Here is a 72,089-nt window from a genome sequence, read left to right as displayed (position 1 = left end):
AAGTCCATTTTCGAACTATCCGTATCGTAAGTGTGACAATATAGGCGAAAGCTCTGGAGTGATGATCGAAGTTCCTCTATGGCCGACTCAACAACAATAAATAGACCACATGATACAGACATTTATTGTCGTTGACTCGGCCATAGTGCCGTTTTGATCATCACTCCAGGGGCAGTTTATGTATATAGGCTTTCGTCTGTATTGTCACACGAAACTACCCACCAACAAGGAATGGAAAAGATGCTACTTAATTCAGATTGTGACGGAGTCACAAGAAGGTATCTTTACTCACTGAATGATGAAACGTGGCAAAATATCTTAATTTGTCACTGTTATTCCACCAAATGCTCCTATTGGATTTGGAGGATTTTTCCATTTTATAACGTCCGATCGCTCACGAAATAAAAGCCACAGCGAAAATCCGGTGAAGCTGTGTGCAGATGTGTTGCGCAGTATCTGTAATACTCATGTTCCTCTATTGTGCCAGGTCTCCCTTTTCAGTTCCGAGCGCACAGCGAGCACGTAGAGAAGCATAGACAATACTGTCTCCCACCAAGTGTGAAATACTGTCGAGGGATTTCGCCTGATTCCCCAAAGCTGTCATGCTTTTCCTTCTTCACGACAATCCTCGGCTGTATACTATAGGCGCTAGGAGACGCCTCTGCAGCGTTTTCGATGGGAAGTGTTTGAACACCCGCCGTGCCGCCCGGACTCGGCTCCCTCTTTCTGCTCTTCGTTCACGTGAACTGCGTTTTAGCAGAGACAATGATCCCGCATGTCTGATGACAAGGTGAAAATAATTCGGCAAGCACAGAACTGGGAATGCCTCATACTACAATCTGGCAGGTTTTAATTCGCTGTTTTGCATATAAACCATACGGACTATTGCAAGCTATTCGGGTTGGTGATAAAGGAAAAGGATTGGGTTCAGCAATGCTATGCTAGAGTACATGGAAGAAGATACATTTTAACACGGTTAATTTTCAGTGATGAAGCAATATTTCATGTTAATGGTGAAATAAACGACATAACCTGCGCTTATGAGGACTCCAGAACCCTCATGACGCTACAGAGCATGAACGAGACTGACCTAAAGTGAACGTATTGTGTGCCATTTCTCGTGAGAAAGAGTACGGTCCCTTTTTATTTTGAGAAAATCACAGTGACTGGCATGACCAGTCTTCGAATGCTGCACAGTTGGCTTTTCCCACAAGGATTCTGATGACTTGATTTTCCAAATGAATGGAGCTCCACCACAATTGCACAACAACGTTCGTTGGTTTGTCCATGTCACTCTGCCTCAACGCTTGCTAGGGTGCACAGGGACCCCGAGATCCTGCCCTGCGTTCTTGGTCTCCAAGTTTCCTACATATGACACATGCGATTCTTTTTTGTGGGGCCATGTATTTCTCATCCTCTTAATTCCTTTCAGTTCAATATTCCTCGCTCTCCATTGGGACTGGACATATTCTAGGATAGTTTCCATTGTGTTACGATGTACTTTATATTACATTCTTTGGCTAATAGCCTAATCGCTCTGAACTGTGAGTGCTCGCTATAAGACATTGTGACAGGTTTACCTCACGTCTGCGTCTTATTCTGCAATCGCACTCACAATCCTTGAATTTTAACTACCAATTAAGAGACGAAACATGTGTTAAGAGAAAAAGCCCAGCACCCATACGTTCCAGGGACAGAAGATTAGCAGGTGATTGTAACTCGCTGTCTTTAAGGGAAACAGTGCTACACAATATACTCTTACATTCCAGTCACGAGGCGTTACACCTTTGCTACTACTTGTTCTCAGGTCTGATGTAAAGTTTTCGTCTTGTCACAGTTTCGAGTGGAAATTTAATCTGGAACATTTGGCCAACGCAAAGGTCATCACTACGACTTTTCAGTTACAGAACACATCGATCGTCGTTTGACAGCCAGTGAAGAAGAAAAAGTGGTTGGGTCTGCAGCTCTATCGACTTAACATTTTGTGTTTTTCATTTGACGTAGTGGTCCTGAAATTGCCGCTCAGTATCGTCATGCAACAATGCATAACGATGAATATGTTCGACTTTATGATCGAAGCAGTAATAAAAGTATAAACGTAGCATCGATGCGCAACTAAACTACAACTGATTTCCTCAATATTTCAGAGAGTATACATCGACTGTCTTACGGCCCGTGACGTAGTTATTCGTCAGTAAACTGCTGCTGAAAATTTGCAGTATACAGGATGTTTTAAAAAGTATGATCTGATTTCTTAACTCCAAAATTCAAATGTGTGTGAATTCCTGAGGGACCAAACTTACACACTACTTAAACTAACTTATGCTAAAATAACACACACACCCATGCCCGAGGGAGGACTCGAACCTCCGTCGGGAGGGGCCTCGCAATCCGTGACATGGTGCCTCAATCCCAGCGGCCACTCCACACGGCCTAAACTCCATATTCACTGATAAAAATATACAACGAACATGGGTTGGATTGTAAAATACTTACAAAATCTTAAAGTCCTAGCTATGCTATTACATTTGCTCTATGTGTCTACCAGCAGCTGCAAGAACATCATCCAGATGATATATAAATTCGTCATAAACTTTACAAAATAAATCTGCTTTTACAGAATTTGTGGCGGCTGTTATTCTGAAAAGATGGAGAACTTTGAACAACGGACGCTGCAAACAGTTAGAAAATGCCAGCCAGATTGTATCGTTATGTAGACGATACATTTGCTATATGGACCCAAGGGGAAGAGGAACTGGATGCCTTACTGTTACATCTGAATAGTATTAATCCAAGAATTCAGTTCACTATGGAAAAGAAAATCGATGGTCACCTGAACTCCTTAGATGTGACTGTAATCGAACGAGGGGACGGATCATTGGGTCATAAGGTTTTCAGAAAAAACACACACACTGATCGTTATCTGCAGAAAGATTCTAACCACCACCCAAGACATGAAAGAGTGCTGATTAAAACATTAACAGACAGGGTGCACAAAATATGTGAACCAGCTCACTTAGATGATGAGATTGAACTCCTTAGACATACTTTCAAGAAGAATGGGTATTCCAACAGAGAGAAAGATCGTGCACTACGCCCTAGACTGACAACCAGGACGAGCGAGGATCGACACCAACCCAAGTGGAAAGTGTTCTTACCATTCATCAGTAAGGTCACTGACCGCATTGGAAAAATTTTAAGCAAGTACGATGTAGAAACTGTTTTCAGACCCACCACGAAAATAAAAGAATGTTTAAGATCCGCAAAAGATAAACGATATTCTCTAGCAACACCAGGTGTCTATAAAATTCCGTGAAGTTGTGGAAAGGTCTATTTAGGCGCAACAAAAAAAAAGTGTCAACACCCCTCTGGGTGAACGTGCCACCTCGGACATATTGATAAATCGGCTGTAGCGGACCATGTGTTTCAGGAAGCTGATCATGAAATAAAGTTCAGTGAGACGACCGTCATAGCAAAGACATCGCGCGAGAGGCCATCGAGATTGCCAGACACTGCAATAATTTTAGTAGATAAAATGAAGGCATTAAGTTGGGTAAGATACAGTTGTCAATTGCAGCAACAGCGTGACAATTGATTAATTTCAGTTGAGAAAGTTGGCAGTATTAGAGATCGTAGCACAGCCGACGTCACGTGATTGACAGCGGCGCCCTCTTTATAGCTTATATATACATGGTGTTCACTCGTGGTCTTGTTGCAGTTCGCCCATTGTCCTAGGAGTATGCCTTCCGCAGTCGAAGGCGGAACGTCACGGGAGAGTTTTATGTATGGACCACGGCATCTCAGACCGGAAGTGTTAAGTGATGACAACACCTGCCGTGAAAGTCTTCATTCTATGATCAAAGGAGAAACTGTTGTATTATTTCGCAGACTGGAATTTAAAAGAATTCATACACTCCCTACCCTGGTTCACATATCGACTGAAAGGTAAATTCAGCGATTCATTGTAATTTTGTTTATTTATCTCAGATGCTCTGCTGCTATGAACAAGCCGCCCGGTAATTAAAACATGATCTCTTCATTATTGTACGCGCGAATATTGTAGAAATACTGCACAATACAGCTGCGTATCCACACGCCGGATACCAATTACAAAGGTATTCCTGAAATTAAATTATCCGAAAAAACCTCAAAGAGAAGTTGGTATTCAGAGAATGGCGCAGAAAACATTTTCGTTACTGGAAGGCATTGCTTTGCACGGCTCTGGTATTTTCAACAGGTAATGTACAGTCTCATTGTGAAACGTATGGAGTGCAGTTAGAATTACGAAGATAACGTTTTGCAGTACTCCATATGTACTCTCCGCAAGAAGTGTCAAACAGTATTAATTCAGAGCAGGTGCTTGTTGTTCGTCAGTATGACTAGTTACCGAATAACACAACTGAAACACGACTGTTATTCTAACACCATGTTTTAACAGTACGAACGTCGTCTGCATAAGTAAGACAATAATATAATCAGGTTCTGTGAGCAAACTAAGTCAGCGGACTTTCTTGAATTTTCATTATGAAATTAAAATCTTCTGAGTGGTTAACTTGTTATTTTCCCCATTTTCGTCTTCTATATAACTGTTTTCCACTACTGTATTGGGATCTTCTTCAACAGTTTTCAGGGGCCCTCAATTGGACTCACTGTTTAGCCACTTGAAGACACCGGGTCTGCTGAAGAAGATTCGACCACAAGGATCGAAGCGCCGAAATGTGGGAGAAGTAATAGAGGAAAAATATGCATGCAATTGAAAAGAGACTGTCCTATTTGCCATGTCGATTTTCAAAAAAATTGCCATAATTGCGAATTGAATAAATGTACTGAACCTCTGTGGTACATACATAATTATATTCTTTGTAAGTCTGTTTGTTGGTCGAGAAGGTTACTTCTTTTGAAGAGAGTAGCAGACAGCGAGTGTTAGTCAGTCTGGCAATGTACTTTGTTTGAAAAGGTGGAACCTGATCTATCATGTGGTAGAAGCAACATCAGTTGCGTAGCTATTTTAATAATATGTTTATGATCCGGATCAGACTACATTAGTGGGAGAATGATAGAACCAACTATTAAGGTAATTCCGTTTTGATATATATTTTTAACTGCATAGTTCCTCATTATTAGAGCATTGTGAATGGTTAAGTTTTGCTGTAGAAATCTTATAATGCAACATATGGTTTTGTCTTACAGTTGCAACAAGTATCAAGGAAAGTAACTGTATACAGGAAAATTATTAACAAATATTTTTCCTAATTTGTCTAGGTGTGAGAAATTTACGAAAAGGTGTATTGTGGTCATGGCTGAATGAAGCATTGTTTGACCTCGAATCTTTTTCTCATTTATCAGTCGTTAAAATCAGTTTCCTATTTTCATTTACTTTCACGACTGTGTTTGTGTACTCGCATTGCACGTCATGAATTGGTTACTGAGAAGGATTTTTCTGAAAATTGGTAAAATACCATCTCGCACTGCGCATCCCAAGTATGGCAAATTACATATGATTTTGGACAGTCATATCAATAATCCTAATAGTGAAAGGTTGCAGAACAGCCGAGCATTCCATGGGCAGAGGTATACCAACAAATATAATTACCGTTAGCGCTCATGTCCATTGTAATGTACACTGATGATCAGAGTGTATTTTTGAAAATAATACGAGCAAGTATCCAAAAAGTAACTGATGATGGTCGAAGTAGAGAGGATATAAAATGTAGACTGGCAATGGCAAGGAAAGCGTTTCTGAAAAAGAGAAATTTGTTAACATCAAGTATAGATTTAAGTGTCTGGGAAGTCGTTTCTGAAAGTATTTGTATGGAGTGTAACCATGTATGGAAGTGAAACATGAACAATAATTAGTTTCGACCAGAAGAGAATAGAAGCTTTCCAAATGTGGTGCTACAGAAGAATACTGAAGATTAGATGGGTAGATCACATAACTAATGAGGAGAAATTGAATAGAAGTGGGGAGAAGAGGATTTTGTGGCACAACCTGACTAGAAGAAGGGACCGGTTGGTAGGACATGTTCTGAGGCATCAAGGGATCACAAATTTAGCATTGGAGGGCAGCGTGAAGGGTAGAAATCGTAGAGGGAGACCAAGAGATGAATACACTAAGCAGGTTCAGAAGGATGTAGGTTGCAGTGAGTACTGGGAGATGAAGAAACTTGCACAGGATAGAGTAGCATGGAGAACTGTATCAAACCAGTCTCAGGACTGAAAAAAACAACAACAACAAAACATCCAAAAGACGAATTATTTCTTTTTAAAGTTAGGTATTTCGAAGCTGTTTACAAAACAACCTTACACCCTTTCGAAACACCCTCCATTGAAACTAATACATTTGTCCCATCAGTGCTTCCACTGTTGCAAACATTTTTTTGAAGTGAGCTTTAGAAATGACTTACAGCTCCTTCCTCTCTTATTGTTGACTCTTCGTGTTGTCAAATCAGTGTCTTTTCATGCCCGTTTACAAGCGTGGCAACAGAAGAAAGTTGCACGAAGCCATGGCCGGGGGGAGAGACGCGTGAGTCAGCAGAACCGTGCTATTTTCGGCTAAAAACTGTCTAACTGAGACGGTTGCGTATATAGGTGCATTGTCGTGGTGAATGAACCAGTTTTCTGTCTGCCATATAAATCGGTCTCTTTTTTTGACAAACATTGTTGTACAATCTTCTTAAAACATCCAAATACAAGTTTGAGTGATGGTCGGGCCTTGGGATACAAACTCTGAATGAACTACACCCTTGGCATCAAAAACACAAATCAGCATTGTTCTGATGTTTTATTTGACATCACAAGAATTTTTTTCGGAATGGCTGATACTAAGGTCTTCCATAGGCTTGACTGTTGCTTTGTTTCTGGGTCGTTACCATATTACCACGACTCAACATCAGTAATGACCTTAGATAGGAAATATGGATCCCTTGAAACTGTTTTAAAGCATGACATGTTTCAACTCGGCATCCTATTGTCTGTTAGCCAGACCCTCGACGCTCGCGTAACAGCAGTTACACGAGGGTCGAGGGTCGACGGAACTCATCCAGCAGTGTCCATCCACCGCTCTGGAGTCTGAAGATGACTCTTTCATGGAGACGAAACCGGTCACCCACTCCAATAAATGAAAATATTTTAGCAAGATTGCGATCAAGACTGTTTTAAATTTTAATTTTAACTGCTTTGTAGATCGCTGACTATGTTTTCTAAGATATTATATCTTTTATTGGGGCGCGCTAGCTGTTCCATTAATTGTTCTTTTTGTGTCTCTTGGCGCCCAGGTTTTCACATGCACGTGTCATGTCGAAATTTTACGTAAAAGAAAGCAGGATACCAATTCAAATGTGCTTACAGTGATTCATTTAAGGAACTCATTCCTTCATCATATTACAGATATCCAGTGTTTATTTAAATTTATTTAATTTTTCGAGCGTAATAAAAAGTTTTGACCTAGTCGTTTGATGGCTAAAACGATCGTATTCCCTTCATGCACTGTCGTTCGACAACTTCTTAAATTTCGCAAAAAACCTTTTTCCATACAACATGAAGTATGATTATATCTAACTTATCATGACACTGCATGAGAATTTTAATAACGTATGTACTCAAATGTTAGTAAAAAATGCCGAGAGCCAACATTGCACAATGGCCTGACTCCAATCAGATATCGCGATAGGAACGTGTTTAGAAAATCAGTTTCAAAGTGACTTCTAAATGTTTCATTTAATTTTCAGGTGTCCTGCGCTTTTGAAGTGTGCCATCTTGATGCAACGACTCAAACATATTTATAACTTCATGTACGTTTTGATATTGTTTACAGTCGTATTATTCAGAGATCAAAACTACAGTCCTATAAATTATTGACGTGAAGGGGCACTCCAACAGGAGACCTTCCTTACAGTACATGAGTGAAATTTCACCTATATATTTGTAATATATGTGCGCAGGAACTTAAAATGCCAGTAGGACAAGAAAACGAAGTGATTGATGTTAAAGATAATGTCAGTAAACAGTAAAAATTCTGAAGAAAAATTCATATTATAAAAAAATTTCTTGAACAGAAAATTATCTCGTTATAGAAGAGTTAAATGAAACATCGTTTGGCCTCATATCGTTAAGTGATGCAAAGCCTTAAGTCATTACAATAGATGGCTGACAAACCATATTAATTTGTTCTGGTCTACTGTTTGAATAATATAAATGTATTAGTTGTGTGATACTTAAAAATCGTGTACACAGAATGAGGAGTTGTCGCTACGTTGTTTTATAATGTCGACTGCTTCACTTCGCAAATTTACTTCTTGAATTACTATTGCTAGGCACGTCTATGTTGCATCGGTATGAGCAAAGTGAAAAATTTTTTACATTACTATTCAACTACTGTCCATGGCGCGGTAAAGTTTGGAAGCCTTGTAAAAATGAATCTTGTATGTAGGTGACAATGAGATGAAATCCTATGTTGACAGCAGAAATACAGCTATTCTGACAATTCTGAACATAGGTACCATCTCAATAGCAAATGAGATAGCTGGACAATCACAGACTAAGGAATGTGTTCTGGAAACGAGTGAAATAACTGACTCGTTTTCAGAAATGTATCGAACAATTGTAGCTATGGTAAATGAATGACCAAAAATTATCTACATAAATGAATAAAAGCGATAATGAATTAGCTGCATGAATGGTGGCACATGACAAAGAATTTGCTACTCGAATGAGCAATAGTCTTGCGAGCATTTAAACTGAAATTTCGGGACTGAAAGAAGCGGATGAAGATATACTCGAAGATATTACAAAATCGTTGACTGATGCACGATCTCTTCAGATGGCACAGTATAATAGAAGATATAGTTCAACAATTACAATAAATAATAGACACTATGGCGCTTTGACAAGTAACAGTGCTACAAAGCGCTTTGACACTCAAGGAAAGAGATTTTCTGAAGATCTTACGAAATAAGCGAATGAAGGGGAATCCTAAATTAACGAAAACTTAGGCAAAGAATTGTAAGACGCATTATAACGAGTTAGCACTAAAGGGTCATTGGAGCAAGGCAATACCAGTGAAGAAGTTAGCAATGATTTGAGTAAAAAAAGGTGTTTTTTTACGAAGGACATCCTCCCGTGACTAGAAGACATAGATGATCAGATAAATGATTTATGCAGGTCCTTGTCCACCTTTAAAAGAAAGGATCGTGGCGCACAGCCCTTGTTTACTCAACCAGGGGGAATGCATACCACCACAGGTCAAAACAATAGAGCGTACTGAGACAACACAGATCAGTTTAGCACAGTAATTCATAACTCAGATTGTAAAGTGGAGTCAGTATCTAGTCTATCAACACTCTTGGAGGAACCCTGTAATGTGTCAAACAAATAACACACCTAACACTGAGTTCCTGAAACAGTTCAGGTTAATTCGGTATGTCACATAACATAAATACATGGAACTGAACGAATTTAGTTAATGTGCAGATATTTCTTGAATATAAAGCACTAACACTCACACTAGTAATTGTGCACAAGTAATTTCCTTGACCCGAGGTATGAGATGCAGTTCTTAGAGAAAGGAGAATTTTAAAACAGCATGCCATATCACATGGCTAAAAAACTCTCACCACAGGGTACCTAGTTGACACAATGACAAGCCGGCAAAAGCTGCCCCTCGTCCCTGCTTTTAACGAAGATCCCTCGGAAAGTCTTTCTACAGGAACATGGCGGGAGATCCTTGATAAAATATCTAGAGAAACTCAACTCAAAACATTGGTGACTCATTGAAGCAACCTGCGGTAAAACTCGATTGAAAGAAAAAGCTGTTTATCTCAGTATTATGCAGCAGAATTTAGACTCTGCCCAACAAAAGAAACGATGCCTGTGATAGGTTACAAAAGCTCTGGTGGGTGGAGTTATAACAAATACGAACGCCTTGACTGGCGAGAAAGAGAAAGCGTGCCACCAGCTTTAATACAGGCAAATTGCAGACAGAGTAATTGGCTCTTCTCTTGCAGAAAATCGTCGAGAATTTGAGAAAGGCGACTATCGGCGCACTACACGATTGCGGGAGTCATTATGTGAACACTTGTTCACAGGTTCATCTTAAGTGATAAGAAGTTAAACTGCAAAGTCTCCTAGTCCAGAGAATCGAACTGAGCACTGTAAGTTACTGCTTGCAAGCGATTTGTGGGCAATGACGTACATGCTATTCAAGCCAATTAATTTAGCTAGGGAATAACTAGGGGTTTTGGCTTCACAGAAGACGTAGGCAATGTATCCAACTGGTTTTTGACATTCAACAGAGATTTAGAATAGATTCTCAAGTTCACAGCAGGTGATGACAGCCGCCACTGCCACCGCCAACGCAAGGTAAACAAACTTGCGCTTGCACCACACAAGTTGGTGATATTCAATTGACACTCAGAACTGCGGTCGTCTCCGTCTCTCCTACTTCTCTTGTACATTCAGCAATGATCTGCAGTTAAACATATTCATGTTTGTCAGCCCTAATTGAAGCAGAAACGCGAGATGTCCGATCTAGCGAAAAGGACTGATCAGCCACTGTAGAGCAATTGCACTTCTTTTTTGCTCTTTACCGACCTCTATTCTATTTTGGGTACTTTTAATGTACATTTTAACGCAATTGATATCTCTGGCTCCAATTGCATTTAATTTGTTTGTATTTTTAATTGACCACTAGACGTGGAATTTCGCTTCACAGTTGAGAAAACCCAGTATCGATATTTTACCATCATATAAGTAAATTTGTCCCCCCCCCCCCCCCCCCATGAACCATGGACCTTGCCGTTGGTGGGGATGCTTGCGTGCCTCAGCGATACAGATAGCCGAGCCGCAGGTGCAACCACAACGGAGGGGTATCTGTTGAGAGGCCAGACAAACGTGTGGTTCTTGAAGAGGGGCAGCAGCCTTTTCGGTAGTTGCAGGGGCAACAGTCTGGATGATTGACTGATCTGGCCTTGTAACACTAACCAAAACGGCCTCGCTGTGCTGGTACTGCGAACGGTTGAAAGCAAGGGGAAACTACGGCTGTAATTTTTCCCGAGGCCATGCAGCTTTACAGTATGGTTAAATGATGAGGGTGTCCTCTTGGATAAAATATTCCGGAGGTAAAATAGTCCCCCATTCATCACCGGGAGGGCACTACTCAGGAGGACGTCGTTATCAGGAGAAAGAAAACTGGCGTTCTGCGGATCGGAGGGTGGAATGTCAGATCCCTTCATCGGGCAGGTAGGTTAGAAAATTTAAAAAGGGAGATTGATGAGTTAAAGTTAGGTATAGTGGGAATTAGTGACGTTCGGTGGCAGGAGGAACAAGACCTTTGGTCAGGTGAATACTGGGTTATAAATACAAAATCATATAAGGATCATGCAGGAGTAGGTTTAATAATCAATAAAAAAATGGGAGTGCGGGTAAGCTACTACAAACAGCATAGTGAACGCATCATTGTGGCCAAAAGAGACACGAAGCCCACGCCTAGAACAGTAGTGCAAGTTTATATGCCAACTAGCTCTGCAAATGATGAAGAAATTGAAGAAATGTATGATAAAATAAAAGAAATTATTCAGATAGTGAAGGGAGACGAAAATTTAATAGTCATGGGTGACTGGAATTCGATAGTAGGAAAAGGGAGAGAAGGAAACGTAGAAGGTGAATATGGGTTGGGGGGAAGAAATGAAAGGGAATGCCGCCTGGTAGAATTTTGCACAGAGCACAACTTAATCACAGCTAACACTTGGTTCAAGAATCGTAAAAGAAGGTTGTATACATGGAAGACCTCTGGAGATACTAAAACGTATCAGATAGATTATATAATGATATGACAGAGATTTAGGAACCAGGTTTTAAATTGTAAGACATTTCCAGGGGCAGATGTGGACTCTGACCACAATCTATTGGTTATGAACTGTAGATTAAAACTGAAAAAACTGCAAAATGTGGGAATTTAAGTAGATGGGACCTGGATAAACTGAAAGAACCAGAGGTTGTACAGAGTTTCAAGGAGAGCATAAGAGAACAATTGACAGGAATGGGGGAAACAAATACAATAGAAGAAGAATGGATAGCTTTGAGGGATGAAGTAGTGAAGGCAGCAGAGGATAAAGTAGGTAAAAAGACGAGGGCTGCTAGAAATCCTTGGGTAACAGAAGAAATATTGAACTTAATTGATGAATGGTGAAAATATAAAAATGCAGTAAATGAAGCAGGCAAAAAGTAATACAAACTTCTCAAAAATGAGATCGACAGGAAGTGCAAAATGGCTAAGCCGGGATGGCTAGAGGACAAATGTAAGGATGTAGAGGCTTGTCTCACCAGGGGTAAGATATTTACTGCCTACAGGAAAATTAAATAGACCTTTGGAGAAAGGAGAACCACTTGTATGAATATCAAGAGCTCTGATGGAAACCCAGCTCTAAGCAAACAAGGGAAAGCAGACTGGTGGAAGGAATATATAGAGGGTCTATACAAGGGCGATGTACTTGAGGACAATATTATGGAAATGAAGAGGATGTGGCTGAAGATGAAATGGAAGATAAGATACTGCGTGAAGAGTTTGACAGAGCACTGACAAATCTGAGTCGAAACAAGGCCCCGGGAGTAGACAACAATCTATTAGAACTACTGACAGCCTTGGGAGAGCCAGTCCTGACAAAGCTCTACAATATGGTGAGCAAGATGTATGAGACAGGCGAAATACCCTCAGACTTCAAGAAGAATATAATAATTCCAATCCCAAAGAAAGCAAGTGTTGACAGATGTGAAAATTACCGAATTATCAGTTTAATAAGTCACGGCTGCAAAATACTAACGCGAATTCCTTACAGACGAATGGAAAAATTAATAGAATCCGACCTCGGGGAAGATCAGTTTGGATTCCGTAGAAATATTGGAACACGTGAGGCAATACTGACCTTACGACTTATCTTAGAAGCTAGATTATGGAAGGCAAACCTACGTTTCTAGCATCTGTAGACTTAGAGAAAGCTTTTGACAGTGTTGACTGGAATACTTTCTTTCAAATTCTGAAGGTGGCAGGGATAAAATACAGGGAGCGAAAGGCTATTTACAATTTGTACAGAAAGCAGATGGCAGTTATAAGAGTCGAGGGACACGAAAGGGAAGCAGTGGTTGGGAAGGGAGTGAAATAGGGTTGTAGCCTCTCCCCGATGTTATTCAATCTGAATATTGAAAAAGCAGTGAAGGAAACAAAAGAAAAATTCGGAGTAGGTATTAAAATCCATGGAGAAGAAATAAAAACTATGAGGTTTGCCGATGACATTGTAATTCTGTCAGAGACAGCAAAGGACTTGGAAGATCAGTTGAATGGAATGGATATTGTCTTGAAAGGAGGACATAAGATGAACATCAACAAAAGCAAAACGAGGATAATGGAATGTACTCGAATGAAGTCGGGTGATGCTGAGGGAATTAGATTAGGATATGAGACACTTAAAGTAGTAAAGGAGTTTTGCTATTTGGGGAGCAAAATAACTGATGATGGTCGAAGTCGAGAGGATATAAAATGGCAATGGCGAGGAAAGCGTTTCTGAAGAAGAGAAATTTCGAGATAGATTTAAGTGTCAGGAAGTCGTTTCTGAAAGTATTTGTATGGAGTGTAGCCATGTATGGAAGTGAAACATGGACGATAAATGGTGTGGACAAGAAGAGAATAGAAGCTTTCCAGATGTGGTGCTACAGAAGAATGCTGAAGATTAGTTGGGTAAATCACATAACTAATGAGGAGGTACTGAATAGAATTGGGGAGAAGAGGAGCTTGCGGCACAACTTGACTAGAAGAAGGGATCGGTTGGTAGGACATGTTCTGAGACATCGAGGGATCACCAATTTAGTATTGGAGGGCAGCCTGGAGGGTAAAAATCGTAGAGGGAGACCAAGAGATGATTACACTAAGAAGATTCAGAAGGATGTAGGTGGCGGTAGTTATTGGGAGAGGAAGAAGCTTGCACAGGAGAGAGTAGCATGGAGAGCTGCATCAAACCAGTCTCAGGACTGAAGACCACAACAATAACAAGTAAATTTGTTAACATTGCTATGTCATGAAGTCATGCTTAGAGTAAAAATGAACCTTAATAACGAAAATCTAAGATTTTCATTTGTGCTAACATATAGTTACGCTTGAGCCTGTACACCAATTTCTCTTACTGATAAGGTTTCATTTACAGGGAGTGTAGTGGAAGTGACATTGAGATCATTGTCTGATTACATCACTGTACATACTGCTGCACTCTTCTGAACTCTGCAAGTTTGAGATGGTATCTTCCTGCCTTGTGGGCCGTAGGTTCAACACCAAATTCCTAAAACACTCACAGAGCATCCTTGCGCAACAGTTGTTGGAAGATAGATTAGAACAAGTCTGACAAGTGTTAGGAGGCTTGCAAACGTAGGTAGTTTGCGGTCTTCTACGGCGGCGGTAACGGTGTAAGAAAATCCTCTTGGCCACTTATTCAGTCTAACAGTCAGGGCAGGAATGGTTCAAAAGTGGTTCAAGTGGCTCTGAGCATTATGGGACTTATCTTCTGAGGTCATCAGTGCCCTAGAACTTAGAACTACTAAAACCTAACTAACCTAAGGACATCACACACATCCACACCCGAGGCAGGATTCGAACCTGCGACCGTAGCAGTCGCGTGGTTCCAGGCTGTAGCGCCTAGAACCACTCGACCACTCCGGCCGGCCGCAGGAATGGTCATTACTGCGGTAAGTGGAGCTGCACCCTATGGACCTGTAACTACCCACTGAATAGTCAGAATTTACAGCCCTTGTGACGTGACAATCTGTTCAATCCGGGTTATATCCTGAGGCCAATTTAGTACACAAATCAATGGAACCCCATAATGGAGAACGATGTACACTATGTGATTAATGGTGTCCGGATACACCCAAAGACATGTGTTTTTCATATTAGGCGCATTGTGCTGCCACCAGGTACTCCATATCAGCGACCTCAGTAGTCATTAGACGTCGTGAGAGAGCAGAATGGGGCGCTCTGCGAAACTGACGGACTTCGAACGTGGTCAGGTGATTGGGTGTCACTTGTGTCATAGGTCTGTATGCGAGATTTCCACTCTCCTAAATATCCCTAGGTCCACTGTAGGGCACAAAAGCAAACAGGCCGACCTCATCTGTTGACTGACAGAGACCACCGAGAGTTGAAGTGGGTCGACCTTCACACAGGAATTCAAAACTGAACCAGGAACCACGCAAGTACTATGACAGTTAGGCGGGAAGTGAGGAAACTTGGATTTCATGGTCGAGCACCTGCTCATGAGCCACAAATCACGACCGTAAATGCCAAACGACGCCTCGGTAGGTGTAAGGAGCGTAAATATTGGACGACTGAACAGTGGAGGAACTTGTGTGGAGTGACGAATCACGGTACACAATATAACAATCCGATGGCACGGTGTAGGTATGGCGAATGCCTGGTGAAAGTCATCTGACAACGTTTGTAGTGCCAACAGTAATATTCGGAGGTGGTGGTGTTATGGTGTGGTCGTTTTTCTTCATGGAGACAGCTTGCACTCCTTGTTGTTTTGCGTGACACTAGGACAGCATAGGCCTACACTGATATTTGAAGCGCCTTCTTGCTTCCCAGTGTTGAAGAACAGTTCAGGGATGGCGATTCCATGTCTCAATACGATCGAGCACCTGTTCATAAAGCACAGCCTGAGGCGGATAGGTTACACTACAGTAACACCCCTGTAATAGACTGTCCTACACAGAGTGCTGACATGAGTCCTATAGAGGACCTTTGGGATGTTCTGGGAAGCCGACTTCGTGCCAGGCCTCACTGACCGACATTGATGCCTCTCCTCACTGCAGCACTCCGTGAAGAATGGGCTGCCATTCCCCAAGAAACCTTTCAGCACCTGATTGAACATATGCCTGCAAGAGTTGAAGCTGTCATCATGGCTAAGGGTGGGCCAGCACCATATTGAATTCTAGCATTAACGTTGGAGGGCGCCAAGAAATTGTAAGTCATTTTCAGCCAGGTGTGTGGATACTTTCGATCACACAGTGTATCTGTAAGTGCAAGTAAAACATATCTGGGATAATGAAGTGTAGAGAACCCCAACATGACACAAAATCTACAACATCAAAATATCTGTCTCCTATAATTTTGCTTGTGGTAAACATATATAAAATAAACTTGGAAAGCACACGGGACAAAAAATTGATTATCCCTTGGGATGCGTCATGCTAACAACATGGAAGCGTGTCTGCCATTGAGTGGTGTGGTTATTTATCTATTTTCGTACTAAGTCATCAGTCTTGACTGCTTTTACGTGGCCCTCCGCGACTTAATCTCCTGTGTCAAACTCTTCATCTCAGAAGCACTTGCGACCTACGTCCACAGTTATTTGCTCGATTTGTTTCAGTGTCTTTCTTTCTCTACATTTTTTGCCCTCTACAGCTCCCATTCCCACATGTCTGTGATAGCCTTCCTTGGTTTTTTTTTTTTTTGTTTTGTTTTTGTCTCATCAGTCATCTGACTGGTTTGATGCGACCTGCCACAAATTTCTCTGCATTTTTATCATCACAGAGAAGCAACAGCAACCCACGTCCACAGTTATTGCTTAGAAGTGTTCTCAACTCTATTTTCCTCGGCAGTCCCCTTTAGTAACCCAGTCGTTAATCCCTGAAGTTTTTACACATGTCTTATCAACCTGCCCATTCTTTTTGTCAGTGTTTTCCACATATTCCTTTCCTCTTCGATTCAGTGCAGAACCTCCTCACTTCTCACCTTATCAGTCCACCCGTCTTTCAACATTCGTCTGCTGCAGCACGTCTCGAATGCTTCGATTCTCTTCTATTCTAGTTTTCCCACAACTCACGCTTCAGTACCATACAATGCTGTGCACTAAGGGTAGATTCTCAGAGGTTTATTCCAACAATTAAGATTGGTAGACTTTTCTTGGGCAGAAATGTCCTTTTGGTAATTGATAGTTTGCACTTTTTTTCCTCCTCGAACCCGTCCGTCATTGGTTATTTTGTTGCCTAGACAGCGGAATTCCTTGACTTCATCTACTTCGTGATCCGTAATTCTGATGTTAAGTTTCTAGCTAATCTCATTACTTTTGTCTTTCTTCGGTTTATTCTCAAGCATTATTCTCTACCCATTAGACTCTTCATTCCATATAGCAACTTATGTAATACTTCATCTCTTATCAACCAATCTTATCATTGATATGCTTCCACCCTGAATTGTAATAGCACTCTTGAACCTTTCTATTATTTCTGTCGTTTGCTTCTTTGATTTATAGATTGAACAGTAGGGGCGAAAGATTGGATCACTGGCTTACACATTATTCATTTGATTCTTGGTCTTCCACTCTCATTCTTCCGTCTTGGCTCTTCAAAATTTTGTATGTTACTCTTTTCTTCCTGTAGTTTACCCCTATTTTTCCCGGAATTACAAACGTCCTCCACTATTTGACATCGTCGAATGCTTTTTCCAGGTCGATAAATCATATGCATATCTATTGATTTTTCTCCTGTTTTGCTTCTGTTATCAATCCCAACGTCAGAATTGCGTCTTGATGCCTTTACCTTTCCTAAAACCAAACTGATCATCGTCCAACAAATCTTCAATTTTCATTTCCATTCTTATGTTCGTTATTCTTGTCAGCAACTTGGATGCATGAGCTGTTAAGCTGACTGTGCGATAACTCTGGCTCTTGTCAGCTCTTGCAGTTTTCAGAATTGTGTGGTTGATGTTTTTAAGAAAGTTTCGTTGTATATCGCCAGTCTCATACATTCTACACACGAATGTCAACATTCATTTTGTTCCCACTTTCCCGAATGATTTTAGAAATTCCGGTGGAATGTTATCCATCCATTCTCCCTCATTTGATCTTAAATTCTCCAAAGGTATTTAAAATTCTCGCTCTAATACTGGATGCCCTCCCTCTTCCCTATAGAGTCCTGTTTCTTTTTCTATCATGTCATCAGGCAAGTTCTCCCCGTCATAGTGAGTTTCAGTGTCCTCTTCCAACCTATCCCGTCTCTCCGCTGCATTTAACAGTGGAATTGTTATTACACTCTTAACGTTACCGCCCTTGTTTTAATTTCACTCAAGGTTGCTTTGGCTTTCCTATATGGCGAGTCAGTCGATTCCTTCACATTTCGATTCCTTCACATTTCTCACGCATCTTTTGCTATAGCGTCCCTACAGTTCATTTATTTCATTTCTATGTGACTTATATCTCTGTACTCTTCAGTATCTATGAAAATTTTTGTACTTCCTTCTTTCGTCTATCAGCTGAAGCACTTCTTGTGTTACCCTTGGTTCCTCGCACTTACCTTCCTTGTACCTCTATTATTCATTCCATCTCCTGTTATTTCCATTTTCTGAGATGTCCAGTCCCGTTTAGCTGAACTCCCTATTGAGCTGTTCATTATTACTCTATCTATAATCTCTAAAAACTTCAAGCTTGTCTGTTCAATCTTTGATATTTCCGTATCCAGCTTCTTTGTACACTGTTTATTCTTAAGTATTCTCTTAAACTTCACTCTACTCTTCATGTGTACGTCTGCTTCTGGGTACGCTTCAAAATCCAGTGTCTGATTTCGGAATCTCTGCCTGACTATGATGCAATCTAAATGAAATCATTTCGTATCTCCAGCTCTTTTCCGCGTATACCTCCCTCTCTTGTGATATTTGAACAAAGCATTCGCTAATATTAGCTGAAATTTAATGCAAAACTCAGTTACTCTTTCTCCTCTCGCATTCGTATTACCAAACCTACATTCAGCCGTAACGTACTCCTTCCCTTACAACTGTATTCCAGTAACATATTACCACTAAGTTTTCATCTTCCTTTACGTTCTGATTTACACGTTCAGTATCCTCATATGCTTTCTTTATTTCTTGACCATCTGCTTGCGACATCGGCATGTATACCTGAATTATTGCCGTGGGTTTTGGTTTGCTGTCGATTATGATCAGAAACACCCTGTTCTTGTTCAAAGCAACTTACTCTCTTTCCTACCTTCCTATTCATAACGAATTCGAGCCCCGTTATACCATTTTCTGCTGCTGTTGATACTATCTTATACTCGTCTGACCAGAAATCCTTGCCTTTCTTCCATTTCACTTCACTGACTCCCTTTATAGCTAGACTGAGCTTTTTCATTTGAGATATTCTAGCTCCCACTACCACGTTAGAACTTCTGACATGTCTCGTCCCGACTCGTAGAGCGCTATCCTTTCGTTGGTTAGTCGAACTTCTTCTCAGGGTCACTTCCTCTCAGAGATATGAATGGTGGACTAGACCGAAATCCTTTACCAATGGAGAGATCATCATGACCCTTTTTCAGTTGCAGGTAAACGTTTCCTGTGGATACATATTGCTTGTCTTTAATGCAGTGGTTTCCATTGCCTTCTGCATCCTCATGCCGTTCATCATTGGTTATTCTCCCATGTGTTGTGGCAATTCCCCCCTCTAGGGGTAGAGAGTGCGAATCTCTGTCCGTCTTCCGCCCTATGTGACAAGGCCGAAGGAAGAATGAGGGTAGCAGATAGGAGTCTTCGGTCACCATCGCTGATTACTTTTACTGAGCAATGTGTGTGTGTGTGTGTGTGTGTGTGTGTGTGTGTGTGTGAATACCGAAGGAACCAAACTGCTGAGGTCATCGGTCCCTAGACTTACACACTACTTAAACTAACTTATGCTAAGAACAATACACTCACCCATGCCCGAGGGAGGACTAGAACTTCGGCGGGAGGGGCTGCGCAGTCCGTGACATGACGCCTACTAAGCAGTAGAGGGGTTAGATTCCGGGACCTAATCAAAGACGCTACCTCTTGACAAAAAAATGCGCAAAATGTACAACATATAGCCCCTCATATGACGCAAAAGCAATAATTAGCATAAGAATTGTGTTTTAGGAAAGACGATGCTTATTATAACAAATGCTCAACATACAACAGTATGAGAATTGTGACTCCTCCTTGTTGCAAAACGCTGTTTGTTATTGGTTTACTTATTTATTCCCCAAACTAATTTCAGCGACAAAAACCGCCGTCAGCAGTGGGTTCTTTAGGCCCATGACATGCAGAAGATAGCATAGTTATACAAACCCTGGATGCTTTCATACTACCTCATTTATTGTACGTTATAGCACTATTTTAACAGCTGTTGTCGCTGTTTGCAGCATATTTTCTTTGGGTTTTCTGTTGGCGTTTTCCTCACGGTACATCACGTGATCGGCAACTCTGTGAGCGGCAGTAAACAGGTACTGAAAGGTGAACTTGCGTATGTCAGCGTTATACATTTGGGATTGCGGTAGTGTTGTGGATACACTTTTGGTGTGTACTAGGCTGTTACTTAGCTGTCGTGTACTCACGTTCTTTGGACGGCATTCTGCTAATTTTATGCACAAGAAAGGAAAACCTTCCCACTTTGTTTATGATGCAAAACATTACACCATCTTGCTGTTCCTGTGTGTCAGGAGAAATATACCGCATGTTGCATGAAGGCTATGGAAACAGTAGTGGAAGTTCCGACGACTTGTAACGCCGGAAATGCATATCCTCATATTTACATCTATTGTACTATTATTTTTTTTCCTTGTTTTGTTACCTCAAGATATGACATTTCTGTCTCTTTATATATTGTAATTGTTTTACTGTTTGTATATATATATTTATGCACTCATGTCGATGTATAATTGGTTTGTTTCGTAAATATTATTTGTATTTTTACGCTGGGTCTTGCCTAGGGAGAACTGCTATCGAACGATTACATCGATGGGTCGTGTGAAGAATCAAAGTGTGTAGGATCTTTGGTAGTGTTAACTCTGCCGCGTGGAGCGCGGGCAGAACAGAGAGAGTCTGGCGGGAGTAGCGAGTGGAGCAGGTGTTGTGTGACGCTCCCGCGAGTTGCCGCGCTTTCGGGGTTTGGCAGCATGTAATTGCGCTCGACTCGCGATGATAGTTTCTGACATGGTGTCGCGGACGGGAAGCATTAGCTGGCGCACATCAAGAGCCCGTTTCGCCTGGTGACCGTGTCGAGAAGAAGGCGCGCCAACATCCAGCTTCTGCAACAGCGACGGCCGACAATGAGTGACTGTCGCCACCTCCTCGATCGACGGCTTCAAACCTTCAATCAACCAACAAGGAAGACTAAAAGCACGTAAAGTTTCAGAACTGTATGGCAGACCTCAGCTTTTCAAATTGTTCCATTTGCCTCGCAAAATTACAGCAACTTAGCATGAACCTTTGTTGCTCATTGTCCCAATTTCATTGCCAAGCAGGGTCCCTTCCTTTTCCGAAATGAACCCGAGAGTCGTTGAAATTCAAACGCCAGCATTAAAATAATATAATTAGATTTCACTGCTTTAATTTCAAAGTTCAGTAGCTGGCTACAATATTTGGGTTACACGAGCACAAATTTAGAGTGCGAGTTTTGTTAGCATATTTTAGCTTACCTGTGACTGCAGCTCAGCTTGGTACGTACTAAATTTTACTATTGTTAATAGTTCAGAATCATTTAATTCAAGTTCAAAGTTAAATCTCTTGTTTCTAAATTGCGTAGAGTCAAGTTGCTTTTGAAATGATTGTTGAGGTAGTCCAAGACTAACCGTATTTTACTGGATTTCGATGTGCTTCAGAAAGAAAGCTCACTATTAACTTCAGTCACTAAATTAACTTTCGATTTTCCGGTTTTATTAATTCTTTTGCTAAATTAAGTCAGAGTGTAGCGAAATTTATTACTTCTGACAAACTTTCAGTTTTCACACTACACGTGTCAACCTTCAGTTGCCACGCTTCTAGTGTTAATTATATGTGTAAGAACCTTTCTTTTTCAGTTACTATAGTAATTGTCCTTAGGACTGGCGACCGTGATTTCCCCCAAATCTCAAATATCTAATTACCGCTAGTTAATTGTTAACGTAACGGCCGCGCATTTACTTTCTTTATTTACTTTACCCCTTTTCAAAATTAATTTCCACTAGTTTCATTTGCATTTTTCCTTTCATTAAGATGTAACCCTTTCCTCCCTCTTTACCGATAGATTAACTTCGGTGACGATTGCTTTTCCAAAATTCCCATTAGGTACACGCGGTTTCATTTTTCACTGTCATTAAGCTCGATAAGTGAGGGGGGAGGTTACACGTGGCGACCTGGTGACAGGACAATCTTCGGATTTGAGGTTGTTCTGGACATGAATTTTGTATGTTGCAAATCTCGTAACAAAGTACTGGTTACGTACAGGCCGTTACGTCAGTGAGAATAAGTAGTGGGAGTAATCCTAATTATATTTGAGATTTGGCATTTATATTGAAAAATATTAAAAAGAGTGAAGGCAACAATTGCCAAAATTTGGTAGTCTTGGATACGGAAAAATCGGTCGAACAGTGGGAAACGCGCACCACGGTACCCATTGTTCAGGGGCAGGCGGCTAGCATGAAAGACGCGACCGCCGAAACGCAACAAAGAGCAGAAATGGAATTCCAAACTTTAGAAATTGTTTCGGAATTCGAAGTGAAAATCGAATCTGAATCCCTTGATGAAGAATACGGGGGGACAATTAAAGAGGAAGCCGCTGCGGAAGTAAAACCGGTAGTTTCCGGGAATTTAACTGATTTATTGAATGTTTTGATAAGCGAAATTAAGAGTCAATCGGCCAAGCAAGAAGATCAGGCTGCCAAACAAGAAGCTCAGGCTGCCAAGCAAGAAGCTCAGTCTGAAAAATTTGAACGGATGCTAGACAATCAGAACAAAGCTATTAACGTTGTTATCAACAATGTTGGAGTTGTTAACACAAAAGTTGATAAAATCAAAGAAGATATTGTTGTAATTAATACCGAAATCGGTAATCTTAAACAGGAAATGATAGGCGTTCAGGCGGAAATTGCGAGCATAAATACTCGTTTTGATTCCGAAATTAGCAGAATCGAGAAAAGTGTAGGAGACGCAGTTGCTCCGATCATCGAGAATAAGGTGACGGAACAAATTCAATTAGTGAGAAAAGAGGATCATCAGAAGGTGGAAACTTTAAAGGCTTTAGTATCCGAAGTAGATACCAAAGTGACGAAGCAGGCTAATACCTGCGAAGAGAAAAAGAGGGAAGTGGAAACGCTTGCGACAACCACTTGCCAAGTGATTACGAGGGTGTCGGAATTAGAAAGGAAACTTGACGAAAAACAGACCTATGTGCCAATCTGTGCACATAGTTCGGAGTTGTTGACGAAAGAGGAGCGGTTCGACCCCTTGAAAAAAGGCGGTATACACCCGACGGATTTCATTAAAAATTGTGAAAGAGTTTTACCCAGATCATGGAGTAATGAGAGAAAAATTAATGCGATTATTGATGTGTTGGCTGGTGATGCCAAGCGTTGGGGCTTAAACCTCAACATTACGAACCTGACTTTTGACGAATTTAAAAATTTGTTTCTGGCTGAATACTGGTCAGAGCAAAAACAGCAAAGTGTCTGGCGCGAATTTGTCGTATCGAGGCCTTTCGATACGAATTCGCGCGTTTCGATGAAGGAGTTTTGTGAGGGCTGGATCCGCAAGTTGGAATATTTGCGTGATCGCCGCACGGAATTCGAAATAGTCTGGGAACTCTACAAGAAGCTTCCAGATGATACAAAACGCTACATAGGAAGCAGTTACAAGACAATCAATGATTTCCTAGAAAGAGTTGAGGACGAGGACAATTGGCGCAATAATCGCGACAGTGGTAGAGGCCGTGGTAACAACAACGGGAACCACAACAACGATAACCATGGGAATAATGCATACCGCAATCTTGGCAGCAATAACAATAATGGTTCGGGCCGTAATGACAATCGGTACAATGCAAATAATAACCGGAATGACGGAAACCAGTATCATACTAGCGTGATGCGGGCTGCGCAGAATAGTAATAACGCCAGAGGGTGTGATCAGCCACCTCAGCAGTATCCGGGGAGCGTATCTGCTGGGACGAGACAGGGAAACCATTAGCCGCGCCGGTGAGGGGCCGACCAGGCGTGGAGAAATTTTGGCGGCCCAATAACAGGAGAAAACCCAGGTGTCGTCGTTATGAAAATTCCGTGTGGAATAATCAACGGCGGGAGAGTGTGCCAGTGTTAGGAGAAAGGAGTGCGCCCACAAGCAGTAGATCAACTGTATACACGGCAGTAGAAAATACCTTCACTGTCAGTGAGAACAATTTAAGTAGTGTTCCGGAAATCGACTATAAAGTGGCAGCTGTAATACCCACAGCGGAACTGGAGATTGAGTTTAAGAATGATTCGCAAGTGTTGAAAGAAGATCAGATGTCGGATAAAACGTCCGTCATCGAGCGAGGGGATGCAGAGAGGGATGAGGTCTGGTTAAGGCAGTTCGGTCGCTTATACGACGAACTAAGAGATTATACGGGCCTGTACGGGAGAAGTGTTTATGGGGAGCGCGGGCAGGATTTGCCGCGTCTCGTCCCGCAGGGAGACAGTGATTGTGAAGTGATAGAAAGTTCTGGCCCTAACCGGCAGACTTTACTAGAAATAGTTGATGTTAACGGGGAGCACGAGCAAGATGCGTCGTGTTTCGTCCCGCAGGAGTTGAATGTTGAAGTAGTAACGGAAAGTTCTGGCCCTAACCGGCAGACTTTACCGAAAGTTGTAGTGGTAGAAGTAGCCGACCCATCCGACGCGAACATCCAGTTTAAACATTGCGAGAGTATTAAGGAGAAAGATTACGAAAATTTTAGTGATAGCCGGAAACGATTGGTAGAAAAGCACGTAGATTATAGCGTGTATGAGGTTAGAGCTGACGTTATACGGTCAGACGGTAGCAGTGTGGGTTGCGCAGATCCAGAGGAAGTAATTTCAGATGCTACTGGGCACATTCTTCCAGGTAGATTGGCAGATGAGATCAATCTGACCAAAGAGGAATCAACGAAGGTGACAATTAGTGAAGTGATAGCAAAGCAGCACTCACTAGTTGACGAGTTACAGGAAAAGGTTTCGGTATTGGAGGCGAAGCTACAGACTAAGCCTCAGGACAAACGTGTTGAAATTAAAACTGTATATGAACAGAGGCTGAAAAAGCCGCCAGATAAGCCGAATTTAGGATCAAAGCCGGATGGTTTTTTCTGGAATGACCTGGATATAGACGAGGATTTACTGTGGGAAAATAATGAAACAGTCGAGGACAAGTGTGGACAGATAGTAGTGTCTGTTAATATGCACGACCTACAACTAAACGTGTTGATTGACACCGGTGCAGAATTGAGTGCTGTATCTGGGAAAATATTTGAGTTACTGAAAGAGAGACCTGGCATCGTAGTTATGCCAGTAACAGGAGTGAAAATTATCGGTGCTACTGGGAAGGCCAGTAAACCGGTCACAAAACAGATTTTTGTCAACTTCGAGATATGTGGGGCACGATTTGAGCAAGAGTTTGTCGTCGTGCCAGACTTAACTACGGAAGTAATTATCGGGTTAGATTGGCTATTAAAGTACCGTGCAGTGATTAACTGCGAAAGCAAAACTTTGACATGTATGTCACTAGATACAACGATAGTAGTTAGCTTTGACGAGGCAGGAGACGGTGTGCATAGGCAATACCAGCCTATACACAATGTTAACTGGCCGAATGGTATTGACGTAGGTATGAATCTGAACTACTGTAATGTGAAGAATCTCGGCATTGACAATAATGTAGAAAGTGAATTGGAAAGTATTGTAGACGGTGTGTCAAACGTAACACACGAACAAAGACGAGGCCGACTTTCCCGTACCTATTGCCATCACAACCATATATGAAGCAGAATTTAAGAGAATTATGAACACCTTGAGACATGAATCGACGGGATTTTCTCCAGAGGAAATCCTGTTGGATGACAGAAGTAAAAGTTTAGTGGAAGAGATAATCAAATTCCCTCCACGGATTAACATTAGTATTGGTGTGAAAAAAGATCGTTTGCGAGAAGTAATGAAGCTAAAAACCGATGCTCGCATACGTCGTCATGACGCTAAAGCGCGTTTTGCTATGTTTGCAATCGGAGACTTAGTACTTGCAAAAGCTCATGAGAAATCGAGCGAGATAGAGAATGAAATATCTAAATTTAAGTTTGTTTATAATGGACCATATAAAGTCATTGGTATACCTCACACAAATGCTTATTGCTTAGAGTATCCAAGCTCTGGAAAGCTATTAGGTATACGAAACATTGTAGACCTGAAATTGTACCAACCTAGGATCGATTAATACCACAGAATGGGTAATTTGTACAGTATGTAAAATAGAGTGTAAGATTTAACGATTTGCTAGATTGCCATGCTTTTGACTGACCAAGGTCATTAAAGAAGTTGTAATTAATAAGTAATTAATTTTGATTAATCAATTTAATTTTAATCAATTTAATCATGATCCAATCAACTGAAAAATCCAAGCTGCTAGTTTAAGTTTTCAGCTAAGTCACAGTAGATTAAGGAATGTAAATATGATTTTGTAACTAGCTGTAAGATTCCATGAATATGTGTTTTACTAGTCATTGCCGATGTACTTAGACGCTGTTTTAAGTTTCAGGCTTGTACATGTGTGATGATGGACAGTGTTGAGTTATCCACTGTGATAGTATTAAGGGACTCCTTGAGATTACTCGGGAGTGAGTTTTTCCTAAAGAATTCAGTGAAACGGACGTTCTGGAAATGCCGTTACACGGGCGAGTGTGGTCAAGCGTGCCGCACAGGCGGGCGCAACAATACTGGCGAGGCGGTGCCGCTGTCGGCTCTTGTGCCGCTGTCGGCTCTTGTGCCGCTGTCGGCATTCTTTGTACTTGCGAGTACGAAAGGCGGAATAGTTTTTCTTCCCGGACAGCTGATGTCAAAGAATTCGGCTGTCAATATTTATGTTTTTTTTTTTAGATCTACTGAATATTATTTTCTTGTTTAGCGTTAAGTAGATTCTCGTGACGAGAATATTAATTATGAAAAGGTTATATAAAATGTGTAGTCTATTTAATTATTTATTTGCGTATTTTTGATCTACCTGTTTTTATGACCATGCAATCTAATTAATTTTGCAAATAGTATTCCATTTCTCATAGTGTTACGAATTTTAATGATTTTGGAATAGCTAAACCATTTTCTATATTTTCTATGAATTTTAATATGTTGTCAACCTGTTTTATTTTGTGAAAGGTGACAGAGTGGAATAAGATTAGGAGTGTCTCCACTCAATTATTATGGTCTAAAAATTGATTTATGGTTAATTAGACGAATGCTAAATTTTGTTGATGTTTTGAGCATATGCATTTCCGCTGTTTCTTTTTTGGGACATTTTCTGAGTCTGTTTACGTTACACGAACATCCTCAGACAATGTGGGGCACGTGTAACGCCGGAAATGCATATCCTCATATTTACATCTATTGTACTATTATTTTTTTTCCTTGTTTTGTTACCTCAAGATATGACATTTCTGTCTCTTTATATATTGTAATTGTTTTACTGTTTGTATATATATATTTATGCACTCATGTCGATGTATAATTGGTTTGTTTCGTAAATATTATTTATATTTTTACGCTGGGTCTTGCCTAGGGAGAACTGCTATCGAACGATTACATCGATGGGTCGTGTGAAGAATCAAAGTGTGTAGGATCTTTGGTAGTGTTAACTCTGCCGCGTGGAGCGCGGGCAGAACAGAGAGAGTCTGGCGGGAGTAGCGAGTGGAGCAGGTGTTGTGTGACGCTCCCGCGAGTTGCCGCGCTTTCGGGGTTTGGCAGCATGTAATTGCGCTCGACTCGCGATGATAGTTTCTGACATGGTGTCGCGGACGGGAAGCATTAGCTGGCGCACATCAAGAGCCCGTTTCGCCTGGTGACCGTGTCGAGAAGAAGGCGCGCCAACATCCAGCTTCTGCAACAGCGACGGCCGACAATGAGTGACTGTCGCCACCTCCTCGATCGACGGCTTCAAACCTTCAATCAACCAACAAGGAAGACTAAAAGCACGTAAAGTTTCAGAACTGTATGGCAGACCTCAGCTTTTCAAATTGTTCCATTTGCCTCGCAAAATTACAGCAACTTAGCATGAACCTTTGTTGCTCATTGTCCCAATTTCATTGCCAAGCAGGGTCCCTTCCTTTTCCGAAATGAACCCGCGAGTCGTTGAAATTCAAACGCCAGCATTAAAATAATATAATTAGATTTCACTGCTTTAATTTCAAAGTTCAGTAGCTGGCTACAATATTTAGGTTACACGAGCACAAATTTAGAGTGCGAGTTTTGTTAGCATATTTTAGCTTACCTGTGACTGCAGCTCAGCTTGGTACGTACTAAATTTTACTATTGTTAATAGTTCAGAATCATTTAATTCAAGTTCAAAGTTAAATCTCTTGTTTCTAAATTGCGTAGAGTCAAGTTGCTTTTGAAATGATTGTTGAGGTAGTCCAAGACTAACCGTATTTTACTGGATTTCGATGTGCTTCAGAAAGAAAGCTCACTATTAACTTCAGTCACTAAATTAACTTTCGATTTTCCGGTTTTATTAATTCTTTTGCTAAATTAAGTCAGAGTGTAGCGAAATTTATTACTTCTGACAAACTTTCAGTTTTCACACTACACGTGTCAACCTTCAGTTGCCACGCTTCTAGTGTTAATTATATGTGTAATAACCTTTCTTTTTCAGTTACTATAGTAATTGTCCTTAGGACTGGCGACCGTGATTTCCCCCAAATCTCAAATACCTAATTACCGCTAGTTAATTGTTAACGTAACGGCCGCACATTTACTTTCTTTATTTACTTTACCCCTTTTCAAAATTAATTTCCACCAGTTTCATTTGCATTTTTCCTTTCATTTAGATGTAACCCTTTCCTCCCTCTTTACCGATAGATCAACTTCGGTGACGATTGCTTTTCCCAAATTTCCATTAGGTACACGCGGTTTAATTTTTCACTATCATTAAGGTCGGTAAGTGAGGGGGGAGGTTACAGACTTCCGTTTCTTATGTGTCTGTGTGTGATGAAGTGGTTCTTTTTCGTGTGTGTGCTATTTGTTCTGTGTTCTGGGTCAGTTCTATCAGAGCGGTTAAGAGTGTTTCGTTGCACAGTGTTTTGTTTTCATTTATTACGCTTTTACCTTCCACTGTAGTCTTTTGCATGTAGTAATTTTCTTCTATTATTAGTTATCGTTGTACACTGTCAGTTAATGTGTGTAGTTTTCTGGTTTAATAGGTGTTCAGTTTATCTTGTGGAGCATGTTTTTGGAACTGGGATATTTATGCCCTGCCGGGTGGTTGGATGAGCTATGGATAACTGTGCTTGTGGATGTGGGTTTTCTGTAGATGGAGAATTCCTGTTGGTGGTTGCTTCTTGTGATAATAAGATCCAAGAAATTTAGTTTCTTACTTTTTTCTATGTCCATTGTGAAGTGGATTTATGGCTGTACTGTTCTTGATGTTACTGTATAGCTCTTCTATCCTCTTTCGTGTTTCCTGCTCAACATGTCTACCGTCATTCGCCAACAGTACCTGTAATCTAGGGACAATGTAGTTAACAGCACTATCCAGCGTAACAGTAAATACGATGAGAAATTGTTGTCGGGTGTTGTCCATCAGCATACCTAATGACGTCGGACGATCGGAGTAGACCTGCTACTTCACGCAACTACACAACCATAATTATATGGTTTGAGGTCTTGGGACCTGGGAGGCCAGGCAAGACGGAGGTGGCTCTTCCATTGATCTTCACCAAAGTATGAGAGCAAGATATCTTTTGCACGTGCAGGAATAAGGGGTGGACAGCATCCTCCGTAAAAGTCGTAGCCTCGAGCACGTGTTTATCAGCCAGGCTGGGGCCGATGCGATTCTGTAATGTGTCAACGTACCTACGCCACGCTGTTTGAAAAGCAGCAGCACCCATTGCCGTAGCCATCTTCTGTTGGCCACTATTTGCACATAGAATTAGTATGCGACAGCAATCTGCAAGGGACTGTGCCAATAACCCTGTCCTAACGATCATACTATCTGTACATGGACGGACCAAGATCAGCATCTGCTCGGGATGTGGGTGTTCTAGAGTGTCAGTAAATTTGACGAAGAGAGGAAACCAAGAGTGTTTGATTTACTGACTGGAATTTATTTCTCCATCTGCTACAGCTAAGGGAAACAGGAGGATGTAAACTACGGCCTGGTACGAGGCTGCCACAGCCAGACTCAGAAGCATGTTGCCCTGAAAGAGGAGAGAACGCAGTCGGGATGAGAGCTAGCGGACAAGATAGCTGACCCCAGCCCACTCCGTGTCCCCCATGTCTCTCCATCAGCAAAGCTTTGCTAAAGTACCCCCTGATAACAGTACCTGGTGTGGTAGTGCTATTCATATGGATCAAGTGTGGTTAGATACAGCATCTAGAAACATTTGATGTCGCCCCAGCCCAAGTCCATCCACAGCTCCATTGGGTCATAAATGCTAAGAAAAAATAAAATTTATAATACCGCTGGATCTGTCTGCCGCCTCGCGCAAGTTTCTGACTTAGTAATGAGATGCTAGCCTGCTGGAGTATGGTACAAAGAGTGTCATTAATTTCCCTGCTGGTCTCCTTGCTTGTTACATGTGGTGTCGAGGTTTGTGCTGGAGCTGCGAAATCTACGACGTACATGGTCTCTGAAATCAGTAAGTCTTCGTCCATCGATGTCAAAGATACACTACTGTTGTGAAAATTTCGGAATATAGAAGGTGATACGTCATCACAATGAAATTTACGACACATATAACAATAGATACATTATTAGAATTACAGAACTCTACCTGCGCTTCGACAGTGAACATTCAGTACGGTGTGCGGCCGCCAGCAGCTGCCAGCAGAGACGTTGTAGAATGGAATCAAAGAGGGGCTCGATTTGTTGCTGCCGATGCAGGGCCAGGCTGTTGGTAGACATGGTCATAAAGAATCGACAAGGACTGTAGGATGACCGGAACGAGCAAGTTCTTCAAACCAATCACGCACAATTATGGCCCGGTAATATCGCGCTCTGTCATCCACAAAAATTCCATCATATTTAAGAACATGAACCCCACGAATGGCTGAAATAGCTAAATATGCAGAGGAACTCGTTCAAAAATGGTAATCGGATGCTTTTTTCGACCGCCTGGATCAGGAGTTCTAGTGGTAGAGTGCTTCAGACAGAACTTACAGAATATCGTTAGTAGTTTTCCTGATCATACCGTTGTAATAGGGGGTGACTTTAACTTGGCAGGTATAGATTGGGAGTGTCATGCTATTTAAACTGGTGCCAGAGGCAGTGTTTGTGAGACGTTGTTCTGGATGTCTTGTCCGAAAATTGCTTGGAGCAGATAGAAACCAGCTCGTGAGCGTATCGTCTTAGACCTCCTGACAACAAACAGACCTGAACTTAACGGATCACTTAACGTAGAGGAAGATACAAGTGATCATAAGGCTGCGATAACATCTATGACAACGAGTCGGACAAGGAATGTTAAGAAAATTAGGAAGATATTGTTGCTTAGCAAGAGTGGCAGGATCCAAATTTCAGAGTATCTGAGAAGTCAGTATCAAATATTCGGTGATGAGGACGATGTGGAAAACAAATTGAAAACATTCAAGGGAATCACGCAGTATGCCCTAGACAAGTATGTTCCGAGTAAGGTCTTAGGGGTAGGAAAGACACGCCTTGGTTTAATAGTCGTGTTAGAAAACTGCTATACAAACAAAGAGAACTTCAATTCATATTCAAGAGAAGCATAAACGTAGCTGCCAAACAAAAACGGAACGAAGGGAAAATATGCATAAGAGGAGCAATGAGAGAAGCGTTCAATGACTTTGAAACTTCGTCAACCGATCTGAATGAACGCCATAAAAGATTTTGATCGGTATAAAGTTTGTAAGTATGTCAGAAACAACTATTCATTCACTCAATGAGCGTACTGGCTCCGATACGGAATACTGCAGACAGAAGGCCTAAATACTGAGTTCGGTCTTCCGAAATGATTTCAGCGCTTAAGGTCGAAACACTGTCCCTCCTTTCGATCCTCGTAAGAACTTCGAAAAGGCAGTTATTAAGATAACCTATCACGGAATACAAAAACAACTACAATCGCTTAGTAGTGGAGAGGCGTCAGGACCAGATGAGATACCTATAAGATTCTACAAAGGTTATGCGAAAGAACTTGCTCCCCTTCTGTAAGTTATTTACAGTAGATCGTATAGTAGATCGCTTGAGCATCAAAGTGTACCTAGCGACTGGAAGAAAGCACAGGTTATACCCATTTTAAAAAAGACAATGGGACAGATGCACACAATTATAGACCTATATCGCTGGCGTCAATGTATTGTAGAATTATGGAACATGTTTTATGCTCAAGACTTTAAGACTTTCCTGGTGAAAGAAAATCTCCTCTATAAACGTCAACGTGGGTCCCGCAAACAGAGATCCTGCGGATCTCAGCTCGCTCTGTTCCTCCATGAGATCCACAGCGCCGTAGAAAATGACGCTCAGGTTGATGCCGTGTTGCTTCAAGAACGCATTTGACACAGTTCTGCACTGTCGGTTAGTGAAAACACTACGAGCATATCGAGTATCGGAGCAGATTTGCGACTGGATTCGAGACTTCCCTGTAGACAGAACTCAACACTTCACTCTCAAAAGAACGAAATCGACAGGTAGGAAGCTCATTTCCAAAGTACCCCAAGGAAATATGATAGGACCGTTACTGTTTACAATATATATAAATTTGTGGTAGAAAGCGTCGGATACTCTCTAAGGCTGTTCGCAGATGATGCGTTTGCCTGTAACAGAGTAGCAATGTCAGAAGAAAAACTGAAGAATGGTGCATGGTCTGGCAGTTGAACATGAACGTAAATAAATTCGACATTATTGAGCTTACATAGGAAAAGAAATCCACTTGTGTATAGGTAGACTACTGATGACAAACCTCTGGAAACAGTGCCTGATGTAAAAAATGTAACAACAATTATCCAGAGCGAACTTAAGTGGAATGACCACATAAACCAGATAGTAGGAAAAGAAGATACCAGTCTCAGATTCATCGGAAGATTCTTAGGCAAATGTAACTCATCCATAAGGACCAATTCTCTAGTACTGTTTATCGACATGGGTTCCCTACCAGATAGGACTCGTAGAAGAGACAGATAAGATCCGACGAAGAGCGGCACGTTTGGTTGGCACGAGAACGTTATGGAGATGCTGAACAAACTCCATTAACAGACGTTACAAAGAGGAGAAAATTCTACAAATTAGAGCCAATACAGAGGCTTACCGACAATCATTGTTCCCACGCGCCATTCGAGGGTTGGAGTATGATGCACATGTAGATTCCATATAAATACATCAACATCGTAACGGAGCTACGACCTGCTGTGACAGGACCTTGTTAAAAGTCTGGGTCTTTGGCTTCATGGGGCCTGCGCCACACTCAAACCTTACCATCAGCCCTTACCATCTGAAATTGGGACTCATCTGACTGGGCCATGGTCTTACACTCGTGTAGTGTCCAGCCGATACGGTCACGAACCCAGGAGAGGCGCTGCAGTCGATGTCGTGCTCTTAAGAAAGGCGTTAGCGTCGGTAGTCTGTTGCCACATCCCATTAACGCCAGATTTTGGTGCATCGTACTTACGGATACGTTTGTCTTACGTCTCATATTGATTTCTGCGGATATTTCACGCATCGTTGCTTGTCTGTTAGCACTGACAGTTGTACGCAAACGAAGCTGCTCCCGGTCGTTTAGTGAAGGCCGTCGGCGTCTGCATTGTCCATAATTAAGGTTAATAACTGAAATTTTATGGTCTCGGCACACTGTTGACACTGCGGATCTCAGAATATCGAATACGTAACGATTTCCAGAATGAAATACCTCATATGTCTATCTCCTACTACCATTCCACATTCAAAACCAGTCAATTCCCGTAGTGTGGCCATAGTCACATGGAAAGTTTTTCACTTGAATCACTTGAGTACAAATGACGGCTCAACTAGTGCGCTGCCCTCTCATGTACGTATGATATCTCCACCTGTATACGTACGTATCGCTAACCCATGACTTTAGTCACATCAGTGTAACAATTAGATTGAGGAGACGTTTTGAATGTTCTGTCATCTTTGGAGCTTATGAGGAAGGAAAGTGCCACTGGACATACACTTTCAGTCTAACACTTTTGAGCCATCCCCAGGCGACCGCCGCCACTATCGTTGTTTACGGGCTGATAAGGCAACGCGCAGTGCGGAACATGCGTGGGGCCCAGTAGCACAGCGGCACACAGTAGTGTGCCTGCAACTGGCTGCGCTCGGGCCGCTTATTTACGGACGCATATCTGTCGAAGCCCGCAGGACGCGTTTCGGCGCGGTCCGGCTGACGCACTGTTAATGCACCCATTTGTATCCCTTTTGTCTGAGAGCCGAACGAGCCCGCCTGCGGACAGCCGCTCGATACGCGAAAACCGCACCGTGACTTATGAAGCGCCCGCTTCCATTTATTCTGACGGCGAAACACGTTACACTCGTTTATCTCCGGCGCCGCCCGCGCGTTCGCAGTCTCTTGCCGCTTGCGTGTGTGTGCGAAAGTGAACGCCAGTGCGTGTGCGCGCCAGCTCTGCTGCCGTATGCTTTTAAATGGTTGCATTAACCGAGTCCGCAAACTGGATATAAAACTCGCCAAGGATTTTCCTCTGCCGACCGAGCGTCGGAATAGTTCTAAAATGTGCAGCTGCGGTACCACTTTAATAATGAAAAACGCGCTCGTAGCAAATTACCGCCGGTAAGTGGTCCGCCGTCCACGCTCTCCGCTGTTCATTAAGGCCAGATCTTAACAAATCTCGAAGTGATGTAAACGAAGCCATCTAAATCGTCGGTAAACTTGGTTAAGACTCACTGGGACAAACAAGTAGCATTGTGAGAATGAAATTTTCACTCTGCAGCGGAGTTTGCGCCGATATGAAACTTCCTGACAGATTGATACTACCTGCAGGACCGAGACTCGAACTCAAGACGTGTCCCTCTCACGGGCAAGAGCTCTACCAACTGTGCTATACAAGCAGGACTCACCTCCGCTCCTCACACTTTTATGTCCACCAGTACCACACCTCCAAAGTTAGAAAATTCGCAGGCGCTCTCCTGTAAAACACGCAAGGTGATCAGGGGGACGTCTGCAAGGTTTTCAAGGTAGGAAATGAGGTACTTGCGGACATAAAGGTGTGAGGAGGGGTCGTGTATAATTATATATGACGGTAGTATTTGTTCCAAAAGACCAGTTACCGTCGATGACCATGCAGCTTTGCTAGAAATGAAATGATAGTTAAAAGGACACTCTAGCTGTAAACAGGCGTTGATGTACTTCATTCGGGACATGTTGAAAATGTGTGCCCCGACCAGGACTCGAACCCGCGAACAGATACTACGGTAATATATAGTTAAAATATGGCTTCCCGACCATTGACCTTCTGTGCGAACACAAACGCTATGCCCGAAATAGTACGGGACTTGGGAGATTAATCTGCCACTAGTAATGAGTATGATGGGCAAACATCTATTAGGCGCACCGCGAATGTAGTGATGGGGACATGTTGGGAATATGAGTCTCACGGGGAGCGCGCAAGGGATCGGTCCCTGCAGGCTCACTACTCTCTGTGCCCTCGGTGGCTTTGATGGATACAGTGTCTACCATGTAGGCAGGAGATCCCGGGTTCGAGTCCTCGTCGGGGCACACATTTTCAACATGTCTCGAATGAAGTACATCAACGCCTGTTTCCAGCTAGGGTGTCCATTTAATTATCATTTCAGTCGTAAGTAATGCTGTGCAGCTCAGTTGGCAGAGAACTTGCCCGCCAAAGGAAAAGGACTCGAGTTGAGTTTCGTTCCACGCACAGTTTTATTGTGCCAGGAACTTTCAATAAATATTTTGGTTCGCTACATTTCCTTCCTCCCACATGACAGTGTCTGGCAGTCACACGGAGATTCTGAGTTCACCATGCAGTTCAGACAATACACCTGTTTTCGTTTTTGTTCTTTGATCGTAAGACTTGATGCAGACCGGTCAGCCACATAATATCGTACTGGAGGGCGACTGACATCCTCAGTAAGGGACACTGCAGCCAACGTTAAATTGTTAAACTTCATCACGTATTATATTGGAAAGTTTGTAAGACATCAATTTACCATTTTCCATAATTAATTTATGTACTTTTTTTAGTCCTACTGACAAGAATTCTAGAACGAATGGTATTATAAGTCACAATATGATATTTTTTTGAAATATATAATTTTTCTGGCACACTTTGGAAGCTAAATAACATAGGAAATTATTGTTAATCTAGTTCCATATGAGCTGTATCTTGTTATCGGCATGCTGTGATAATTTTATATTTCTACCTTGAGTATTTTATGGTTCTACCTTATCATTGCCATGGTGTAATAATTTTATGATTCTACCCTGAGATATTTTGAGATAATGTGTCACTTATAGCTGAAAAAACGTAGTTCCGAGAAATCGAGCTTTATTGATACTCAGCTGCAAACTTTTTTACCAGTTAACAGTCCTGATTCTTTCATGCACTACAATTGTCCTGGCCTGTGTTGTAAGTCCTCTTCATTTTCACAACCACCCAGTATTTGCCTTCTTCTTTACCTCTACCTTCTTGCTTCTTTTATCATTTACTGAGCAGCAAACTTCGCCGGCACGATAGCTCAACGTGTTCGGTCAGAGGGTTAGCGGCCCTCTGTAATAAAAAACTGAGTTAATGGATCAATAATGAACGTCAACGGGAATCAGGGGGCGTCCGCCACGAACAATTGCAACTAACTATAACGAACAAAAAATAAATAAAATAAAATAAACGTGTTCGGTCAGAGATTTGGCTGGCCTCTGCTACAAAAAACCTGAGAGAAGGAATCAACAAAGAAACTCCAGCGGATATCTTGTGACGTCCGCTACGGCTAAATACAACGAAGAAAATACCCAATCTTATCCGTAACGTCTCTAGTACCCACCATTAAATTTTATTACGGCATCAGACAATCTAACTCTGTAATTGAGAGTCATGAAGCAGACAAAAATATATATTAGACACAATGCGCCACAGCACAGTATGTAGGAAACATTCACCATCTGGCTCTTTCCGTGCAAACATTTCCTTAGTGGTTCTGGATTTATCAAATTTTTAATATAATGGGTGGTTATACTTGAAGTGCAGCTTCTGAGAGATGTCCACTGTTGTCTGTAATTATCGTACCACAGCGAAACTTCGTAAATTTCTACTGCGTTGACGCTGAACAGCTTTACGCTGGAAAAAAATTTAATTCCAGTTTTGATCAAAAGGTGCAAATCTTGCGCTTTGAATACAAGAAAGATGTACACAAACGTTTCTACGTGTAATCGATGAGGAACCGCACGTGGGAAGATAGGGTCAGACGGGTGCGACAAGCACGACGTTGATTTTATTATTAAACACCGCTTATACTATTTGATTAGTAAAAACACCGGAGACGTCGACGAGATGTTGACCCGTAAAATGACGTGATCAACAATGGTTGCTAGCAGCAGTTCCGGTGTAAGCTAAACAAAATCTTCCTGCAGGATGGCCTTTATATCAAGTAGAGGACGAACGTGTCACTAGTAAATGTGTTCTTTAAATATCCGCAAAGCCAAAAGTCACATAGATTCAGATCAGATGGTCTTCCAGGCCACGCATCTTGTAAACATCTGGAAATAACACGTTTGAGGAAGGTTGCATTAATCACATGTTTCAGTGGGGGTGCAACATGAGGTGTTGCCTCATGCCGGACGGAGTGACCGTGCAGTTCTAGGCGCTACAGTCCGGAACCGAGCGACCGCAGGTTCGAATCCTGCCTCGGGCATGGATGTGTGTGATGTCCTTAGGTTAGTTAGGTTTAATTAGTTCAAAGTTCTAGGCGACTGATGACCTCACAAGTTAAGTCGCATAGTGCTCAGAGCCATTTGAACCATTTTTTGAAACTTCCTGGCAGGTTAAAACTGTGTGCCCGACCGAGAACCGAACTCGGGACCTTTGCCTTTCGCGGGCAAGTGCTCTACCAACTGAGCTACCGAAGCACGACTCACGCCCGGTACTCACATCTTTACTTCTGCCAGTATCTCGTCTCCTACCTTCCAAACTTTACAGAAGCTCTTCTGCGAGATACTGGCAGAAGTAAAGCTGTGAGTACCCGGCGTGAGTCGTGCTTCGGTGGCTCAGATGGTGAGTCGGCTCTCAGCCGTGGCAGCGTGCGGACGGCCCCGCGCGCCGGCCAGTGCTCCGCTGCAGGCGTTGTTTACTTCCGCGTCGTAGCTTTCAGGCTTGCGTCCATCCACTGTGAACAACATGTCGAGCGCTTACCGCCGTGCGACCCTTAAAGTTTCCTTCCCAGCTGAGCATGCGCGACCTCGTGCACATGAAGTTGAAACGTTCATTCGTGAAGAAGTTCGTTTAGATCCTAACCACGTTATCGGAATCCATTTTTCGATCACGAGTAGTGTCGTTCATATTAAAATGACAAACACCGAGGTGTGTGAAGATGTTATTCGCCGCCATGCCAATGGACTTAAGTTCAAATACTCTGATGGTCACGTCGGAGCTGTAACACTTGAACTCGCAGAGTACGGTCAACGCACGATTAGGGTGTTTGAACTACCTTTTGAAGTGCCGAAGGACGAAGTTGTCTCTGCGTTACAACCATACGGTAACGTCATCGGTTACGTAGAGGAAAAATGGCAAACTTTCACGACCTACCAGGTCCTTAATGGTGTGCGTCAGGTCAAAATTGAACTGAAAAAACATATTCCATCATACCTGACCATTGGCGGGGTGCGAGCCATTGTCATGTACGACGGCCAACCCCGAACATGTGCGGGTTGCGGACAAGAAGGCCATGTCAGATCCGCCTGCATGCGACGCCGCCTGATCCAGACGCCGGTCGGCGAGGAAGCGTCCCCAGCGGTGATGACTCAGATCCCTGTCACATACGCCAAGGTTGCCCAGGGAGGTAACACGTCTACACAGAGTCTTCCTGCTCCGTTGACGTCGTCTGATCAGGTAGATGCAACCGCTCCTGAGATTCCTTCTGAGGTGCCCCAGACGCCAAATCCTAACCTGCCGAATCATCGCAGCACTGTGACTGAAAATGCTACTGAGATGGACGTTGATCCGGGAGTGGTACCTACTTCTGCTTTCCTTCAGACTGGTCCGGAGTCAGACGAAAGCCACCCGCCATCGGACTCTGAACGACTTGTTCGAAAACAAGGGTCGACACGAAAGAGAAAGAAACGTAGCCGTACACCCCCCGATGAATCCATTCTACGGATGGATACCGGGGATGCAGACCCGAAGATGGACGACAAACCGATCTTTGATGACCGAACGGCTGATGCGACAGACCCGCCACAGGCGACCACTGGCAACGAACACCCCTCATTACTGCCGCCGTCGCCCCCACAGGTCGACGTTGAAGAGAGCCTATCCGATGAGACGAAAACTACGTCTCCTCTCCACGTGGATGACGTGCACAGCCGATGCCCTACCGCAGCATCAGTCTCCTGGGCAGACGACGTGGAGATCGAAGGGACTGGGGTGGATGCTGCTGATGATGGGGCACCCCCATCGGTTGCGCCCGCGCCCGCAAACTCTCCACAATAGCAGCCTCTTCAGCGGACCGGCAAGATCGGCGACCTCTCGCCCCTGAAGAAGAAGCCCCGCCTGTGCCTGTGGGACTCCAACACCAGCATTATCGTGTCGCAACGATTAACCTCGCGACCATTCGTGCGCCCCACAAACTAGCGCTGCTCCGCGATATGATTTATGATGCGGACATAGATATTGCGCTTTTTCAGGAAGTGCATATCGCCGATTTTTCACCACCACATGGCTTCACGGTGCATCTTTCTCCCGCTTCGGACACCGGTAGTGGTGTTGCCATCATCTTACGCGAAGGTCTTCCTGCCGAAGATGTCTTATACCTCCCCAGCGGCAGAGGTATGGCCCTTACTCTCTTTGGTGTACGCATCATCAATATTTATGCGCCGTCGGGCTCCAGCTACCGTCGTGAACGCAATGCCTTCTTCGCGAATGAAGTCACACCCCTTTTTATGGGACCACACGATGACTGGATCATGGGTGGAGACTTCAACTGCACCCAGCGACCTCAGGATCAATTGCCGCGTCACTCACCATGCGCAGCTCTGGAAACAGTCGTCACGCGGCTACAATTTGTCGACACGTGGAGACATGTTCACGGTGATCTTTTGGGCTTTACGTACCACACTGCGCACTCCTCTAGCCGACTGGATCGCATCTACATCTCGCGATCCCTAATTCAACACACTCGACAGGCTGAAATCTGGCCTGTTGCTTTCTCAGACCATGAGGCTTACTTCTGTGATGTTGTTCTCACAAGACAGGCAGTATGGCACGGACGTGGTTTATGGAAACTGAACACGGCACTTCTTAATTCACCTGACTGTCGACTTCTAATAGAAGACACTTGGATCACATGTAATAGACGCCGACCCACGTATCCGTCTACCATATCCTGGTGGATCCAGTGTGCAAAACCTGCTCTTCGAAAAACTTTAATCCGGTATGGCAAAGATGTTGTCGCTTGGAGGAAGAGCACTATGGATTTTTACTACAGAATCCTACGAGAATGCTCCACGATGCCAGCCTCCCCTGAGCGCCATACAAGGATGAACCAAGCTAAGGCCCAAATCTCCAATCTCATGCGACGGCACTTGGAAGGGGCGATAGTACGATCTCGTACTGCTGATCGCATGCCTCATGAACATCCGTCGATGTACCATATCATCCAAGAACGACAAAATCGACGCCGAAAATTGATTCACGTCCTAACGGATCAAGAAGGGCGTCGCTACGTAACCCAATCTGCCATAGGGAATGTGCTTCACGCCCACTACCGGCAGCTCTACGCCGCAGTTCCACATTCCCCAGAGTTGATCGAGGAAGTCTCACAGCTCAACTTCGGTGGTATCCCAGGAGATGCGGCGATTGAATTGATGTCGGAGGTGACTGATGAGGAAGTCCGCGATGCGATCCGGGCAGGAACCATCAATCGCTCCCCGGGCCCCGACGGTCTTCCCCTCGAATTTTATCGCACCTTCCGTGATTTGTTAGAGTCCGCATTCACCTCCATCTGTCGAGAACTGATGTCTCCGGAAGTACCTGTGCCGGACGCTTTCATGGAAGGAATTATTATTCCTGTACATAAACCGCACGGTGGCAACAATATCAGTGATTATCGGCCCCTCACCCTCCTTAACAGTGATATGAAAATCTTCACTCGCCTTTTGGCAGCACGACTTAAAAACGTTGCCCGATATGTTGTGTCACCAGACCAAGCATCTTTGGGAGGCGACAACAATATTCGCACGGCTTTATGCCGCTACAGGGATATGATCGCCGTTACCCAGGCACAACGCCTCTCTGGAGCACTTGCGTCTTTGGACTTCAGTCAAGCTTTTGATAGGGTTGACCATTCGTTCCTTACGGCCGTTCTCCACCATATGGGTTTCCCGGTCGCCGTTATCACGGTAGTGATGCGCCTTCTGCGGGGTGCCTCATCCAGGATTATGTACAATGGCAGACTCACTCCACCGATAATAATAGGTCGATCCGTACGTCAAGGTTGCCCTCTATCAGCAATTTTGTACGCCTTTTCCTTGGAATCCTTGCTATGTGGACTCAGACAACGTTTGGTAGGGTTGTCCATAGATCGCTACCGATTCTGTTGCACGGCCTATGCTGACGATGTCGTCATCTGTTTACGTAATGCCGACGAAGTTCGAGCTGTTTTGACGTGGGTAGCGACTTATGGTGAGGCGTCAGGTAGCTCTTTAAACGTACGTAAGTCACAAGTTATGTTCATTGGCACGGGACTTCCCGTGGAGTGCGTTACACCTCTCACCACCGTTGATACCATTCGTTGTTTGGGAATAGATTTTTCATCTGATCTCCGGCGTTCAGCCACCATCAACTGCCGACGCCTCCTTTTAATGATCAGAGCAGGTCTTATGGACCATCGCCTTCGATCCCTAGATATTCTCCAACGAGCTCGATATGTCAATACATATATCGCATCCCGAGTTCCCCATGTAGCGCAAGTTCTACCTTTCCCGCTTACTGTGGCACGTCGCATGTTGGCAGCGATGGCATCTTTCGTCAGCTCTGGGATGTTGTTCAAAGTTAACTATGCGACCCTTACTCTTCCCCGTGAACGAGGTGGGATAGGTCTGTTTCACGTGCCGGATAGAGCTCGCGCCCTATTTGTCAGCTCCCAGATGACGGTATGGACCCGTTGCCCAACGAGCCTCACTGGTCTCCTCCTGTCGGCATACTCGCCGGTCTCACTGTCAGCCCCAGTGATGATCTCGGATGTTCCGGCCCAGTTCCATTATATACGGTACTTCTTTCTTGAACTCAGTTATCTACGCCTCACCTTACCAAGACAGCTTTTACTCAAGACAAAGGCAGTATACAATGTCCTCCAATTAGGTCGTCCACCTAACCCGATTGAACTAAAGTTCCCACAGGTTGACTGGCGTCATGTATGGCGCGCGGTGTTCGCCTGTTACCTTGACACGAATGTTCAATCTGTCTGGTACATAACTGTCAATGGTAAGCAAATCAACCAATTTCGCCTTCATCGTATCCACCTCGCCCAATCACCTCTCTGCTCCACGTGTGGAGTGCCAGACAATGATGAACATCGGTTTGTTTGCGGACCGGCGGCGGAGGTTTGGCACTTGGTTCGAAGTATTGTGGCTTTTCTAACGCGGGACATTCCGGATCGGATTACTCCCCTTTCATTATTATTTCCGGAACGTGACTATTTTCCTCGGACAAAGACCAATGCTGTGAATTGGATTCGCGGACATGCCATTCACTACTTATTTGGACAAACTGTAGACTCTGTACTCGATTTTTGGACATACCTCAATGACCGTCATTATGTCGTTGTCCGTCACCCAAAATACAGACAATTTTTCTCGAACTTCCTTGGGAGTGCTTTCCACGAGCCGCCTCGCAGCTGGAATGTGTTAAGCCAAGAGAGGAGAAGATTTCCTGTTTGAACCAATGAACATTTCTGAACAATTGAACGGAACACATCAATTTCGAGAAGACGTGACTCAACATATTACCAGCGGGGCGCAGAAGGCCTCTGATCAATTACACACAAAAAAAAAAATAATAAATAAATAAAATAAAATCAATAAATATCAAACAAAAAAAAAAAATTAAAATAAAATTCAGAAAAAGGAAGATTTTGTTTTGTTTCTAAGGATAGCCCTAACCTTGATTTCCCATATTTCCCCTGGTATATAGGCAGGTCTCTGGGGTAGGTTTAGTCAGGAGCCAACGCCTGAAGTGGCCCAGATTTTTTTTTTTTTTTTTTTTTTTTTTTTTTTTTTTTTTTTTTTGTTGTAGGATGAAAAGTGGCGGTGGCACTTGTTTTTTTTATTTCCATTTTATTAAAAAAAGGGGGCAGCGAAAAAAAAAACAACAAACAAAAAAAAAGAAAAGAAGAAAAAAAAAGAATTAAAAAAAGAGAAAAAAGGGTACTGGCAAAAAAAAAAAAAAAAAATAAAAAAAATAAAAAAAAAAATAAAAAAAATAAAAGAAAAAAAAAAGGTGTTGGGCTTCTATGTGCAAGGTTACGAGTTCAATTCTTGTGCGGTGCATAATATTTTCTTTATTTAAAAACAATATTGAAGTGCCATACTTAACGAATTTTATTCGTTTGAAAAAAAAAGGAAAAAAAAAAAAAAAAAAAAAAAAAAAAAAAAAAAAAAAAAAAAAAAAAAAGATGGTAGAGCACTTGCCCGCGAAAGGCAAAGGTCCCGAGTTCGAGTCTCGGTCGGGCACACAGTTTTAATCTGCCAGGAAGTTTCATATCAGCGCACACTCCGCTGCAGAGTGAAAATCTCATTCTGTGAACCATTTTTTGTTGCCTCATCTTGCATGAAAATAATGCCTTCCACACTTAATCTCGTCCAAAACATCTGTCACATGCTGTTGAATGACGTCAATTCATTCCACACAGTCACGTACGAAGAGTGCAATGGCTCTTTGCGAACCGCACACGGGATACCGGGTTCGATTCCCGGCGGGGTCAGTGATTTACACCTGCCTCGAGATTACTGGGTGTTTGTGTTGTCCTCATCATTACATCATCATTCATGAATATGGTGAGATTGGGTTGCGCAAACGTTGGGAATTTGTACGGGCGCTGATAACCACCCAGTTGAGCGCCACACAAACGAAACATCGTCATCATTATCATCATCTTTGCGCACAACAGGTGGTTTAACATTACCCTACATTCAGCAGTTGTGTGTTTTCACAGCACCCGTTAGCATAAAATGTGCCTCTAGTGCCTCATGTGCCTCGCGTCATCAGCATCGACCTGTACCAGAAGCCGAGAGAAAATTAAGAGTCTTTCTACGGATCATGAGATTTCAGTTGCAGTAAACAGTGTTTGCAACGCAAAATTACGCCAAAATACGCCTCCATAAAGTCAAGAGAAACATCCGACGATGCGAACAGAGCCGTTGACGTCGCAAGATACACGTGGATAAAGGAAGAAATGAAGCAATGGTATCGTGTTCGTGACAACGTGTGTACAAATCTAGAAGTGGTACATACGGAAATCACATCTAAGTTACACCCCTGTCAGTTCGACGTTTTGGATCGAGAAGTTCGTCAAAGTGTAAGTGATCTTATTCACGACGTGTTTTTGCGGCAGAACAAGAAAGTATCTATGATTACGAAGGTGAGAGTACTTCTAACCTCAAACTGTAAACAAAATTTTTCGCAAAGCGTTATTAACTTATCGAACTTGGTTCTGTCTCCTAACGAACAGAAAGTGCTTGAGAAAGGTTTTAAATATGCTCCTCCCCACCCACCATCAGAAAAACAACTGGATGTTATGGAAGTTGATATTGAATACGCCCTAACGAAAGACACTACTGCAAAATATATAGTTACCAATGCACTAAAGAACGAAAGCAAACTCGTGTGTAACATCCCACACTCTATTGACTTTCACGCCATCAAGTCTTTAAAATAGAAATTACAACACCAAGGTATTATTGCTACAAAATCTGATAAAGGCAACAGTATTGTGCTTTTGAACAAATGTGATTATGTGGATAAAGTTAATGATTTCCTGAATACCACAGGCTTTCAAGTCCTTCCTAAAGACCGTACTAAATTGTTCAAAGAGGATGTTAAATATGCAATCAATTCATGCAAAAGCATATTCTCTGAATTTGAAGCAAACAGTTAACTAATATGAACCCAGTGCCTCCTAGAATGTATGGGCTTCCTAACTGCATAAAGAAGATGTTCCTATTCGTCCAGTTGTATCATCATTCACTGCTTCATCTAACGAACTAGCCAGTAAACTGGATGTCCTAATTAAGAGCAAGACTAAATTCAAACCAAAGCATGGTTTTTCTAACTCTGTGGACCTAGTAAACAAGTTAAAAGATATATCTGTATCACACCGTGATAAATTTGTATCCTTTGATGCCAGCAGTTTGTTTTCTAACTTACCAGTAGTAGAATGGGTTTATATTCTGACAGAGCTGATGCACAAGTCTAATGTCAATCATGTAGAATTGAATGACTTGAAACTGGCTGCACAGACATGCCTCACAGAGAACAATTTCCAGTTCCAAGGGACTCTTCATAAACAATTAGATGGGTTAGCTATGGGTTCCCCTCTTAGTCCACTGTTGGCTGAAATATTCATGAACCATTTTGAACAAAATTTTCTAAAAACAGAACCTTTGAGTGCAAACATCGAATACTGGTTCACATATGTAGATGATGTCCTGTGTATGTGGACTGGTACTACAAGACAACTCAACACATTCTTTAAAAAACTAAACAGTCAACATAAAAATATCCAGTTGACTATGGAGATTTGCAAAATGGTTCAAATGGCTCTGAGCAGTATGGGACTTAACATCTGTGGTCATCAGTCCCCTAGAACTTAGAACTACTTCAATCTAACTAACCTAAGGACATCACACACATCCATGCCCCAGGCAGGATTCGAACCTGCGACCGTAGCAGTCGCGTGGTTCTGGACTGAGCGCCTAGAACCGCTAGACCACCGCGGCCAGCGGAGATTTGCAACAAATCCATAAACTTCTTAGATCTTGCCATTGCCATCAGTTTACACACAAATTGTTTCAAAATTTACAGAAATACAACAACTATAGATACAGTAATACCTTGTTGCTCACAACACCCCATAGCTCAGAAACATGCAACTTTCCACTGAGTGGTACACTGTCTCATATCTGTCCACATGTCCAGAGATGATTTTAAAGCAGAGTTGGATACTATAAAATTTGTTGCCAAAGCCAATGGCTACAATCCAGTTTTTATTGACCACATCTTGCACAGGAAACAAAAACGGAAAAGTATATCCCTCCTCTATGCCCCACCTGCTTCCCCATCCACTGTCTGCAAGAAATGGTGTAGACTACCATTTCTAGGTCAGGTATCGCAGATTGTAGCCAAAGCACTGAAATCCTGCAAGTATAGGCTTTCCTACTATGTCAGGAACACGACAGCCCAGTGTGTTTTTATTAGCAAAGACAAGATCCAGTTATTAGCCAACAGTGGAATATACAAAATCATCTGTCTTGATTGTGACAAATTTTACATTGGTCGGTGTGGCAGAGACATACCAACTAGGCTGGCTGAACAAGAACGTAGCTGGAGGTTGCAGAATTCAGACTCTGCATTTGCTGAGCATGTACTGAGTGAGGGTCACAACTACCATCCAGTGTCCCATGTGCTTCACTTAGCAAACAAAGGCCATAAACTCAACATGCTGGAAGCCCTGGAAATTAACAAACATCTTCCTCACAGTCCAGATCTCATCCTAAATGACCAGACACAGCTCAACACTTCCCCTCGCCTAAACTTTATATAATCATCTTTGTTGTTCATTACTTCCCACACTCTCTCTTCCTACATATTCCCATTTTCCCGTATTCTTTAAGTTGCTTTGTTTTGTTGAAGTTTTGTTTTGTTGAAGCTGTCTTTGTATAAACTGTAGTTTCAATAGTTAAGGCTTTCTTTTAACTGGTACTTGTATTATAGTCTATATTTAACACCCCTTGTAGTTGTCTCATCAAATACTATTTTACTTTGCTCATTTATTTAATGAAAACTGTTACACAGCCACTGCTTTGATTATAATGTTAAAATGCAGTACCACCACACTCTCAAACTGTAGATTCCCTCAAACACCTCCATTTTCCTGCATTTATTTATTTCTGTTTATCTAATTCCTATTGCTTATGTATTCTGTATTTACATTAATATCTGTCTCTTCTTTTAATTGGTTGTGAATCACACTCCATGTTCCATACCTCATGCTGCAGCCTTGTCTGGTACTAATTTTATTTTATTTTATTAGTTTCCTTTATTAATAGAAACTGTTATGTAGGCATGCTATTCCTATTTTGTGCTAAAGGTTTTCCTGTCTCTTATTTATGTATTACTCAGTTTTTTACTTTTTCAGTGCAAAGATGTTACTTACTGTATGATTCTACATCAGTCTAGATGTGTTACTTCTCTTCCAATGTTGTTTGCTAACATTCAGCTTTTTTGGTGATAATACTTAGTTAGTGTCTGAAGATGGCTTTGTAAGCCAAAAACCGGTTAACAGTAAAAGTAATATTGTAAACAAAAGCAAACTGGTGCTTTTCATTTATTAATCTCAGTATCCTCCATATCATACTATACATGTGCCTAAGGTCCCTTATGACTCTCTGCTTATAGAATTTACGTAGCATTATTCTGTCTCAGTAGTCTCTGCTGAAAATAGAAATCTTCAAATAGTTAGATAAGATGTCAAATTCGTCCAAAGAATAACTACCTAACATCTTATGTCAGTGTTCTTCATGTTGCTCAGCATAATAGTATACCTGCAGGAAAGAAATGCTCCATTAGTTTACCCTCTATCTGATGTTACCTTCTATCAATCAAGTTTTTCTTCTGGTATACATCAGTGGACAATGATAATTTGTGGCTTCCTTATTAGAATGTCGTTTTCCAGAATCCGTGTACACATACAGAAAAAATATTTTATGATTAATGACATAGAAATGATTACCTGTAATAGTAGAGCAACTTATATTAACACAAGTACATGCAGTAAAAGAAATACAAAATTATTTACATCTTCTTCATTCCATAAAATCCAAGAGCTACACTTAGGCTCCAACTGACACGTAAAAAGACAAAATTATAGGGATTAATACCAAAATTACACATGTAAACAAACTGCATAATCTAAAATGTGATAGAAAATATTCACTTCCTCCTATCGAGCTGACAATAACATAGACATACATAGGATGGACTAAAATATGACTTAACTTCTACATATGTATAAGTACCCAACTGACCGTAGGAACGCCTCATGTCAGTCGCATCACAGCTTTCCTAACAAATGTTAACTGGATAATACAAATAATGTAAGAAAAATATTCAATAAAGTGCTTAATATTGGAAATGTGGTGTAATCCGTGAGATCGTGTAGTCTGTAACGTTTCAACAACAACAGCATGACGATGAACAACATGACCAATGCAGAACAGGCCAGTGTAAATCTGAAAGAAATTCTGATAGTAATTTTTAGATTTGAATAACGGTGTGAATGGTGTAACACTTCTTGACCTACATTGAAATTTTTGTCTTTGCATTTCGTTTTCTGAAGTCATTACCTCTTCTCTGTTGCCTGTTCAGTGTTTGCGAGAGTGATGCAAATAATTTTATGGTGTCTTAAACATTATGATTAGAGAAAGGGTACAATTTCTCTAAAGTGCGCGTCATTTATGTTGGCGGCCGAGTTTAGGTTCGTTCTGCGCATCTGACGTCACAAAACACAAGCAGCCAATGAACAGAGAACGACGTTGCCGGATCTCGACTGCAGTGCAGAGCATGGACGAGTGTCTTCAGCTTTAGCAACGTTCAGACATAAATAAAGTAATAGAACAAAAGCAATGTCTTGATAGCAGACTTTCTTTTACAGAAAGTTTGGAAAAAGCATTCTTTATACCAATTCCTTCATATTCTATTAATTAATTAAACGAAACAAGCAATAAGACACCTAATTCAGGCGATAGCAAGGAAAGATGTTTGTATCAATCACACGAACCGATTTTTCGCAATAAAGAACAGCGGTAATTGTTTATTTCCTATTGTACTTCGACAAAGCGTGAGTAATTCATAGTCATACCAACAGTGTTTGTCAGTATTTTGCGTGACGTGTCAGAGTCTTCATGGGGTTCTGCAGTTAGACAAGTTGCGATAGCGTAATGGTTAAGGTGATGGGCTTCTACGCAAAAGATTATGAGTTTAAACCTTGTGCAGAGCGTAATATTTTCATTATTTAAAAACAATATCGAAGTGCGTTACATCACGAATTATATTCGTTTGAACGCAATTTTTTGAAATTTCTAGTGCTTTGTCTCTTTATTTAAAATAAAGCCAAACGTGCTCAGTGTAAATAAAACTTTTGTTACAGTCGCGAAAGACGGAATATTTCTCAATATTACATACGACACCTATGTGGTACTTAAATGAGATATTGTTATAGAGTAAATTTTATATGATATTTAGGTATGTTGTCCACATTTCATCCTCAACATTGTGACAACTAAAATCGACCATTCGGAAAGTATGCTCTATGGACTTTTACCTCTGCAAACTCTTCAAAATTTCGCGCAATGGTTTACTATATTTAATGCTACATAATAACTGCGTTGAACATCGAAACAAAATTAGGTCATTTATGGGGGGAAGGTATCAGTCAAGAAGATGTGTAAAAGTCTAATTTTTGGGCCAAATAGTTTTTGTGGAATCGAATGATAAGACTGTCAAAGCAGTCGGAACACGATGTGTCTGCACAGGCTACCAGTGCAGTGACAAAATAGCGCACAGCGCGGAATGTGGGGAGCACGTCTCTGTAGCAGCGAAAGGGTTAATGAAGCCGTTGTGGCTTTACTTCATGAATTGCGCGCTCCCCCCTAAACGTAAGTTTGCGAACTATACTATACTATGGCGCTGCTTCTATTGGCGCGTGCGTCGCTTGCAACTGGCAACGCAGCAATCTCGCGCGTCTGGGCGGGCATGCGCGAGCCGCCAAGATAAAAGAATTGAACTATAGTTCTGTCAGATGACTGTTTGCTTTTGCGCATCAAATGTGGAGAAAGTGGAGTCCTTTGATAAAGTATTGTGATATCTCAAGAGACGTGAATATTCTTACACCGTTCAGTGCGTTTTCTATGACAGTAAAGTGTACATAATTTGCCTATTTCTTTCAGCCGGATTAGAAGATGCATGGTACTGGGAAATAAAGACGGGTGTAACTTTCCTGTTATTCAGAGTACTTAGCCAAAGAATAGATCGAAATTATGGTCCATTATCAGAGACTGCTTCCTCTTAAGAAATTCTTGACAAATGCTGCTGAAACAGTCCTGAGAATCACTTTATGTAATAGTGCGTATGAAACACATTTTGATGTAAGTTCTACAGCACCGAAAATGTATGAAACTCCTTTACTAGCTGGAACAGGTCGGTATAAACCAATAGCTACTAATCGACGGAATTTTACAAAAATGATTGGAAATAGTTGAGCAAAATAGGAAGAAGTTGTTGTTTCAGTCATTTGACAAAGTTTACAATTAGCCAAAACACGAAAAATTCATTTTTAAATATTGAAGAAGTAAGAAGAATGTCGAAGTATGTGAAAACTCTTTCTTGCTCCGTAGGAAGCGTAATTTAGATGAATGTACCATATAAGGTCGTTGACTAAATCTTAAACAAGCCAAATAGTGGTGTCAGGTTTCAGTCGTTTAAGTTGAATATTCCTGAGTACTAAATAATTGTGCATGACTGTAGGCCTGTTCTTGTGATGGCACTGCCGTTTTTGTTCTGTGGCCATGTCTCGTAAAACTGAAGAAACGTAATCTTCAAACGTTACTTGTTGTACGTACACTAAACTGAAGTGTGATTGACGAAGAACTGTAATGATCGAGTTTATGTTCATCCAAGAGATTATGAGAAAGCATTTGCTTCAATATTCGCTCTCCCAAAAACCCGACAAAAGTAAAGCTAAATTCTAGACACTGCCAATCTCCCCAAGAGGCCATGAGATGGTGATATGTCTAAAGTTTAGTGTGTTTTTCAAATTAAAAATGTTGAAACTTAGTAAATACCGAAACAACTGCTAATGCCTCAACTTCAGTGCGAACAATTACGTTCTGAAGAAGATAAAACACGACTAACAAATACAATGTTTTGTTGAACTACTATACAACTTTCTTATATTTCCTTAAATAAATGTCGACTAAGATCTGTCTTGGAACTGTTAGTAGTTATACAGAAGTCTCGAGAAAAGTCAGGATGGGAAAGTAAAGGTGCATCCAGCGAAGCCTGTTTCAGTGTAACAAATTTCCTCTGTGCCTGCTTGTCCAAAGACAAGTTTGTGTTTTTGTCACTTAATTGACATAATCATTCTGTGTCAAGAGCCATGTGATGAATGAAGCGACTAGAGGAGTTTGTAAGAGCTAAGAAACCTCTGAGTTGGCATTTTGTTGTTCGAATCGCAATACGACGAATGGCCTGCACTGGATCGTGTTGGATGTCAGAAGATGAAACAGAAGATTAACCACATTCGGATTTATTTGATTTGACAGTGATTCCATGATTCAAAAAGGTTTCTAACGAAAAGTTCAGAGTGCTGTTGTGTTGATACCAAGTTTTCTCTGCAATAATTCAGTTCTTTAAATCTTCTGGAAGAATGGAATTCAAACATCTGGTAAAAGGTGCTCATGAAGTATTTAAACCCAAAGGTAATTTGCAAAATCGGTAACAGATTTCAGATTATAAAAAGACTGTGTATTTACGACGATTACGATGGAATTCAGTTTGACAAAAGCCGGATTTCAAGTCGGGAGAGGAAAATATGCATATTTTTGAAGTTGTTCGTCCAACGTTTGAGACTGTCTGTTTCCAGTACAATACACTCGTTAGTTTGCATCGAACCAAGAACAAGTCTGAGAGAGCCATCTTGTTTCGGTACAGTGTGTAACAGGCTGTTGAAAGTGCTAGATGCTGTCTCAATGGAGCCTTGCTGGAGCGTAGATTTTCTTTCCTGTTTTAACTAAATGAAAGGTATGGCGTAGTGCCTGACTACAAATGCACTATGAGGTCTCACATGAATCACCGATTACTGTTACGAGAGAACGTGAGACTGGAACTGCCTTTGAAGTGTGTCTTCTTAACCGAATGCTAATAACAATATGAGAAATGGGTGTCTGTGGTTCTTCATTTTCATGTAACAACGTATCCCCAACTCTTCTAAACAGACAATATTTTCATAATGTTGTCAGAATGAGTAGTACATTGTGTTGTCTGTACGTGAGCATCTTCCGGACTCTAGGCTGCTAGTCATTGTAGTGACCCTCTATCGCTTGTCTGCGACTTGGGCGACGAAACTTCTACTATATGTACTGATCGTTGTTCTTCCGAATTATTGGATGTATGTTAGCCTGAACGGAAACCACTGTCTGAATCATTCAGTAAAACTTTAGTAGATTTTTCAAATTGACCTTCTCCAGTTGTTATTTCTCCTATTCCATATTTATAATTTTGCTTGTAATTATAGTTTTGTTGTCTCTGATGGTAATAATGTTGTTGGTGTTGCTGCTGCCTGTAAAGGCTGGGTCTTGCACCTTTCAGCTCCTCTGTCTGTAGTATGAGTGTGCAGACTGCCGTTGCTCTATACATACACTACGCGAACAAAAGTATCCGGAGGCCACCAAACACATAAGTTTTACGTATTAGGTGCATTGTGCTGCCACCTACTGCCAGGTACATCATTAGTCATTAGACATCGTTAGAGAGAAGAATGGGGCGCTCAGCGGAGTCACGAACTTCGATCGTGGTTAGGAGATTGGGTGACACTTGTGTCATACGTCTATACGCGAGAATTGCACATTCCTAAAGAACCCTAGGTCCACTGTTTCCGATATGATAGTGAAGTCTAAACGTTAAGGGACACGTACAGCACAAAAGCGTACAGACCGACCTCGTGTGTTGGCTGATAGAGACCGCCGACAGTTGAAGAGGGTCGTAAAATTCCAAACTGCTTCAGGTTCCGCAGTAAGTACTGTCACAGTTAGGCGGGAGGTGAGAAAATTAGATTTCATAGTCCAGCGGCTGCTCATAAGACACCCATCACGTCGCTAAATGCCACACGAAGCCTCGCTTGGTGTAAGGAGCGTAAACATTGGACGATTAGACAGTGGAAAAACTTGTGTGGAGTGACGAATCACTGTACACAATGTGGAGATCAGACGGCAAGGTGTGAGTATGGCGAATGTCCGGTGAACATCATCTGCCAGCACGTGTAGTGCCAACAGAAAAATTCGGAGGCCGGCCGAAGTGGCCGAGCGGTTCTAGGCGCTACAGTCTGAAGCCGAGGTACCGCTACGGTTGCATGTTCGAATCCTGCCTCGGGAATGGGTGTGTGTGATGTCCTTAGGTTAGTTAGGTTTAAGTAGTTCTAAGTTCTAGGGGACTGATGACCCTAAAAGTAGAGTCCCATAGTGCTCAGAGCCATTTTTGAAAATTCGACGGCGTGGGTGTTATGGTGTGGTCGTGTTTTTCACGGAGGGGGCTCGCACCCCTTGTTGCGTGGAACTATCACAGCACAGGCCACTGTTTTAAGCACCTTTTGGTTCCCACTGTTGAAGAGTAATTCGGGGATGGCGATTGTGCCTTTTAACACGATCGAACATCTGTTCATAATGCACTGCCTGTGGTGGAGTGGTTACACGACTGTAACATCCCTGTAGTGGAATGGCCTGCACAGAGTCCTGACCTGAATCCTATAGAACACATTTGCGATGTTTTGGAACCCCGAATTCGTGCCAGGCCTCACCGACAGACATCGATACCTCTCGTTAGTTGAAATGGTTCAAATGGCTCTGAGCACAATGGAACTTAACATCTTAGGTCATCAGTCCCCTAGAACTTAGAACTACTTAAACCTAACTAACCTAAGGACATCACACACATCCATGCCCGAGGCAGGATTCGAACCTGCGACCGTAGCAGTCCCGCGGTTCCGGACTGCAGCGCCTAGAACCGCACGGCCACTGCGGCCGTCCCTCTCGTTACTGCAGGACTCCGCAAAGAAAGAGCTGCCATTCCCTAAGGAACCTTCCAGCACCAGATTGAACGTATGCCTACGAGAGTGGAAGGTGTCAACAAGGCTAAGGGTGGGCCAACACGATATTGAATTCCAGCTTTACCGATGGAGGGCGCCACGAACTTTTAAGCCGTTTCCTGCCAGGTGTCCGGATACTTTTGCTCGCATAGTGTAATTATTGGCAAAATTATTGGGCTGGGTGGATGAGTGTGATCAAGACTGTTGATGAGAAAGATTCCTCATGTTACTTCCTGTATTGTATGACTGCTAGTTGTTATGGTAAGCGTTCGGATTTTCTTGGTAATTGTTCTGTACTGATCGGCTAAAATTCTCGTTTCACTGAAAATAATTTTGATTCTCTCTGTTATTCTCGCCCCAGTTGGAGACAACCGGGCCAGCCGGGGTGCCCGAGTGTTTCTAGACGCTACAGTCTGGTCGCAGTTTCGAATACTGCCTCGGGCATGGATGTTCTTGGGTTAGTTAGGTTTAAGTAGTTCTTATTTCTAGGGGACTGATGACCTCAGAAGTTAGGTCCCTAGTGCTCAGAGCCATTTTTGAGACAACCGGTCACGAAATGATCGTTATGACAACTATAGTTCTTGCATGAAAATTTGCTGTTTCTGTAAGAATTCCTCAGTGTGGAGAAGTTGTAAAAGATAGCAGAAAGCCTTTATGTTTTCCTTCTGGTGGAATGGTACCAATGATATGCGTAATGATCTGAGAAGTTCTGAAATGCATAGCATTGTTAATGGAGATGGACTGTATGCTTCTGTTAGATACTGATTTCATCGTGCCATGTGTACAAAAAATTGAGTTGAAATAGGAAACTATGGATTTTGAAAACTTGGTGGGCTGACAAGTTTGTCCTTGACCCTCCGCTGTGTTGCTTCAGAATATTTAGCGGCAAGAAATGCGTTCTGAAATGATTCTAATGAAGAACATTGTCGTGCTGTAGAGTGCATATAAGAAAAAAGAACTATAAACAAATTCCAGTTTGTGAGTGACTGGGCAAGTAGGTTGTAACGAAAAACAGAACTGTCGAAACAAATCTAAAAGAAGGAAATTGGTAGCACCATTGGTTAAGACTGTAAATTTTCTGACTAAAAAAAAAAAAAAATGTTTGAAATGAAAACTGCAATGTCTCAGAGAATCACCAAAATCGTGCCTGAGAAAAATGTCTTTTTCGTGTAAGTCTGTCTAAATATTATTCTCTTCTAGGCGCGCAGTCCGGAACCGCGCGACTGCTACGGTCGCAGGTTCGAATCCTGCCTCGGGCATGGATGTGTGGGATGTCCTTAGGTTAGTTAGGTTTAAGTAGTTCTAAGTTCTAGGGGACTGATGACCACAGTAGTTAAGTCCCATAGTGCTCAGAGCCATTTGAACCATTTAAATGTTATTCTAGCACAAATTTTTGTTTCCGTCCGTAATAACTATCACTGAAGGTATTTACGTGTCAAATTCTTTTCAGTCTGAGCAAGATGACTGCGTAACCGGTTTACTTCGGTGTTCGACTTGTTTGTTAGTTACCATTTGTTCTTCCTTGCAGCGTTCTAGAAATCGGAATGCTTCCGTATGAGTAAAACGTATTGGCTACTTACCATCAACGTACGTTTAACTCGATTTGCGTAACTTTCCTTCAAAGATAATGTAGTTGTGCTTTCAAAATATCAATTGTTCTTTCGTACTGAGATGTAATTACTTATAAAATTGTATATGCACACATTTCAGTGCGAAACTCAGCTTGCCATTTTCTCACATGATACCTTGTGAATCATGAATGAAGAGTAGCAGCCAGGTTCCACATTTCTAGATTTCCGTAAAGTATCTGACAAGCTACCTCACTGCAGGCTGTAACGCGGCCGACGAGAAACACAGACCACGGCACGTACGTCACGAAGGTAGGCTTGAGATCGCTCGTTCGCTCGACTCAGGAGACAAAATATGTTTCTGCATCTGTTAACTCGCAACTGCGAGTGTATGTACAAACGAGAATTTCATCTTCTACTGGAGTCCTCTATAATGGAGTCTTACTGCTATTAGTCCCACAATGATAGAAAGTCCATAGGCCTTCTAGTTCAAAAATGGTTCAAATGGCTCTGAGCACTATGGGACTTAACTTCTGAGGTCATCAGTTCCCTAGAACTTACAACTACTTAAACCTAACTAACCTAGGGACATCATGCACATCCATGCCCGAGGCAATATTCGAACCTGCGACCGTGGCGGTCGCGCGGTTCCAGTCTGTAGCCCCTAGAACCGCTCGGCCACTCCGGCTGGCAGGCCTTCTAGTAATTTAGTTACTGCCGTACTGTGGTACAATAAAATGAAAATCATGCCAACACGATTATCGGTTGTATAAGGAACCACATCTTGTATGAAATGAGGCTTGTTACACAGAAGGGACTAAACGCTATGAACGAGCCGCTACAGCAATTATGTCGAGAATTAATCTTAAATTTCGTTTTTCGACTAATAATCAGTGAGACGCATAATTGCAGATTGCAGTAGAAGATGCAATCATCGTTAGTGTGTACTCACACAGTTGTGAGTTAACAGGTTTAGAAACGCATTTTGTCATCTGAATTGAGCGAGCGAGCGAGCTCAGGCATACCTTCATGACGTACGCGTCGCGTGTCTTCCTCGTGGGCCTCCCGACTATTAATGGTCAGAGCTTATGTATGAGGTTCCCAGATATGAGATTGGCTCTAAGACTTCTTAAGCAATCCATCCCAATACGTTGTCCTCGATGACGAGCGTCCTTCAGAGATAAGAGTATCGCCTTTTTACATTTTTTTCCCCTTTATTGAGTTTCAATTCCGCCCGAAGGGGGCGGGCCAGCAGCAGCCTAGTACGCTGCTCTACAGCCTACAGACTTTTTTAAAAACGGAAGAAGAAAAGAAACAAGAAAAACAGCCGATAAAATGGTGACTTAAAGTGTAAAATGGCGGAAAAATGCGGAAAGTTAAAACAGAGAGCAAAAGGGGTTGGTAATGTTAAGAAAAGACACAAGAATCAGACAAGTAACATAGTACACACACAATTAAAAAACATGGCGACAGTCTGGTTTCTGTTCGCAAGAGATAAAAAATGACACCCAGCGACAGTATGATGGCCGTTCGCAACACTTCCCAAAAGACACAACACGGAACACTCACTGTAAAACACTCACTGTAAAACACTGCACGAAAAGGGCGGCACAAAGATGACACTCCCGAGCCAAATGGGGGGGGGGGACCTGGAGGGGGGGAAAACAAGGAGGGAAGAAGGATAAAGCGAAAAGGGAGGGAACCGAGCAGTGAGAGGACTCAATGGTGGGAGAGGGGCAGGGCAGACGCGAGAGGGAATGAGAATAGGCAGAGGAGGGAAATGCAAAAGGACTCGGGGGAGAGAAGGGGGCAGAGAGATGGGAGGTGGGGAAAAAAGAGGATGGAAGGGGGGGGAGAGGGAGCCCGGGAAAAGAACAGAGGAAAGGAGGGGGAGTGAGGATCAGAGTAGATAGGAGGGATAAATGGAGGGAGAGAGGTCATCATCCAGGAGGGGTGTAGAGATGGAGGGTAGGGGTGACACAACAGTGAAGACGTGGCAGGGGGCAGGGATGGGAGCGGAGAGGAGCAACTAGGTTGTGAGGGGGATCAAGGCGGCGGGAGGTGTAGAGGATGCGGATATGTTTGAGGAATAGGAGCAGATGGGGGAAAGAAATGAGATCATAGCGGATCCGCGTGGGGGACAGGAGGCGTACACGAAAGGCGAGGCAGAGTGCATGACGCTCGAGGATCTGGAGGGACTTATAGAATTTGGGGGGGGGGGGGGGGCAGATATCGAGGCGGGACTTCGTTTGCCATTATTCAAAGCTCTATTTCTACTGCTGACATTCAAACTGTACACGGCGAGAACATTCCAGAAGGCAAATTTCTGGTGGATCATGTCAACAGACCGAGCCCTCCATCTGGGCCCACTGCCACCTCGTATCGACACCAACTCTTCGGCAACTGCGGCACGATTTTTACCTTCCCTCACTCGTAAAAAGCGATAAACCGTGCTAATTAGTGCCGCACTAGCGCCTCCTATCGGGACGCCAGTCAACAAGAGATCCAGAGATAGCTCAATGCAGCCACGACTTTTGACTTACACTTTTCTGTATATGTACAAAATGTTTCGCCTGGACTATGTTTTGAGTGCTATCGAAGGTCACGAAACCATATGTGTATTAACCAACCTCCCATGATCGAACATCACGAAGATAATCTACCAATTGGAAAACTCTGGCAAAGGGAAACTCTGGTTAAAAAACTATATTTCTCGCACCAAGGGAAATAATCGTTCACTATTATGTCAGGATATTATTACCTTTAGAGTACGTATACATAACTGCCTCACTACTCGCTGCTTGCATGTCGTTGCTCGTCGGTAGCATTTACACTGCAGGTGCTCGGTCACTGCTTCGGAGGCTTACCTGATGTGGTGTGAAGTGGTCACTCTGCTGGCTTCATCGACTGACGTCAGTAACAGAGTTTCGTTCCCAATAAATGAACAGAACATTTGGTGCATGCTATGCAATCAGAACGTCTATGGTGTAAATACCTTCGGGAGTTCTAACAGGATTTAAAAATTTATCCAGAGCACTTTTTCAAACGGTCAGAAATTTTGAAATAAATTTTTCAGTTTATGTTAAGTATTATTGAATCAGAAATATATAAAATACGAGGAGGAGGTCCAACATTAGTGAAATTTCTGGGGAAGAGCGATCGCTATGCGTACACAATCTGTAGTAATACTTCCGCAGTTTTTGTAAACACGAAGTTCAGGTATTACATTTGCTGCATGTCAGTATTCGTACTAATATTTTTGGATGCTAAACTATCTGTACAAAACAGCTGTAATACTTTTGTGAATTAGTTCATAGGTTTCACCTAACTTAAAAGTTTTATTCCATCAGATATTAGTACGAAAACTGACATGCGGCATATAAAATACCTGAAGTACGTGTTTACTAAAATTGAGAAAATATTACTACATATTGTGTACGCATAGCGATCGCTGTTCCCCAGAAATTTCACTAATGTTGGACCTTCTCTTCATATTTTGTACATTTCTAATTCAACAGTAGTTAATATAAACTGCCGGCACACTGTTTTAACTTGTCAGGAAGTTTCATATCAGCACACACTTCGCTGCAGAGTGAAAATCTCGTTCTGGAAACAGGAAGTTTCATATCAGTGTACACTCCGCTGCACAGCGAAAATCTCATTCTGGAAACATTCCCTATGCTGTGGCTAAGCCATGCCTCCACTATATCCTTTCTTACAGGAGTGCTAGTACTGAAAGGTTCTCAGAAGAGCTTCTGTGAGGTTTGGAAGGTAGGAGACAAGTTACTGGCAGTACTGAAGCCGTGGGGACGGCTCGTGTGTCGTGCTTGGGGTAACTCAGTTGGTAGAGCAGTTGCCCGCGAAAGACATTGGTCTCGAGTTCGATTCTCGGTCCGGCACACTTTTATTCTGCCAGCAAGTTTCGTGTCTGTATTTGGTTTCATTGGCTAGAAGGTAAAAATACGCAGTAAGTCTACAAAGAACATTGTTGACAAAACATAAGTGCCACCGAAATTATGGTATTGCTCATGTGTGTGCGATCCTTACTAAATAATAATAGCAGCAGATATTGTACCATGCGAAGAAAGACCACAGGTTTGTTTAACCAATGGCAGAGCGTCACGGAGGTGATGCAAAAACTGAACTGGTAGACGCTTGAGGGCAGACGCAAACTACCTCTAGGAATCCTACTTACACCGTTTCAGGAACAACCTTCAACAGAGGAGTCTAGCAAAATATAATACGTTTCACTTCCTCATGAACTGAGGGGGCAAAATTACGCTAAGTCCAGTGTGCAAAAAGGCATTTATGCAGTCATTTTGTCGGGTTATTCTAATGCGAATGGAGCGGGACGAAATGGTAGTACGTGGTAAAATACGAATTACCCTACGCAACGCACTTGCTGGTGTTTTTCAGTATATGGTGTTCAACAATCTCCGTAAATGGCGTTGCTATAGTGGCCTTGAAGCAGCCATTCACAGGTTTCTGGGAGCCGACGATGGCCGTCGCCCAAAGCACAAACAGTTTTGATGCCATTGGCTGGCGCGAATCTGCGCGATCAACACGCCGCGCGCGGATGCTGCAGTCTAAATCCGCCTGTGAACCTCGTACGTTTATGCTGCAGCTTCGCTATTCGCTAATCGTTGGCAGGTCCCGGCAATGATGGGACAAACTTACTGTCTTCACAAAAAATGGTTCAAATGGCTCTGAGCACTATTGGGCTTAACTTCTGAGGTCATCAGTCCGCTATAACTTAGAACTACTTAAACCTAACTAACCTAAGGACATCACACACATCCATGCCCGTGGCACGATTCGAACCTGCGACCGTAGCGGTCACGAGGTTTCAGACTGTAGCGCCTAGAACCACTTGGCCACCCCGGCCGGCGTCTTCACAAAGGTGAAGTTATACAGCAGGTGGTCAAAAGTGCGGGAACAGCAAAATCACAGCACATTGCCATGCCCAATACGGTGTAAGGAACTTTTAGGAATAAGAACACGTACTGGTCTTTCCAGTGACGATAAAAAGAGGTCCCATATGGTTTCAAGGGAATCTTATACCATTCCTTCAGTAAAATAGTTGGTAGTATAAGTAACGATGACGGAAGTGGACAGCGATCACGCACCCTTCTCTCGAAAGTAGCCTACAAAATCTCTGGTGACAGTCGGCATCCTTGTGCTCACGAAAATACGGTCTTGGAACGTAAACTCGGCCAAAAGTAGGAAGATACGTAAAACAAGCCTCAAATGACCAGTATTACTGCATGGTCCACGTCTTATGGCTTCACCGCCATGTATTACTGTTCGGAGCTTTTGCATCAGTAATGCGTGATTTCGGAATTCCAGCTCGTCGTGCAGTTCCCAGCTTATGGTGCTTCCTACTTATTAGTTTGGTACCATATGGCTTCATTGTCTTACAGCCGTAGTTCTCTTATTACTCGTCACAATCCTATTTAACAATAGCCTACCACGATCACTCAGCACATACTTTCGTTTCGTCCTCGTTGTCACTAGGCGGATGACTTTTTTCCGCTTTCCCTGCATCCGGTATATATCTTCCATACGGTGGCTCGTGACACACCAGACACTTCAGCTACGTTAGTGGCGGAAGCTCCCACCATTGCCAACACCAACAATTTGCACACGTTCGAATTCGCTTATCTCCGACATATTGCACTGAAAGCTGCACACATTACTGTTTTGTGCACGACTGAGACTTGCTTCCAACTGTAATATTAAAAACCTAGGAAAAATGAAACTCTTCTTGTACTGGGCATGCTGGTGTAAGTGACTATTATGTGTAAATGCATTTGCTTTCTCGTAGCAAACGCTATTGTTGGTAAACGACGTTTACCGAGATAGCATTGGTCCCACCTTGTGAAAAAAATCTGACATAATAATAATAGTGCATTTGTGATGAATAATGGCGTCACACACAAAGATTTATACTGATAATACGTACAAGTGACCCAAACAAATTATTTGGAAGTTCGCCCAGAAAGATTTTTCCAGCCACTATGGCAGAATGTCTTCCATTCGAAATTTAACTCACAACGTAATTAATAATCGCCCATTCCGTTAAGTAAGTTGTTAATATTGACCGCAGTGTGTATGAAAGTCAGACGACAGAAAGACCGACTATGATATTGAAGTGATGACTATGTTGTAGGCCTACCTGTAACACGATGGTGCGTGGCCCTGTAACGATGACTAATCGGTTTGTGCTCAGACTGAACTTGGCAATAAAATGATGCTTATAAATGAGCACTGTACTTCGTATCATGTAACTGAATACAAATATATGCTGTGGAAACTTACGGCTGCGATAATGGCGGACGACCCATTGCATTGTCGTATTAATACGCCTAACAACGAATATTTGCTGAAAAACATCAAACATTATTAGACGAGGACAAGGAGTAAATCCAATAATACGAATGAATGAAGTAAATATACATAATATTGTGGTTCCATTAATCTAAACACTGTAAGACACAATCATTTATTGCATCCGGTTATTAAGAAGTCTAAGACGGAAGAGAGAACAAGAGAGCAATCAAACACTCTAGAATTGTTCTAAAAACAAACCCGGAGCGAAAATAAGTGATATAAAATACGTCTGAGAACGAGAAGCTGCGATGATAATAATAAACGATGGGATTAAAACCTCTCAGAATAATGACAAGAGAGAATAATTGTTAAATGAGGGCTGCGTGTCATGAATTTCAGTACATTTTGTGTTAGTTTTGTATCGTTAGTACCGAATAATTGTTTATCACCTACTAATGAAGTATTTTAGTAGTTAATGGTCTTCAATGGAATAAGGGTTTCATTGTCGCCGTCAGTGCACTTTTCCATGAGACTGTGGAACTCTGAAAAGTGCACCATCCTTCTGAGTGACTCTTACGAGAGTATGATGAAAAATTTCCCTGCCTGTGAGCAAAAATACCAAAAATTTTCAAAGTAGCATTTCGTGGCTGGTTCAAATGGCTCTGAGCACTATGGGACTCAACTGCCGAGGTCATTAGTCCCCCAGAACTTAGAACTAGTTAAACCTAACTGACCTAAGGACATCACAAACATCCATGCCCGAGGCAGGACTCGAACCTGCGACCGTAGCGGTCTCGCGGTTCCAGACTGCAGCGCCTTTAACCGCACGGCCACTTCGGCCGGCTTAGCATTTCGTAAATCAGTTCTAAGTCCCAAATATTTTCCGAAGCGGATTCCAGTGCGTTTAACAAAAATCCGCACTGCAGACTGATAAGGAATATCTGAACATATGTAATGGGTTTTCATATACGTTAGTGACTCAAAGAGTTATTCAGTTATAAGACCTAGTACGCACTCCTAGGTAGCATATGTTCATCAGAGTGCTCCAAGTAAATTCAATTTGATCTTGTTGTCTACATACATAAATGATCTGACGGATAGGTTGAGCAGCAGTCTGTGACTGCAGATAACGATGTAGCACACTGGCAAGTGTCACAACAGACTTAAAGTGGGAGGTTACAAACGGCTTCGTCAAAGTATCGTGATGGATAGTATGTTGCTGTAATAGCGAAAAAATGTTGCTTGATGAAGATAAGTAAGAAAAACCGTCCTGTAACGTTCTAATAGCGTATTAGTGGTATGCTGCTTGACACAGTCGGTGTATTAAATATACATTCTTGTTGTTGCAAATCGACATGAAATGGAACGAGCGTGAAAGATCGTCCAAAGTGTAGCTAATCTGTGTATAGAATATTTAAGCGAACCATATAGGAAAACTTTTTTTTTATCCATACTCCGCAAGCCGCTTGACGGTGTGTGGCGGAGGATACCTTGAGTACCTCTATCGGTTGTCCCACCTATTCCAGTCTCGTATTGTTATTGGAAAGAAGGATTGTCGGTATGCTTCTGTGTGGGCTCTAATCTCTCTGATTTTCTCCTCATGGTCTCTTCGCGAGATATACGTAGGAGGGAGCAATATACTGCTTGACTCTTCGGTCAAGGTATGTTCTCGAAACTTTAACAAAAGCCCGTACCGATCTACTGAGCGTCTCTCCTGCAGAGTCTTCCACTGGAGTTTATCTATCATCTCCGTAACGCTTTCGCGATTACTAAATGATCATGTAACGAAGCGCGCTGCTCTCCGTTGGATCTTCTCTATCTCTTCTATCAACCCTATCTGGTACGGATCCCACACTGCTGAGCAGTACTCAAGCAGTGGGCGAACAAGCGTACTGTAACCTACTTCCTTTGTTTTCGGATAGCATTTCCTTAGGATTCTTCCAATGAATCTCAGTCTGGCATCTGCTTTACCAACGATTAAGTTTATATGATCATTCCATTTTAGATCACTCCCAGATAATTTATGGAATTAACTGCCTCCAGTGGCTGACCTGCTATTTTGTAACTAAATGATAAGGGATCTATCTTTCTATGTATTCGCAGCGAATTACACTTGTCTACATTGAGATTAAATTGCCATTCCCTGCATCATGCGTCAATTCGCTGCAGATCCTCTTGCATTGCAGTTCAATTTTCCATTGTTACAACTTCTCGATATACCACAGAATCATCCGCAAAAAGCCTCAGTGAACTTCCGATGTCATCCACAAGGTCATTTATGTATATTGTGAATAGTAACGGACCTACGACACTACCTTGCGGCACACCTGAAATCACTCTTACTTCGGAAGACTTCTCTCCATTCAGAATGACATGCTGCGTTCTGTTATCTAGGAACCCTTCAATCCAATCACACAATTGGTCTGATAGTCCATATATTCTTACTTTGTTCATTAAACGACTGTGGGGAACTGTATCGAACACCTTGCGGAAGTCAAGAAACACGCCATCTACCTGGGAACCCTTGTCTATGGCCCTCTGAGTCTCGTGGACGAATAGCGCGAGCTGGGTTTCACACGACCGTCTTTTTCGAAACCCATGCTGATTCCTACAGAGTAGATATTTCTAGTCTTCAGAAAAGTCATTATACTCGAACATAATACGTGTTCCAAAATTCTACAACTGATCGTCGTTAGAGATATAGGTCTATAGTTATGCACATCTGTTCGACGTCCCTTCTTGATAACGGGGATGACCTGTGCCCTTTTCCAATCCTTTGGAACGCTACGCTCTTCTAGAGACCTACGGTACACCGCTGCAAGAAGGGCAAGTTCTTTCGCGTTCTCTGTGTAAAATCGAACTGGTATCCCATCAGGTCCAGCGGCCTTTCCTCTTATGGGTGATTTTAATTGTTTCTCTATCTCTCTGTCGTCTATTTCGATATCTACCATCTTGTTATCTGTGCGACAATCTAGAGAAGGAGCTACAGTGCAGTCTTCCTCTGTGAAACAGCTTTGGAAAAAGACATTTAGTATTTCCGCCTTTAGTCTGTCATCCTCTGTTTCAGTACCATTTTGGTCACAGAGTGTCTGGACATTTTGTTTTGATCCACCTACCGCTTTGACATAAGACCAAAATTTCTTAGGATTTTGTGCCAAGTCAGTACATAGAACCTTACTTTCGAATTCATTGAACGCCTCTCACATAGCCCTCCTCACAGTACATTTCGCTTCGCGTAATTTTTGTTTGTCTGCAAGGCTTTGGCTATGTTTATGTTTGCTGTGAAGTTCCCTTTGCTTCCGCAGCAGTTTTCTAACTCGGTTGTTGTACCACGGTGGCTCTTTTCCATCTCTTACGATCTTGCTTAGCACATACTCATCTAACGCATATTGCACGATGGTTTTGAACTTTGTCCACTGATCCTCAACACTATCTGTACTTGAGACAAAACTTTTGTGTTGAGCCATCAGGTACTCTGTAATCTGCTTTTTGTCACTTTTGCTAAACAGAAAAATCTTCCTACCTCTCTTAATATCTGTATTTACGGCTGAAATCATCGATGCAGTAACCACTTTATGATCGCTGATTCCATGTTCTGCGTTAACTGTTTCAAATAGTTCGGGTCTGTTTGTCACCAAGTCTAATATGTTATTGCTAAGAGTCGGTTCTCTGTTTAACTGCGTAAGATAGTTTTCAGATAAAGCACATAAAAAAATTTCACTGGATTCTTTGTCCCTGCCACCCGTTATGAACGTTTGAGTCTCCTAGTCTATATCCGGCAAATTAAAATCTCCACCCAGAACTATAACATGGTGGGGAAATCTATTCGAAATATTTTCCAAATTATCCTTCAGGTGCTCAGCCACAACAGCTGCTGAGCCAGGGGCCCTATGGAGACATCCAATTACCATGTCTGAGCCTGCTTTAACCGTAACATTCACCCAAGTTATTTCACATTTCGGATCTCCGTCAATTTCCTTCGATACTGTTGCACTTCTTATCGCTATAAACACGCCTCCCCCTTCACTGTCCAGCCTGTCTCTGCAGTATACATTCCAATCTGAGTTTAGGATTTCATTACTGTTTACGTCTGGTTTCAGCCAACTTTCTGTCCCTAGTACTATATGGGCATTGTGACCGTTTATTAATGAGAGCAGTTCTAGAACCTTTCTATAGACGCTCCTGCAGTTTACTATTAGTACATTAATATTGTTATTCCCTGTTGCATTTTGCCTACTCCTACCTTGCCGCTTCACAGGAGGCGTCTTGTCGAGCCTAGAGAGGGAATTCTCTAACCTAAAAAAACCACATGTGCACTCCACACGTGCTCCGCTACCCTTGTAGCCGCTTCCGGCGTGTAGTGCACGCCTGACCTATTCAGGGGGACCCTACATTTCTCCACCCGATAGCGGAGGTCGAGAAATTTGCACCCCAGATCTCCGCAGAAGCGTCTGAGCCTCTGGTTTAAGCCTTTTACTCGGCTCCAAACCAGAGGACCGCTATCGGTTCTGGGAACGATACTGCAAATAGTTAGCTAAGATTCCACCCCGCCAGCGAGGCTTTCCGCCTTCACCAGTTCCGCCAACCGCCTGGACGAACTGAATATGACCTCTGAAACCAGACGGCAGGAGTCATTGGTGCCGACATGAGCAACAATTTGCAGTCAGGTGCACCCAATGTTCTCTATCGCCGCCGGCAGGGCCTCCCCCACATCTCGGATGAGACCCCCCGGCAAGCAGACAGAGTGAACACTGGCCTTCTTCCCCGACCTTCCCGCTTTTTCCCTAAGGGGCTCTATCACCCGCCTAACCTTGGAGCTCCCAATAACTAATAAACCCCTACCCCCGTGTGCCTGCTCGGAACTTGCTGAAGGAGCAGAGCGGGCGATGCCACACGGCCAGCGTCCACATTGACCCTCCGCCTCGTGCGCCGCGAACGCCGCTGAACCCGCCACTCCCCTTGCGGAGAGGGTGGCCCAACCGCGCCCGGTACCCGTGAAGATGTCTCGCTAGCAGGGACAGTGGTTGAAGCATGTAACACCTATGGTGTACCATGCGACGCACCAGACTCCCCACTGCCGCTACACTCCGAGGCAGCAGCCTGAAGACGGCTGGCCGCGGCCATCAACACGTTCAGCTGTTCGGGAACGGTGGCCACCTACTCCTGCGTCCGTACACAGCATTCAAGCATTTCAGAGGTGTGCATCAAGATTCATTAAGTTGTATAAATGTGCAACATCTGATGAATTGGATGATTATTTCTAGGATTAGCATTACAAATCCTTCACTCTTTTCTTCACCAAAACATCTTTATAGTAAGGTGAAGTAACCCACTGACAGTCGAATTACTCTGCTTTGCTATCCGTGTTAAGTCGCCTTCATGTTTTACAGTGCATACCTTCTTACCTAGCTCTCTTGAAAGCTTGACGTTAAAAACTTCTAAACTTGTGTTTGCGTGAGTATGGTTGGTATCTGAGAAATTGGTAAAACTTATTTTGATATTGAAATATGTGAATCTCAGCGACGGGCAACAGAAGGCTGTTAACATTTAATTCTGAACGGAAATATGTGGAGCTTACGATACACGAAGCAAAATCCAGGCCAGCCAGTACATTGAACAATTCACCTGCGATAGAGAAATCTGTATTCATTGAAATTTATACATGTTATTTGACTGCAACACTGACTCAGAGTGAAATGTTTGCCCTGAACATTATTAATCTTTATCTTTCCTTTGCAATCAATGACTACCTGAACAGTTAATGTAATTCATAGCAAATGAACATAACATGTTTCGTATCTCACCTTTAATGAAATGATTGAAAATTTACAAGGTAGTACTATTCTGCAATATTTTGCTGATATGAAACCTCTGAAACGATATGGTGTTTCCATAAATGTATACTCCGACAATCACTGTGCATTATACAGGACCCGAATTTTTATGATGATTAAATTTGCTGGCAAACCTGTGCGCCCGGAACGCTCGTCTGTCTTGCAACCTGTTTCAATTAGTATTATCCTGCTAACTTTCCAAAACCAAATTTTATTTGTTGTACTGGCGTGTGCAATGAATGACGGTATCCTATCAATTATCGGAAACTGATACTGCAGCACTCATTCATAAAAGCAGAGAATGAAATATGAGGAACTAAACGACTGATAGATGTGAACAAAGACTCCAAGTATAACTATGCTTCATTAGCAACAATTCACCCTTTGATAAAGTTCCCACAACCAGACAAGTTGGCAAAAATCTTTCTTAATAATTTTCTGTTGTATAACTACTTACCTTGTGCGGGCTTTCAAAATAATAAATGAATGGATGTGAGGTGGTGGCCCTCAACTACGTACCCTCAGACTCAAAGTTGAAATGGTAAAAGTTTTGGCTGTTTTCATGGGGCTGGGGTACGTAGTTGCCGCATTACAAGCCAAATACTGCTGAGGCTACAGTATACAATGTGAATATACACATGAATCGAATGGTCAATGGTTCCTATCAGTCGGCAATTGCGAATGTAACATAGAAATTTATAAATGAAAGATTGCAATTAAATAAAATCTGCAGGTACTATCTTAACGACATTAAATGATGAATACAATAGAAGAAGTACTTTTGAGAATGCGGTACATTTCCGAAAAACACTTATTGCTGTCGATAGTCCAGCAATTAAATAACATATAAGTTGAATAACAGGGAAACCTCAGATTACTACTGCGCGTAATTAGCTATGAACGACAACATAGCTCGCGAGATATTCACTTTTAAACGCACAGTAGGTCTTCACTGCAGAAGCCACGGAAATCTCACAAGTGCACAAGTCGGCACTCCGAAGTATTTCTATCTGATGTGACCACGCGCAAACCGCTCCATACTCTCGAAGTCTCTGCCGCGACCGTGCGTCCGTTGCACCGTACTGTCCCGGACTTTCCCCGTGTCCTGTGCAACCGTCTCTCGCGCCGCACTGTTTCGAACTGCCTCGTATCCTCTCAATTACCTCCTCACTTATATACAGTCTCTCCAAGTGTCCTTTTTGGAACGATCGCTGTGATTGGCTAGAGCGCTCCCGCCTTGTCTTCAAGCCAATGCATACGCACAAAGATATTGAAACACATTTGAACTACTGGATTTACACTTAAATAACTTGAAATTAAAAAAAAATATTCCTGTGGCTGGACCATAAACACGCTCTAACACACATTATTACATACATAAATTTAAATAAACATATATCAAAGGAATAGCACAAAAGGTAGGCCAGTAGCCTAATGTCCTTGTGCTTTCTAAAACAAAGAAAATATTTAACCAATTTCTTCATGAATAGTATATATGAGATATAAACAAAGACATGTATGAATAAATATATATATATAAGCATGCTTCCACCGTTTCTTCGGGTAATTGTGGAGTGGTTGTGATCTGATGCGATCGATTGTAATCAGCCAATTTGACCTCCAATAACACATGTACTATTCAAGTTACATGCCTGTAATTTATACCGATTTAGGTTTACGCTAATAGGTTTCTAAAGACACATCGATCGACAAAATCGGGTGAAGTGTTTTTATTTTGGATACTCGTTGCTGGGTGTTACTTGCATATTTTATCGTCAGATACTAAACGTTAAACTAACAAAGATATAGAAAAAGTGATTTCATCATCAGAATCGTCGTGCAAATAATGGTAATGTACATGTTTGTGTTTGAGGTATCATGATTCATCTGGCTACTATTAATTTCTATTCGATCTGTAAAATGTCAGCCATTAAGGTTTCACGGTCCGCCATCTTTGGCATTCCCGACATGTCTCCTCCATCGACACAGCATCGCATGCAATTCCCGGCCACGCGGCCAATGCACCACGCACTAGGGCTACTACCCCTGATCCTCAGCTAACGTTCGGCCTCACGTGGTTGCTACCTGGCCCGCCGAGAGCCCCCCCGCCCCCCCCCCCCCACCCCGGCCCCGACAGCATCAAACTTAGAATATTTTCAGGGCGCCACAACTCGCTGTTACCTCACGTTTGACACTTACTTCAATTATAAGACAAATTCATGCGCTTCACTATAAAAATTCTTACAACAAACTTTAACCATGCACAATGTTCCAACAATAAAAAACTATACAATTACGAATATTTAGAATAGTAACTAGATTACCTTAGAAAGTTTCCTTCCAACATTCTTGCATTCATATCATCTCAGTTCCAGAAAGTTTTACCTCAAAGTAAATTAACATAAAATCCTTTTCAAATAATGTTGCCTCCACTATACGACAGGCCTGCTTCCCTTCATCTCAAAGCAAGTACACAGCCATACTGCGTAACACAGTCTGATCGCTACTCGGGCTTACAAAGGATATAGTTATACCGATACCGCCGAAGTTCAGTACATTTATCAAACTCACAATTTCATTCATATTTGTTGGCAAAACTATCTGCCAAATAAAAGAGTTTCCTTTCACTCTGACAACACTTCCTTTCATTGGCTGACTTCGTGGACCAATATTTAATTCACAATGCCATATCAACATAAAATCAGTTGAACTCATTTTACAATGGTTAAAATTATGCTGAAGAACTCGATTGTTAATTATTTCTTCTGGTAGAGGAAATGCTGCACCAATCTTTCAAAATGTATTCTCACCCTTTACACCTCAAATACTACATACAACACTCTGCCTTCGGACGTGCCTCTAGCGCTAATTTCCCCAAGAGACCCGTAGCACGTTCCAGATCAGCAACCCACACATCGATTGTTAAACATGGAAAAGAAAAACCCCTTTGGAGGTTTCTTTCTTTTGTTATTGGAGGCGAAAGCTTTTATGAGAGTATTATATTCCCCAGTTTATTGATTTTAAAAACCATTACAACACAACAATAGTGTTTTAAGAAGTATACAAATAAAAGAACTTCGCAAATACATTTCTAACAACATTTCAAGATACAGTGCCATACTTCTTCATCTTTACTTCACGACAGAATAACATTCAGTACTGTTCATATTAATAATTTTAATCTCTCAGCTTCATTTCATAGAGATTCTGTTGGCCGTAGTGTAATTACAAGCTAATGTGATAAAAGGGTTCATATCCATTGCACCTTAGCCATAGCATCGAAAACAACCTATTAACGGTAGGAGCGGCCTCTAAAATTGTTATTTTAGTTGTTTTTACAACTTTAAACATGGCTATGAGCCAGTAGCCGTACAAGACTATGATTTGTGTAATACAGCTAACTGGTCGCAATAAGATTTAACCTAATAAGTCTCATGCCACCTCAATTGGTTCCTTCCTCTTACAGCCCTTAGTGGCGGACTGTGTGTTGTGCCATATAGCGATAATTGTTACTGACAAGTGCCATTGTTGTGTCGGTTGCAAGACCTATAACTTTTATTTAGTTTTCAATATCATTTTAAGCAAATGAGGAGTGCATTTTACTCTTAAATCAGTCCACCTCTTACTACATGTAAGTGTTTTGAAATTTCTGCTGAAGACACTGACAGTCGGCTTCGAAACTAGGTCAAGTTAAATGTCTTTGCAATCAGTTGGCTCTATTATACAAATTATAGGTATTATTTCGTATTTTAATTCATTAATGCAGGTTGAACGGACTCTTCAGGTATTACAATAACTCTTGTTACAAGAGGAGGAGGTATACTTGGAAAAGGCCGGGAGATACGAGAAGATTTCAATTAGATTACATCATGGTCAGACAGAGATTCCGAAATCAGATACTGGATTGTAAGGCGTACCCAGGAGCAGATATAGACTCAGATCACAATATAGTAGTGATGAAGAGTAGGCTGAAGTTCAAGACATCAGTCAGGAAGAATCAATACGCAAAGAAGTGGGATACGGAAGTACTAAGGAATGACCAGATACGTTTGAAGTTCTCTAAAGCTA

This window comes from Schistocerca americana, chromosome 1 (genome assembly GCF_021461395.2).
Source record: "Schistocerca americana isolate TAMUIC-IGC-003095 chromosome 1, iqSchAmer2.1, whole genome shotgun sequence".
NCBI classification, from domain to species: domain Eukaryota; kingdom Metazoa; phylum Arthropoda; class Insecta; order Orthoptera; family Acrididae; genus Schistocerca; species Schistocerca americana.
Note: the sequence above shows the minus strand (reverse complement) of the source record.